This window comes from Octopus sinensis, linkage group LG15 (genome assembly GCF_006345805.1).
Source record: "Octopus sinensis linkage group LG15, ASM634580v1, whole genome shotgun sequence".
Classification (NCBI taxonomy): domain Eukaryota; kingdom Metazoa; phylum Mollusca; class Cephalopoda; order Octopoda; family Octopodidae; genus Octopus; species Octopus sinensis.
This window is the reverse complement of record NC_043011.1, coordinates 56,658,691-56,730,779: the sequence shown is the minus strand read 5'-3', so window position 1 is coordinate 56,730,779 and position 72,089 is coordinate 56,658,691. Positions and strand designations below refer to the sequence as shown.

Genomic DNA, 72,089 nt, shown 5'->3' with positions numbered 1-72,089 from the left:
AATCAGTGATGCCAAAATGTCTTTCTATCAATATTTTTGTTGTCCTTCCAATCTTGAAAGCCTTTGGATATGGGGCTGCAGGTATTTTATTGAGCCATGGACACAAGAAATGTTGTCTGTCGGTGGACTAAAGCATCCTCTCTACCCTGGCCGCATATTTATATCTAATTATATTTTCACACTCACATACATATATTTGTATTGTAAGAGAGAGAGAGGGAGAAAGAAAGAGAGAGAGGGGGAGAGAGAGAGGGAAAGAGAGAAAGAAAGAGTGAAGTATTTAGCCTCATCATCACCATTTTCCATGCTGGTATGAATTAAACAATTTGACAGGAGCTAGGAAGGCCAAAGACAGTACTGACTTCCAGTCGTCTGTTTTGGTATGGTTTCCATTGCTGGACGCCCTTCCTAATGCCAACCATTATACAGAGTGGCACTGGGTGCTTTTGTACATGGCACTGGCGGCACTTGCGAAATACATACACACATTATGTATATATATATATATGCCGGTGGCACGTAAAAAGCACCATCCGTATGCAGCCGACATACATACATATGTACCTACATACGTACGTACGTATGTATGTATGTTTATATATATGATGGACTTGCACATATTTTCCATTTACAAGATTTCCTTAAAAGGTATTGGTTGGCCCAGGGCCATAAATAGGTGATACTTCGCCAAGGTGTCACTATGTGACATTGAACCCCCAATCCAAATGGTTACAAAGTGAATTCCTTCACCACACAACCATACCAGGAATATAAAAACAAAATATTCTCAAGACCAAACAAATATAAATATATAAATTCTCTAAAAGGAATAAATTCTTCTGTGACTTTTGCTTCCTCTAACTCTCAAGCCAAAAGTGTCTTTTGAAGACAAAATACTTAATCCTTATTAAATATCTTTAATTCTCACTGTGTTTGTCTATCAAACATCTTTCTATTCTTGCAAAATTCTGTCTTAGAAAACTTTGGGCCTAGAATATTATTAATTTTTTTGTTCTTTTTCATAAATCCTATTATATTTGGAAGTCTAGATTTGTACTGTACTTGCTTGCCTTATGTATGTATGTATGTATGTATGTATGTATGTATGTATGTATGTATGTATGTATGTATGTATGTATGTATGTATGTATGTATGTATGTATGCGTGCATGCATGTATGTATGTATCGATGTATGCATGTATGTATGTGTGAATGTATATGTGTGTGTGTATGTATATACAAACATATATACATAAGCATATATATACAAACACACACACACATATAGATGTTTGTATTATATACTGTAAACATCTATATATATATTTGTACATAGAAGTTCTAATATTTATATATGTGTGTGTGTGTGTATGTATGTATATATTTTTAATAATAATCTATATCTATAATCATTATAGCTTTTTCTTTATTGTATATTATATCTATCTATCTGTGTGTGTGTGTGTGTGTGTAATTATTAATTGTAATATATTATATTGTATTTGTGATGTTTTGTAGTTTTATAAGCGAATAAATTCTGCCACTCCATTCATTCTTTCTGTGTGATTTAATGAACTCTTTCAACAACAACAGACAATATATTGATTCTATCAAACCATTCTATTCATCTGCAACCTCTCATCACAATATCTTACAAAGCAAGCCTACAATATAGAAGCCTCTACATAGATTGCTTGATCTGCTATTGTCGGTAGCCAAATCTACTTCAAATCTTACTCTGCTGTCTTCAAAATGGATGACTTTATTGGATAAGATTGTCTTGAATATCTTACACAATTTTGAAGAGTCAATGCATTTTACAAATGGCAACAGCTGCTTATATATATATATGTGTGTGAGGGCGTGTGGCTTAGTGGTTAGGGCATTCGGCTCATGATCGTAAGGTTGTGAGTTCGATTCCCGGCGACACGTTGTGTCCTTGAGCAAGACACTTTATTTCACGTTGCTCCAGTCCACTCAGCTGGCAAAAATGAGTTGTACTTGTACTTCAAAGGGTCAGCCTTGTCACTCTCTGTGTCACGCTGATTATCCCTGAGAACTACGTTAAGGGTACACGTGTCTGTGGAATGCTCAGCCATTTGCACGTTAATTTCACGAGCAAGCTGTTCCGTTGATCGTATCAGCTGGGACCCTCGTCGTCGTAACCGGCGGAGTCTTTTTATATATATATATGTATGTATGTATATTATCGATATCATCATCATCATCATCACCGTCGTCGTCATTGTCATCATCATCATCATCTTATTGTCCTCTATCCTACTGAAGCAAATTTTCTATGGCAGGATGCCTTTCCTGTTGCCAACCCTCATCTGTTTCCATACAAGGGTGTATATTTCCCATAATTCTTCAAACACAAGCAGCTCGATGCTAGGACATATTTCGGTGGAAGGTTGCCCAAACAAATGACAATTCTCCTACAAATGATAATTTTGTTTACAATCAACATGCAAATATCATGACAAAGACATACAAACAAACACATACATGTACACTAACATACACGCACACACACACATTTATATATTTGTCTGTGCCTGTGTTTTTGTATGTGTTTGTGTGTGTATGTATGCATATATGTTGCCTGGTTACTGGAGATAAGGTTGGACAACTGTGCTGATGAAGTCTAATTGAGCCAGAAACATGCGTCCATAACTCTCCTCTCCAGACAGTAAGTTTATCCTTTTCCTTAAAGGCATGTCAGTTTTGGAGAATATTTAAATCTTGAGATGACCTCCCCTCCTCCTGGGGAGCTGGTCTTAATTGCCATCTAGTAATTAAGATCTATCGTCTTCAGCTGGAGATAATTTTAACAAACCAAGAAATCAAGAATTTATGTTATATGGTATTTGATAGACCTACATTTGTCTCTGTTGTTCAGATACAAGACATTGGCCACTATTGAGTTATTTCCCTTAGCTCATTTTAATTTGCATTTATGCGAGCGCGTGTGTGTGTGTGTGTAACATTGATTTCCTTTTTATTGTGGAATGCTACAAACACCAATCAGATTTTCTATCTTAATATATAAAAACCAATGTATTTATTCTCCTTCCAGGTTGTAGGCCACAGTTTGGCACTGAGGGAGCTGAAATTTTGCATATTTGTGGTGCAATTTTTCAAGAAGAATGTCACAGTTCATAGGATATTTTTCTGAAAATTTAAAGAAATTTAAATTTATTGGTAATGAAGAATGTATTTTTATTATTGAATGAAACAAAAATATTTTTTAATGAAGGAAAGAGAAAAAGAAAGAGAGAGAAAGAGAAAGAGAGAGAGAGAGAGTCAGAAAGAAAGAGAGAGAGAGAGAGAGAGAGTGAGAGCATGTACATTGAAGTGGTGGTTACTGTAAAGAGAATAATAACCAATCGTATTTTACACTGGTATTCACTGCCCATTTGTGTATGTGTTTCTGTATGTAAATATAGGAAATTGTTTTTGCCGAGAGTAATGTGTATTTTTGATGAACAAAAATTGATTTTTGTAAATTAAAATTTTTTAATGTGAATAGGACAACTTTGTGCTAGAAGTCCAAATAGTCTTTATTTAAACTCAACAGACGGGAAAAACAAAACAAAAGATATTTGGAACGGTTAGCAGTGAATTGTAAAAGGAATGCAATAGCTATGGAATATGAATGTGAATAGCAAGAACGCAAATCTTGTTGCTTCGATAAAGGACAATAAAATGATAAAACAAAATAAACACGAAGAAGAAAGAAGGAACTGTCTTCAATGAGGCATCAAGCTGGGATTTATTGTAACTTAAAGAAAGGATAGCATTTGGATGTTGTGAAAAGATAGATTATGAATGTGATCCTGTTGTCTTGAATAATGGAATGTCTCCAGAATGTGTGGATCGGAGAATATAAAAAAAGTGAAAAAGAGAAGCATCAAGTAGGTGTTATTCAAATAGGGAAACAAAATTACAAACCATATCAAGGCCTGCCATCCCCACTTAAATAATTGTGGAACGGAAATAGAACTGAATGAAATAGCTTCCTTTCTAAGACAACTGAATACAACTTTTGCTTCCAAAGGATTTCTTTTGGACTTATTAAGACTGATAACAGAAGATGGAATCCTACATTGAAAATACAGAGATAACTTTACATCACAAAGAATCGTTCCTTCCACTTTGATTACAAATTTCTGCAGATATATTTTGTTGGCAATGAGGTTGAGATTCCAACCATTGGGCAGGAGTTCCATAGAGGAGACATAACTCTATGTAAGCAGGACCGATTCCTCATCAGAATTTCAGACATACAGTCATTGCAATATCTTTCCACACATTTTGGAAATGACAAAATGTGCACAATTTTAGCAGCCAAAGATTTGATGAGAAGCCAGCATTGGTAAATAATTTCTCAGTCTCTTGAATAAAGATCGAATCAGATGGAAGTCTACTTCATTGCTGCATCTAACTTTTCATTCAGTTCATAATGGATGGGGTCACAAAGACCAAGTCAGACCATCTTACCTTCTGCATAGCAAATCAATTGAAGTCAAGAGATGCAAACTAGATTTATTTCAGGATTGACTTCAACAACAATGAAAATCCAGTCCATGTTGCCATCATCTCTCCTAAGTGGACCAAAATATCTACAACAATAAACTCAGGATGATGCCATTTATTGCAGAAGGGTCTACCCTCCTCCTGACCAGTTCATTATTTTCAATTACAGAATATCTTGAGCATTTTAAATCTGTTGGAGCTCATCCCGCTCCAGGTTTTGAACACAACCAATTTCCTCAAGACAAAGAGAGAAGGAGGGAAAAGGAGAGACAGAGCGAGAGAGAGAGAATTCTTCCATAAATGAAGTACAGAAGGGGTACTTTACTTATGAACCTTGAAAATATGAAAGGTAAAACTGACCTCATCAGAATTTGAACTCAGAGAACAGACAATCAGAACAAATACTACAAGACACTCCATCTGACATTTCAATGACTTGGTCACCTCACCATTTATTCATACTTTTTATAAACTCTTTTTGTAAAATTTGTGACTTTGAATGAACAAATCCGACATAAACGTGAATGTATATGTGTGTGTGTATGTGTGTAGGTGTATGCAGAGGGCGCGTGGCTTAGTGGTTAGGGCATTCGGCTCATGATCGTAAGGTTGTGAGTTCGATTCCCGGCGACGCGTTGTGTCCTTGAGCAAGACACTTTATTTCACGTTGCTCCAGTCCACTCAGCTGGCAAAAATGAGTTGTACTTGTATTTCAAAGGGTCAGCCTTGTCACTCTCTGTGTCACGCTGATTATCCCCGAGAACTACGTTAAGGGTACACGTGTCTGTGGAATGCTCAGCCATTTGCACGTTAATTTCACGAGCAAGCTGTTCCGTTGATCGTATCAGCTGGGACCCTCGTCGTCGTAACCGGCGGAGTCTTTAGGTGTATGCACATGTATATATCATCACCATCATCATTGTTTAACGTTCACTTTCCATGCTAGCATGGGCTGGACAGTTTGACTGTGGGCTGGTGAACCAGATGGCTGCACCAGGCTCCAGTCTTGATCTGGCAGAGTTTCTACAGCTGGATGCCCTTCCTAACGCCAACGACTCCAAGAGTGTAGTGGGTGCTTTTACGTGCCACTGGCACGGGGGCCAGTCAGGTGGTACTGGCAATGACCTCGCTCGAATTTTTTTTTTTTGGATGTGTGTAGGTGTATGTATATGCACATGTATGTATGTCTATATATATATATATATATATATGTGTGTGTATGTGCGTAGGTGTATGTGTATGCACATGTATGTATGTCTCCATACATATACATAATACAAGATACTCTTGGCCCTTGTGTCAGTTGTCACTTCCGTTAAAATATTAATAAAATATATATATACTCTTGTTTTGTGATCTATTTTCTTGTTTGCATGTATGTATGTATGTATGTATGTATAAATATATGTATGTATGTATGTATGTATGTATGTATGCTGTGTATGTATGTATATATGTATGTACGTATGTATGCATGTGTGTGTGTATGTATGTACATATATATATATGTTGTGTACGTAGGTATGTATGCATGAGTGTATGTATGTATGTTGTGTATGCCTCCTAATGATACGTGGGTAGTTGCAATTTTGCCTAAAGACATATTCTTTTAAAGGAGATGTCCATAGACTTTGCATCTTTGCCAAAGCAAAGGTATGGACAGTGTTGATGTCTCACACTGGAATTCAGTGAACACATTTCAAAGAGCAAAACATTTCTTGCTGGAATCAAAACTCATTTCTGTTCTTATTCTTTCTTTTAGAAATGAGAGAGAAAAACGATTCCAAAAGTACGTTTCTTTTTTTACTTGTTTCAGTCAGTGAACTGTGGCCATGCTGGGGCACCACGTTGAAGATTTTAGCTGGATGAATCAAACCCCAGTATTTACATCCTTAAATCTGGTGCTAATTTGCTGAACCACAAAGTTATAAGGATGGAAGCAAACCAACACCAGTTGTCAAGGTGGGAAACAAAGACAAACTCAAAGACACACACACACACACACACACATATGACGAGCTTCCTTACAGTTTCCTTCTACCAAATCCACACAAGGCCCAGGAGGAATGGCAATGTTAAGATAGACATGATTTGAACTCAAAACATGGTTCTGGGTTTAATCCTACTGTGTGACACCTTGGACAAGTGTCTTCTACTATAGCCACAGGCTGACCAAAGCCTTGTGGATGGATTTGGTGGAAACTGAAGGAAGCCTGTTGTATATGTATATACGTATATGCCTTTGATTGTGTGTGCCGGTCCAACCCTCCATCGTTTAACAACCAGTGTTAAAGGGTTTATATTCAACAAAAAGAGATCAATGGAGTAAATACCAAGCTTGACAACAAATAAGTTGTAGGGTCGTTTTTTTTTGTTTTGACTAAAATCCTTCAAGGCCATTGTCCAATGCCGGAAGCAAGTGAAAGATGAAAGAGAAGATAATTCCTTGGTGATTGATCGATAGTATTTGCATGAGAGGGAGGGAGGGCGAGAGGGGAAGAGGGAGGGAAAGAGAGGGGGGTAGGGAGGGAGAGGGGAAAGAGAGAGGGGAGAGGGGGAAGATATGGGGGAGAGGGGAGAGGGGAAGAGAGAGGAGAAGAGGAGGAAAGAGAGAAGGAGGGAAGCAAGAGGAGAGAGAGGAAGTGAGAGAGGGAAGAGAGAGGGAGAGGGGAAGAGAGAGGGGAGAGGGGGAAGATATGGGGGAGAGGGGAGAGGGGAAGAGAGAGGAGAAGAGGAGGAAAGAGAGAAGGAGGGAAGCAAGAGGAGAGAGAGGAAGTGAGAGAGGGAAGAGAGAGGGAGAGGGGAAAGAAAGAGGGAGGAAGGCAGAGAGAGAGGGGGAGAAAGGGGAGGGAGAGAGAATGTGTGAATGATAAAATGCATGGATGTGTAGATGTGTGTGTGTCCGTCCCATTGTTTGGGGGAGGTTCCAGACTCTGCCCTATCATGCTAACCCCTTGTACAGATAAACTGACCCAAGTGCTCAACCGATTCTTTATTTTATCAACTCCCAAAAAAGATAAAAGACAAAACTGACCAAACAGCTTCTGGTTGGAAACCACCAATTCAACCCCCACCCCACCCCCTTTTTACCTGTCTTTCAGATTAGATTTGTATGTAAAACAGGTGTTAGCTGATTTTTTTCAAAGATCAATAATTACAAATTCTCCAAAAAAAAAAAGAAAAAAAAAGAACAGAAGGATCATTTTTTTTCAAGAAAGACATTCGATTATGGTATTATTGGTGATGATGGCGGCGACGGTGGTGGTGGTGGTAGTGTTGGTGCAGCTGCCGATCCCCATCCCAATAATCGATATCATTAAGATAATGGTGATGAGCTTACATTGAAGTCAATGGTGACAATGGCAAGGATGACAACATGATGACGATGATGGTGGTGGTGGTGGTGGAGATAACAACGGTGATGATGATGATAATGTTGATAATATTAATGATGACAATGATGATGATGATGGTGGTGGTGGTTGTGGTAACAACAGTGTTGATGATGATGATGATGATGATGATGATGATGATGGGCTTATGCTAATCACGTCACCTTAATTTGATTCTGTTCGTAGAAATCCGTACAAAACCAATATTAAAGTTATTGCTCTCACGGAGGTGTCTTTTTTAAAACTAAAAATCCTTAAAACCCACAGAGTAAATCATAATCATAATCATCATCCTCATCACCAACCACCACCACCACCACCACCGCCACCGCCGCCGCCATCACCACCACTATCGTCATCATCATCATCATCAGTGCATAAATTATTGGTGATTTATTTTCTGGGTTCGATCAGAAATATTAATGATCTGTCTGAGTTTATTTATAAATTATTAAGACGTAAATACTAATTAGTTTGACAATATGTCTTCAATTTTTACAATTTTAAAAATTTGTTCATTTACTTTGTTGTAAAGAGTCAACGAAGGGGTGAAGGGAGGCATCTTCACGCGGTCACTCGACCTGCTAGAAATAGCAGTCGAATCTACATCGAATTTCACACCCAGCTGTCTTAAAATGGGAAAGAGGACACATTACATATTATGGTCCCGGATACAAAATTTTAATAAGACAAGATGGCCACGGTTGGCATGTCTTTGTTAATAACTCCATTCAATGAAGGCTGACATAGGGTTAAACAATTTTGTTTTCTTAACCTCACTTAAAACGTTCTAAACACGAAAGCATCATGGAGTAGTCTCCCTTGATTTCCGCCTCTGCCAGGTGCGCGTTTTTCGGAGTCCTCAGGGTTTTGCTTTGTTTAGAGAACTTTGTTTGGGCTTTCGAATGTTCTTTATGTATTAAGGAAAAGGAAAAGGGATTTTGTGACATTCGAGCTTTTTTCTTAAAAGGTTTAGAGACGAAAAAGAAGCGAATTCGCCTCTTGTTGGAATTAATACCGCATGATTCCTGATGCCTTTTGCATGATGATGTCGGAAGAACGGTGGATAAAATAATTCGTGGCATCTGATTGCATTTCTGAACGTTCTTAGTTCAAAACTTGCTCTTGATCAACTTTATTATTCGTCATTCCGAGGCAATAAAATAAAATATTAATCAAATTCTTTCATCTACTTTGGTAGGTCAACATCTTTCTGTATCCTTCTTTCCAAATGTGCATAAAAAAGAAAAAAAAAAATGTTATTTAACCCATGGCTTGATTCCAGTTGATGCTGACATAACATTATAGACACTCGAGTAAAGTAACGTTCAGGAAGGCGACTACACACAATCACAACATACATAGATTAAGATTGGAACCATAGACCACTGCAGTCCCCAGACAACGACCCAATGAGCCCTTGTCCTAACCTAGGATATGGTTGTGTTTGTTAAGTGCCACGAGATCATTGCTCTCGCCGAAGCTCTAGAGTGCTGTTATGGCCGTATCGAGCAGGATTAACCTTGGACTAAACAATATTTTGCAACGTAGTCACAACGCCGCACATTTGAGGAAAGAATATAGAGAGATGTTACACCTACTCAAATACTTGACTGGTACAGCACTGTGCTTGATCAAAAGCATTCCAGTCGTGCCCACCTCCGCTTTTATGCTGGCCTACAATATCTAAAGTGTTATTTTTTTTAAAGACGGTGGGGATCATTCAAAGCAGCAAATAGGCAAAGAAGTCTTAAGTGAGTTGGATAAAATGAGATCAGCTTTAAATTTCGTCCGTTTAGGTTGCTAAAGAAAATAGTAATCCGCCCCGGGGGACGCTTTTACGAGGGCCGTACTTTAGGGTCAGCTGTATAACTTGCATAGGGGTTCCAGGGTCAGCAAACGCAAGAGTTTCCCTTCACATACTTCCAGCTACACCGTTGATAGTTTGTCGATTCTTCTCTCTTTCTTTGGATTATACTTAAAATCATTCAAAGGTCTTTTCCGATGGTCCTCAACTCTTTCTTTTACCTCTAGACCCCATCGATACCTATTTTACTTGGCTGGACCCTCATAGCCATTCGAAGTTTTTAAAAATCTCATTACATTTTTATACGTTTATATTATAAGGAATTGCATTAAAAAAAACGTTGAAATATTTTGTAGAAATATAATCAATTTGTTGCAGATAAATTTTAGCAACAAAATCTTACGTGAACCCCCAAGGGTCATTTGGACCCTAGTTAAGAACCACTGATCTGGTTTGTTTTAGTGGTATTAATTCGGCGGCGAGCTGGCAGAAACGTTAGCCGTTACGTTCTGAGTTCAAATTCCGCCTAGGTCGACTTTGCCTTTCATCCTTTCGGGGTCGATAAATTAAGTACCAGTTACGCACTGGGGTCGATATAATCCACTTAATCCGTTTGTCTGTCCTTGTTTGTCTGTCCTTGTTTGTCCCCTCTGTGTTTAGCCCCTTGTGGGTAGTAAAGAAATAGATATTAATTCGGCCTGAGTATAAGTGTGTCACGGATACTCAGCCACATACACGTCAATTTCATGAGTAGAAATTCAAGTATTCGAACCATTGAATGCTCATCGTGAGGACCGACACAATCCATCATCAGATGAGCATTTGAGTGAAAGAGATTCGGCTGTTATTTCTAGAAGGTTGAACGACTGCACAGAGGTTCTCTCATTATCACTTGACTCGCATAGTTGTTCTTGTTGTTGCTGTTTAACCCTAGTCAACCTTCATTGAGAACACATGATGAAAGACATTCCAGACGTGATCATCACATCCTTTATTTATTCATTGTTTCGCAAGTACTTCTCGCTTTACATTATTCTAAATGTTGTTGGTCGTGTTGTTACAACGTCGGTAATTCAATCTAGTTGTTTATGCTGAGTTCAAATCCGGCCGAAATCAACTTTGCCTTTCATTCTTTCAGGACCAACAAATAAAGTGCCCAGTCCACCCAAGAATCGATTCTTTTTGATCCTCCTTTTGGATTCCACTTAATTTTAGATACCCAAGACATGCCGTCTATCACGACGTCACCCTTGCGACTTCATAAGGAGTTTAGAACCCAAAGAAGGAGAGAAAGGGTAGATGGTTACAGTGACGTACACAGCGTGTGTGCCACCCGAGGCAACCCTTGGGTTTTCCACCGCTCCCTCCATCCCGACTAGGGTACACTAAGGTTGCACAGGTTTATACAGTAAAATCAAAGTGTTGCCCCCATAAAGCGTTGTCACCACCACCCTACTCCGCTACTGGCGTAGGCTGTTGGTAGTTCATGATATGAAAGAGATTTGGTTGCTAATTATAGCAAATCAAACGGTCAAACGGTTCCTCGTTGTCTTTTAGTTTTGGTTTAACAGATTACTTTCCTTTGGTAGATGTACTTGGTATTCGAAATCTTGCCAGTTAAGTAACGAGAACCACTAGCGTAGCTAGTGTGTGCCGCCCGGGGCGGCCCTTCCATTTACCGTTCCCGGACCCCACAAAAAAGACACATTGCCTACAGCAGACCCAAAAGTGCCGCCCGGGGAGGACCACCACTACCCCCGCCCCTCAGCTACGCTAGTGACGAGAACAGACCACAACATATCAGCTTCCTTATTTGGCGGCGACAGTCCTAATTAGATGAACTTAGCCCATATTTCAGCCAGTCGTTGTTCTCGGGCATTTGTGTCGTATTGAGATTAATGGAAAATTCCATGCAATTTCGCATTAAATCATAGTCATTAACAGAGACATGCGGGAAAAGCAATCCAGAGGATGATAGAGGAGCGAGAGTATTTGTAGAGGTTATCTTGCTCAGCCGGCAGCTATGCCTCCCTGACCCCGTGTCGCCAAACACGAAGACAACACTTTTCCATCTCACACACTAGCTACTGGTATTCAACGTAACTCTTCCTGGATTTTCTTCTACTCACTGATGAAAGACTTTGCCCGAAACGTTATGCTATAAAACATTTCTCTTTCATTGAGCGTCAGCCTAATGGTATTATCTGTGAACTGTAAAAGACGGCGAGCTGGCAGAAACGTTAGCACGCCGGGCGAAATGCGTAGCCGTATTTCGACTGCCGTTACGTTCTGAGTTCAAATTCCGCCGAGGTCGACTTTACTTTTCATCCTTTCGGGGTCGATAAATTAAGTACCAGTTACGCACTGAGGTCGATGTAATCAACTTAATCCGTTTGTCTGTCCTTGTTTGTCCACTCTGTGTTTAGCCCCTTGTGGGTAATAAAGAAATAGGTATTCAACGTAACACCTTTTCGTAAAGTAAAAACTGTATCATCGACTTGTAAATAAACATGTTACTGAAATCCAAATGTTGTAATTGGTCTTATTTGGGAGCGGCACGTAGCCAGACCAAATAATCCAGCTTTCAGCAAATCAATTCTACTCGTCTTTCATTATTAGTTCTCTTGTTTTAACCATTATTCGAAAGTTTTGTAATACGTTCTTCCAATATTGCATTATCACTTAACCATATAATTTATTTTCATAACTTGTCTTCAGTTTTAATTTAAAACACAAATATTATATTATTACAAAATAATAAAACCTTTTGAAATGAAATGAAACAGCTTAGACAGGCGAGAAAAACAATTCCGATTCAATTTAAAGCATCTTCTGTAGTTCACCGTGAAACGAGCAATATTATTTTTATTCTTTTATTCTGTTACTAGTTTCTGGCATCGGATTGCGGCCAAGATGGAGCATTGCCTTTACGTATTATGTTAGGTGTTTATCTATCTTATAAAATAGAATGGCGCAGTCAATACCACAAGATATATTTTACTCATCGCTCTGATTCTGCCATCTCTTGCCAACACACACCAAATTTCACAAACAAAGCACTTGGCCAAAGTGATATATTCTAGGATTGAAACCTCGAAACAAAGTAAACTTCACAACCATGCAGTCTCGACGATACAACATTTAAAATGGAGGCAAACCATTTGATTTAACCAAGGAAACAATGTTTCCAGCAGTTTTCAGTTGCTTGCAGACTCCTGATTTATCAATCTAAAATGTCGTTCTCTCTTTGTTAGACGAAACCCAACCAATTGAATGGCAGTGATCCCTTTTGAATTTATAATCCGGTATAATTCCAGTTCTTGGTTGCAATCCAACGAAACATGTCAGCGACACAGAATACTCGATAGTCACACTAGTAATTTCCATCAATCGATAGACAAAAGAGGGAGAGTAACGCCGCTTATGAGCCTTTTAGGGGTCCTCCGAGACTGATAGAAGGGAATGAGGTATTCTCAGGAGACCTGATCCAAATGCTTAAATAGTGGCTTGTACTGAAGGCAGCCGATAGGTTGTAGATGCTGTTAAATTTGGACAGGGGTTCGGCCAGGCATCTCCAAATGGTAAACGTCACTTCAACGGGTTTTCCCAAATATCCATCGACTAAATTTCACTTACAAGACCCTGGTCAATCCCATGCTATGAGAAAAAAATATTAACCCAATGTATCACACAACAGGATTGAACCCGAACTACTGGCGAGGGTTTGACCCAAATGTACCAACTTGTTAATCCACAGCCATGCCATTAAAAGCGTCAACATGCATACGAATGAATTGATAGCATGGCTGTAACTTGGCAGTACCTTCTGCTCTGCAACTGTAAGAGAGTATTTGAACTCAGGAGAATCGTAACTAATGCCTCCAGGAATTCCTCTCAACGTCCGAATAACTTTGCTAACTTGTCCCCAGAAGAGTCAATTGGCAATCTCAAAATAATTTTTTTTTTTAAGTGAAGAAACATTATGGACAACACCAAGGACGAAGTGATTCAGACGGAAGTCGAAACTATAATTGCTGACTTTGCATGCTTTGAACCTTAAAATAATTATTGTACGTCCTCCAAAGCAAAACATTTATTTGATAGAAAAAAAAAATGGAAAGAAAAAAGAAAAACAACTGGTCTAGTAAAGAAAGCTATTTAACCGTTTATGTATATATATATATATATATATTGTAACAAGTTAGTTGTTTAACGAATAAATTTTATACGAATAAATATTATGACAGGTTTTTATACCTATATATCTATTAGCAAACCAGACAAGCAACAAATGGGTTAGAAATGATAGTGACTGGATATTGCCATTCATCAACGATTCAACCGACAAAGAGAATCGGAGCAGTAAAAGAGAAAGAATAAATACGTAGTTAGAGAGAAAGAGAGGGGGTGGGTGGATGGGTAGGTGGAAAAGAAAAATGAGTGAACGGAGCAGGAGAGAGCGGGAGAAATTTACTACATCGATTCTCCGTTCTGTTTACACGTTACCATAGCAACCAAAACATAGATCGTAACTTTATATTGAATTTAATGTTCTTATATACACTCCAGTGTAAAGTAAATAGTAACCAGAATTTTTAGAAACTTTAATAATCATTTAAAGGAGCCTTAAATGTGCCTGCAGCCCCGTTACTCCGTTTCCAACTGGCAACACATCCTAATAATGCTGTTTGCTCTATTTATTTAAAAAAGCAGGGAGAAACCCACGTACTACTTGTGTTTTGCTCAAGTGTCCACAAAGACCCATTCAGATCGAACCGAGACTGTTTATTAATAGTTGATGTCGCCAGGAAACCGTCCGTCTTCCTCTCCTCGCCTAACTCATCCACTTTTTATCGTCTTTATTACATATTACAACCAGCGGCTGACATTATCCTCCGTGAGTCCAAGTTTTTCTTCTTTAAATCATATATATATATATATATATATATATATATATATATATATTCTATTATAAGCACAAGGTCTGAATACTATAAACTGAATTATATATATCTAGTTTATAGTATGCATGTGTATGTGTGTGTATATACATATATATATATATAGGTACTACTAGCGAACAGTGGTCCCAGTGCGCGCACACGCGCATCCGCGCTAGCTAGTCGTAAGTAGTCGATCCTTCAACGACTTTTTAACCCTAACCCTACATCTAACTTTTTAACCCAAAACCTAACCCTAAAACTTAGTTTGTTTATAAAAATAACTTATTTACTTAGTTTTAAAAATTATTTAGGATCGACTACTTACGACTAGCTAGCGCGGATGCGCGCACCGGGACCACTGTTCGCTAGTAGTACCTATATATATATATATATACATAATCAATATATTATTGGTTAGCCGATGACTGAGAGGTGAATAGATTGTTTACACTTTTGGGCAAAGTGAAACGATCAGATTACAAAGAATGTTATAAAAATCAGAGACAATCAACCAAGTGTTCTCTCCATGTTTAACAATATATTACCAGAACCATTCACCAAATTATGAGACCGTTTTAACACACGTGAGTCTCATCGCGGATTAGGATTTGGCTTGCATCGGATTTCATTCCGAAATCCCTTCTGTTTATTTTGGTAATATTGAACGAACGACGGGTTTACAGAATCTGTTTAGCGTGCAAAAGGGGAATATATGATGGTCTTTAGCTACGGCCCTTTATGTTCTGAGTTCAAATCTTGACTGAGTCGACGTTGAATCTCATTCCTCCAGATTTTCTTACACAAATAATATAAATATATAGGCGCAGGCATGGCTGTAGTCACTTAGCAACCGTGGCACCTTGGGAAGGTTCTACTGACCAATGCCTAGTGAGTGAATTTGGTAGACGGAAACTGTGCGGAAACTTGTCATATACATTTATGAGTGTGTGTCTTTGTGTTTGTTCCACATCGACTCCTCTACAAAACTGCACACCTCTAATGTTCTCCCCGCTCACCACTTCAATATGTGCAGTAAAGTGTATGCCTTGTTGAGGAGGTCTAATAACAATGGAATATATGCGGAGTTTTCTCCCATAATTGCAAAAGTGATTAAAATAACACTAATGTCTTTTCCTCGTCACAGAATTATTTCTAATTAGCTTTTAGATGTTAAACTGATAAAATCTGTTGACTCCAATTTCCAAATAAACATCAGCCAAATTACTAACGCTGATTCCATCGACAATACACGTTCATCCAGATTTGTAGAGTTGTAGGCAAATTGGAAATCATTATTACATAAGATTGAAACTGGCTTCTGTGCCGGTGGCACATAAAAAGCACCATCCGAACGTGGCCGATGCCAGCGCCGCCCCGACTGGCTCCTGTGCCGGTGGCACATAAAAAGACCATCCGAACGTTGCCAGCGCCGCCTTAGCTGGCTTCCGTGCCGCTGGCACGTTAAAAGCTCCAACCGATCGTGACCGATGCCGGACCCCCCCCCCCTGGCACCTGTGCAGGTGGCACGTAAAAAGCACCCACTACACTCGCGGAGTGGTTGGCGTTAGGAAGGGCATCCAGCCGTAGAAACTCTGCCAGATCAGACTGGAGCCTGGAGCAGCCCCTGGCTTCCCAGACCCCGGTCGAACCGTCCAACCTGTGCTAGCGTGGAAAACAGACGTTAAACAATGATGATGATGATAATGATGATGATGACTGAAACTGTTGACCATCAAAGAAGAGGATTTGGAAGGAATCGGTTTGAGGTTTTGATAAGTTAGGCTTATCATATTTAATAGGTTGAGTATTATTTTATATTTTTTACTTCTTTCAGTCATTAGCCCGAGGCCATGCTGGAGCACTGCCTTGAAGGGTTTTAGTCAAACAAATACACACCAGTACTTAGTAGTTTCAAGTCTGGCACTTATTTTATCAGTTTCTTTTGCCACACTGCTAAGTTACAGGTACGTAAGCAAAGTAAATCCAGTTGTCAGGTTATGGGTGAATGTAAATGCAGACACAAACATATGATGGGCTTCCACACAGTTTCCATCTCCCAAATTCTCTCACAACTCATTGGTCCACCTGGGACTATAGTAGAAGACATTTGCCCGAAGTGCTGCACTATGGGACTGAACCTGAAACCACAGGGTTATAAAGTGAGCATCTTAGCCACACAGCCATTGCTGTCTATATATAAATATATCATCATCATCATTTAACATCCATTGTCTATGCTGGCATGGGTTGGATGGTTTGACCAGGGCTGGCATGCTGGAAGGCTGCACCAGACTCCAGTCTGATTTGGTATGGTTTCTATGGCTGGATGCCCTTCATAATGCCCACCACTCCAAGGGTGTAATGAGTGCTTCAACATGCCACCAGCACTGGTGCCATTTGCATGACACTGGTATCTGCCGTAACTGTGATTTTGCTCAGCTTGATGGGTCTTCTTCTCAAGCACGACATAATGCCAAAGGTCTTGGTCATTGCCTCTGTGAGGCCCAACACTCGAAAGGAGTTCAGCCACTTTGTTTCTATGAGGCCCAATGTGTCCACCTCTGCTACTAACTTGGTCACCTAGATAACAGAAGCTATCTACTACCTCTAGCTTACCCCTCTGGCAGTTGATGGAGTCTATTTTCTGCACATTTTCAGCATTTATTGTACCTGTGCATATTCCAATAACAAAAGCTATTTTCCCTGTAAATCTTCCTTTGATTTTGCTGCATCTTTTATGTGTCCAAATCTTATACAGGGTGCATCTTACGTAGTTTCTACCTACGCCTTTTCCCCAGATCAAGCAGGGCCATCTACCTGAAGAGGTTTGTGATTTGTCTGCCTTCCTATTTACTAAGACTTTGGCTTTTGCTAGGTTAACTCTAAGGCCCTTCAATTCTCGACCATTCTCCCACACCTGGAACTTCTTCTCTAATTATGGTAGTGATTCAGCTATATGCACAAGGTCATCATCATAGAGGAGCTCCTAGAGGCAGCCTGTCCTAAATTAATCTGTTATTGCCTGGAGGACTATGATGAACAAGAGCGGGGTGAAGACCAGTCCTTGGTGAACTCCTACTTATACCATGAATTCTTCACTGTACTCGTTGCCGACCTACACCTTACAGGTAGTGCCCCTGTACAAGGCTTGTACAGCTCTAATCAACCACTCGTCTATCCCTAGTTTCTGCACTGACCACCAGATAAGGGATTGGGAGACCCCGTCAAAGTCTTTCTCCAAGTCAACAAAAGCCAAACGCAGAAGTTTATCTTTGCCTATGTATTTCTCCTGCAGTTGCCTCACCAGAAATATAGTGTCAGTGGTGCTTCTCCCTGGCACAAAACCAAACTGCATCTCATCTTGACTAACTCTCTCCCTGATCCAACAAATTGATACCTCTATAATTATTTCTATCTAAGGTACCACATTTACCTTTGTAGCAGCTGATTATGGTGCTGCTTCACCAGTCATTGGGTATGATCATTTCATGAACCACCTGATTTACAATATGGGTGACTAGACCACAAGCCACACCACCAGATATCTCAAGCATCTCAGCGGTGATTCCTGATGGGCCAGGGGCTTTCCCTCTCTTCATATCCTTAATTGCTTTATCTACCAAGGTACTGTTGATTCAGATAGCTAGTCCCTCAGCTGAGTCAACATTTGGCAGACTTTCCTCCTCCCATTCATTCTCCACATTCAACAGTCTTTCATAATGGTATTTCCAAGCCTCGTTCTTTGCAGAATCATTAGATGCAAATGCACCATGATCCATGCGAACACATTTCTTTCCTATGACATCACAATTTTCTCTCACACACTGTCGTGCAATCTGAAATGCTTCAGTCCTTTTGTTCTCATGTCACTGAACATGGGCAAACTTTTTCTTTTCTGCTTCTCTCTTGGCTAGATATACCTGTCTCCTAGCTTCCCTTCTGGCTATCTGATACAGTTCTCTGCTACCTATACTTTTCCAGTCCTTCTAATGGCTCTCTGTCTCTTTGTCTCTCTCTCTCTCTCTCTCTCTCTCTCTCTCTCTCTCTATATATATATATATATATATATTATATATATATATATACTTTTATTCTTTTATTTGCATCAGTCATTTGACTGCGGCCATGCTGGAGCACAGCCTGTAGTCAAACAAATCGACCCCAGAAATTATTCTTTGTAAGTCTAGTACTTATTTTATCGGTCTCTTTTGCCGAACCTCTAGGTTACAGGGACATAAACACACAAACATCAGTTGTTAAGCTATGGTGGGTGGACAACCACAGACATATACATACACATATATACATATGACAGGCTTCTTTCAGTTTCTGTCTACCAAATCCACTCACAAGGCTTTGGTTAGCCTGAGGCTATAGTAGAAGATACTTGCCCAAGGTGCCACATAGTGGGACTGAACCCGGAACCATGTGGTTCGTAAACAAGCTACTTACCACACAACCATACCTGTGCCTATATATATATATATATATATATATATACACTACCGTCAGAAATTAATTAGCACCCTTGATTTGCTCTTCACTCAAGGTATGTGCTGTCACCTAGTGGCCATATCTCGAACTATTGCTTTGTTGCGAGTTCACTGTTGCGCAGAACGATGACGTAACTTTGTTTGCAGAGCAGTTTGAGAGTCTACAGCCTTATGATGTTGACATAGCAGTGCAACAACTTGGAGTGCAAATGCAGACAAATCTTCCTTTGTTTAATAGATATAGGTAGCGCCTCGCAAGGACCGAAATCACACCATACTAAGTTTTCTCATCGCGTAAGACGTTTTGAACAGCTCATAAGGTTAATTGATTTAACCTATTTAATGTAGAAATTTGAGAAGTGCTAATTAATTTCTGACGCAAGTGTATATATATATATACAGAGAGAGAGAGAGAGACAGACAGAGAGGGAAAGAAATAAGGTTAGTTGATGATAAAACTCATTTTCATTCTTGGTGTCCCATAGAAAGCATGCAGTGCACTCTGTAAATTGGTTGGCATTAGGAAGGGCATCCAGCCATAGAAACCATGCCAAAACAAAGAATTAGAGCTTGGGCTGCTCTCCAGATTGCCAGCTCCTTGTCAAACTGTCCAACCCATGCCAGCAGGGCAAATGGACGTTAGATGATGATGATGAAGGTGATGATGACAATGATGATGATGATGGTGATGACAACCATGATGATGATGACGACAACAGCGACAATGATGATGATTCTTCAAGGAGACTAAATATTTAGTTTGGTTGTAGTTGTTTTCAAAGTCAGCTTCTGCTAAATTTGTATGTCATCTTTGTACAATTCATAAGTATAATTGAAGTAAATATCAATTGAGTTTTAAAATGTCAATTAAACTATCAAAATATTAATTAATTAGGCATGACTGTGTGATTAAGAAGCTTACTTTGTGCCCAGTTCCTGTTGCAGTGTAATGGAACATGTGCCTCACTGACCCTAAAAGCTATGACAGTGGAGCACAAGATCTTGGCAGGGCCTCCCATGCTGGACAGGTCAGAGGACAGAGGCCACACTAAAACAGACCCCTTCTTCCCAGAATAAAAAATGAGTCTGTAAAGGGCCAACACTCTTACCTAGACAAAAGCAAAGTTACAAAAACATTGATTTATTCATAGAAATCTGAGGTGAGATACTGAAGCAGAGCTGGAAAAGATGGGATCCAGCTGGAGAGAATCAGAAAAGACAGCCCAGGGTCAAGGATGGTGAAGAAAAGTCATCAATAGCCTTATGTTCTGTAGGGAACAAGGGACATAAGCAGGTCGGCATATATGGCAGCGCAGTAGATTAACCCCTTAGCATTTAAACTGGCCATATCTAGCCAAAATATTCTACCTGGTCAGATCTGATTTCTAAAACCTACCTTACAATGTCATTCTAAAAAATTAACGATTAGCTCGTCAAAATCTCATAGCCACAAGATAATGAATGATTAGTTAAAAACAATGAATTAATAAACATTACTTTTGATGGGATAATGTGAATGCTAAAGGGTTAAAAGTCTTACGTTATTTAGTTTTGGTGGTGGTCAGCTGGAAGGACTGATTACATGCTGGACAAAATGCTTTGTGGCATTGCATTCGTCTTCATATTCTGAGTTCAAATTCTGAAAAGAGTGGCTTTGCCTTTCATTCTTTCGGGGTCAATAAAATAAGTACCAGTTATGTACTGGGGCCGGTGTAATTGACTGACCCTGTCTCCCAGACTTGCTGGCCTTGTTCCAAAATTTGAAATTAATATTTAGTTTTGATTTTTCTCCTTGCAGGATTGGTAAAACAAGTACCAGTAACATACGTGAGTTCATTCCATCAGCAATTCCCCTTCTCTGACGAAACATTTATTGGTGTTTATGTAAGTTTAGATTTGTTATTGATATGCATTTGATCATTATTAGACTATATCAATTGTTGACTGGAATTCACCAGAGTCCTTATGTGTATAAATATTTATATACATACATACATTCATGTGTGTATGTATGTATGTATCTATCTATCCATTTATCTATCTATCAATCTAAGTAACTTCAATGATTTAACACTTCAGCCTTATGTCAACAGTTTGGTTAGATCCTATTGTATTCACAAGAAGACAGTTAATACAAAGGAGTTAATTAATTCTTCATAATATTTGGTGTGAGTAAAGTTTGAATTTGAAATAAGAAGAAAGAAATTGCATAGAATATACAAATGAATTTTAGCACTATTTCATTCTTTTTAAAAACCAACAGCTCGACACAATCAAGGAATATAAATTAAACATTTTTATGAAGCAAAACATTTCTTACAAAGGGAAAATAATTACAGTTTGGGAGAAATTTATGGAATGTATGTTTTCTTTTTTCTTTCCTTTTTAGTCATACATATACACACACACACAGTTATGGTATATTCTATTAAGAACATAGTAGAGTACAGTACAAAGCACATCCACCTTCAGATTTCATCCTGTGCTATCCAGTGGTAGTATTATACATACTTCCAGGTTTGCATTTGGGCTTTTGTTGAGTATGAATAGATACAAGAATGAGTACAGTTGGACATTTATTTTCAATCACTACAATTGTTTCTACACAACGTAGAAACAATAGTTCAGCCACATATTTTTGATAAACTCAGTGGCTGCTACTAACTGCAGGCCACAGCAGACAGAAAGAATGCTCTTGAAGCCAAGAATTTGAACTTACGGAGACAATATTTACATATCGCCTGAGGAAACACAACTAGATCTCATAACGGAGGGAAATGGTTGCATAATCAAGTACCTGCATGCCTGGAGAGCTACGTTGCATAGAAACAATTGTGGTGATTGAAAATAAATGTCCAACTGTACTCCTTCTTGTTGTTGACTCAAAATTTTTTTCAATTATATTTATATATAGATATATAGAGATATATGAATTTTTTGCGTAATGAGATAAAAAACCCAAGGCTGTATAGATATTAGAGCATTTATAGATAGAAGGTCTTACAGCTGTTTCTAGAATATTAATTAATAATAATATCCCTTCATCGGAGATGGTGTGAGAGGAATAGTTAAGTCATAGTTTTGATGTGATACAAATAGAGAGTGAGTTGGAGGAAAGAAAATAGATGTAAGATATGTATGGTTATTGAGCTCATAAATCTGTTTTATAGGCATAATGGTATATATGTGTAAGATATATGTATGTATTTATATGTAAAAGCATGCATACAAATTTCCTTAAATTCTACCCAATTCTTTTATGTGATATTGGATAATACAGATGAGATGATTATGAGTAGAATACTTTTGTTTGTAGTTCTGCTCAACGTGAGCCTGCCTGGGGCTAAACGCTATTTACTAGTTGATAGAATTAATGACAAATTCACAGTTCTATCTATTTCTTCATGGTTTTGTTCAAGCTGTAGATTCTTTTATTGAATTTGTATTTGAAGGAAGCAAGTCGAGTGATTTAAATATTTCATCCACTGCCGCCATTACTTTATTTGGTGTGAGCCGTTATGGCCTGGCTTGTCACTTGAGTTAAGTTTACGGTGGTGGAAATATGACAGCTCCGATGACTGTTTCCAATGACACTTTACAAATAAAAGATACTAAAATGTTTTGTGGTGAAGTAGGAAGGTTATGTAAATATATGTGTTGCCAAAATATAACGTTATATAAGAAGGACTACATGACCTCTCATCTCATCTCATAACCAAAATTTAAGTAAACACCATCAACAAGTTATGAATCTTATAAAGAACTGACAGAGAAAAATATGTTTTATTTATAAATTTTGTTTCCTTTTTCTACCGTTTCCTTCTTCTTGTCACTCATATTCGTCACATATGATAATTTTCTTAACCTTTCGATTCTAACTTAACGTTTGTTTATCATGTTGGAAGTTGTTTCACTGAAATCAAACTGATGTTTACCAGTCGATTTCAAACTCCTCCAATAATTCTTTCGACGATAGATATATCTGTTTGTCACACAATCAATCCAGTTATTTATCTGATCTATCCCAAGACTTTTTCATCATCAGAGGTATTTCTTCATCAATGAGTTGTCAGATCTATTGATGTATTGACTTATAGATGAGACCAGTGGGAGAAATGGTAGTAATGAAAGGGCCTTTCTTCGCACCATCAATGCTGTACCTTTTTAGTTCCAGTGGTGAACTACAAGTTCAAAAGAACCTGTAAAGCGCATCTGTGCCTACGATAATATTAAATTAAAGAGTCGCATCTGTGCCAACTCTTTGATTTTACAGATTCTTAGATTATATAACTTATATTAAATTATCGCAATTGATAGCTTGTAAAACTTACAATAATAAAATATTAAGAGGAAGGAACAAAAGCTACAGAAAGTTGTTGACAGAGTGAAACATCATGTTTATTCTCTTCATTTCACTTTATCAGAAAAGCTGTTAAATTTGGTCAAAGAAAAGCCCAGCCTTCATGACTTAAAGATGAATGTGTATACATGTATTTCTTTACTACCCACAAGGGGCTAAACACAGAGGGGACAAACAAGGACAGACAAATGGATTAAGTCGATTATATCGACCCCAGTACATAACTGGTACTTATTTAATCAACCCCGAAAGGATGAAAGGCAAAGTCGGCCTCGGCGGAATTTGAACTCAGAACGTAACGGCAGACGAAATACCTATTTTTTTACTACCCACAAGGGGCTAAACACAGAGAGGACAAACAAGGACAAACGGATTAAGTCAATTATATCGACCCCAGTACGTAACTGGTACTTATTTAATCGACCCCAAAAGGATGAAAGGCAAAATCGACCACGGCGGAATTTGAACTTAGAACGTAATGGCAGACGAAATACCGCTAAGAATTTCGCCTGGCATGCTAACGATTCTGCCAGCTCGCTGCCCTTATAGTAGATATACGTTCAAAGTATAATCACTCTTATATATATATATTGTAGTGAAGGCACATGGCTCAGTGGTTAGAACATCAGGCTCACCATCATGAGGATCAAAATAGATGGCATGATGGGTTATTTATAATCTGCCAAATACAGTTCTGCTTTGGTTTTAATACTTAAACCATTTTCTCCTTTTGCTTTTTAAAATTTCATTAGTGAGGAATTTCAGGTTTGAATGGGAGAAAATTTTTACCTATGAGCAGAGTTACCCAACCTCTCCACAGCCATTTGTCAAACTGTCCAACCCATACCAGTATAGAAAACAAATGTTAGATGATGATGATGATGATGATGATGATGATGATGATGATGATGATGGTGGTGGTGGTGGTGGTGGTGTGGTGGTGGTGGTGATGATGATGATGATGATGATGATAGTGAGGATGATGATGATGATGATTTTTCCATGCTGGCATGAGTTGGATGATTCAACAGCAGCTGGCAATTCAGAGGACAGCATCAAGCCCCAATGCCTCAGTTTTGGCATGGTTCCTACAGCTGGATGCCCTTCCTAATGCCAACCACTCTGAGAGTGTGTACTGGTTGCTTAATGTGGTTGCCAAGTAATTTGCAAGTCAAGGCCTCGCCAACTGAGGTGAGAGTAGTTTTGGGGGAGGCAGTTTTTTTTTGCCAAATGATGAGAAGCTAAAGTATGATAGAAGGCCAAGTGTGACAGGTGTCTTTCTGTGGAGGAGGTATGTGGTTACCTCAGTTGGGAAAGAGAAGTGATGGTGGTGAAGATGTGTTAGGGTGTACCTTCAAGTTATAGAAAGGAGAACAAAAGAGAATTGGTTGCAGAGAATTAGTCAGGGTGAATGGGTGGGTGAGTAAGAGTGTGGAAGGAGAGTGGCAGGTGAGGGGTGAACAGGGGTGGAGGTGTGGTCAGTCCTGAAAATCAGTTGGAGGGAAGGGTGGAGGAAATAGGAATGGGTTAGTGAGGTGATTGATGGCAGCACAGATGATGTGAAGTGGTAGGGTGCAAGAGAGATGCATAATGCCAAGGACAGAATCAGAGGCACATAAAGGTGGAAGCTTCCATTAGCAAAATGAATAGGTGTACAGGAGAAAAGTGTGGGTGGGGGGTAAAGCATCTCAGTGGAACACCTGACAGACCAGGGACTTCCTCTCTCTCCATATCCTTAATTGCTTTATGATACCAGTTTGGATGGTTGGTCCCTTTGTCAGGTCCACATTAGGAAAACTTGCTTTCTCCCATGCATTATTGTTTCAGAACCACAAAGTACACACTGTACACACTTCTCTCCTTCAATATCAGGATTTTCCCTCTAAATTAATATTAAAAGATGAACCAAGTGTAACGAGAGGCAAGAAAAAAAAATACAGGATTTTGCTGAAACTGGGAGGTTTTGAAAGGCATTGATTAAAGTTTATGATGTATTTCTAGCAAAATCTCAATAGTGACTTTCTAAGAATGCAAAGTCACAATAATAAAACCTTATTATTCAAATAAGTTTACTATTGAACCAGTCAGAATGTATCACAGTTCTTTTCCCAATACAGAAGACAAATTCCACAGCAACTGCAAGTGGAGGCGCAATGGCCCAGTGGTTAGGGCAGCGGACTCGCGGTCAGAGGATCGCGGTTTTGATTCCCAAACCGGGTGTTGTGTGTGTTTATTGAGTGAAAACACCTAACGCTCCACGAGGCTCCGGCAGGGAGTGGTGGCGACCTCTGTTGTACTCTTTCGCTCCAACTTTCTCTCACTCTTTCTTCCTGTTTCTTGTCCCCGACTTCCTACGCAACCGCTGAGCCTGAATGCGCATTCATCCATCCGCGATGCTCTCGGTGTCGAGGGTTGACCTGCTTTCTCTTCTGTGGGTCTTACAAATAGCAAAGGACCACATTTCAAACTTCTGCAGACAATCCTGAGGTGCGATCTTGCGAGCTCTGGGACGAAGACCGCTTCGCTCAACAAACAAACGGCAACTGCAATCAGAGTTATTTTGTTTGCCCCTTTTTTTTTTTGGCTATGAATGAATAGCCAAAGGATTTAATCTTGCCTGTGTCATTCTTGACCAAAGACATATTTTTCAATCATTTTGTTCGAGAAAGTGTTTATTCAGCCGTACCAAATGTTACCAACAAAACTTGGCAAATTTTACAAATTTCTATTATTTGGTGTTTGCATTTGGCTGTTTCTCCATTCAGTTGGTCTTAAATGTTTGCCAAAATATAAACCTTTGTCCATTCATTCACAGAAAGTTTTCTGTTTGACGTGACTTTGATAAATTGTCTGCGTGTGAGTAAAAGAACTGTGGCCAAAGAAGAAACTAAATATTTCCATTTGAACCTAGCGCCAGATATGAGCATTCAATTGGGGCTCTACACATTCTTGACAACATTCAAACAAGACTGAATAGTTATCAAAAAATCATCAAAAGTAGGCAATGGGTACTTCCCATCTTAATTAAAATAGCACCAGGCATTAATTTACTTCCAGACTCTTCAACACCTCCTTTTCAACTCATTAAGTGAATTCTCTGTATTTGGTAAATAATTGAGTAACAGTCTCTTTGTTGTCTTAACATGTCACATGATATCTGACTTTGGGAGACTCAGGTTTAAAGAATCTGTTTGACAGTGTTTTGCTAAACCTTTTGCTTTGAAATGCTTCCAAATGCTTCACCATTCAAAAGTTTTTCCCAAAACATGATGCTTGCTTTTATCAAAGCATAATCATCTGCTTCTACAGTCGTATGAATGCAGTTGCAGTTTTGTGAGTGCATCCATTATAATGGTAAAGATTTTATGTCTGCCAAATAATAAACAAACCAAAAATTCTCCATTGGCCACAAAATATTTGTTGATTCAATGAATACATAATTTGCCTTTTTTGTTGGAGGCTTTGATAGTATTCATCTGCAATATCTGAAAAGGTTAAGTATCTGTTTCAGACCAAAAAAAAAAAAAGCTTAGAACAAGGTTAGCCAATATAGAACATACATTTTGTATGTCATAGCTCAGGTATCTATATCCAGCTTTGAATGGACTGGGCATGGGTGTTTGGCATGGCTGACTGGACATTGAACCTATTTTGGTGATGGCTTCTTTGGTGACAGTACTTTCTGGCACCTGGGGCAAACATGTCACACCCGCACATGCAGAAATATACACATACAAATAGAGAAGGGGAAAGAGAGAGAGAGAGAAGGAGATTCCAACTGAACCTGATTGGCATAAACACTTTCCTTCTCAAACACATAAAAGAGAAATATTCTCCCACATATAAACAGGAAGAGATAGGGGGATGAGAGAGAGGAGGAGAGAGAGAGAGGGAGGAGAGAGAGAGAGAAGGAAGAGAGAGAGAGAACAAGGGCAACATTAAAATGCCAGATGCCAACTAAATCAGCATCAAAAATGAGTGAGGCCAAAATGGCCAAACCCCAAACATTTCACACCCTCCCTCCAACTCTGTTGAGTCAGTCCAGAAGATCAAGTTCATCTTTTTCTCTCAGTTGTTCTTAGTTATACAAGTTTGGTGATTCTTCAACTTTTCCTTGCATGGCCATCCCTTGTCAGAACGCCTTTCCTAACACCAACCTCTGATTCGTGTTGATACTGAATGGAATCACAAAGGGGAAACCACTTCAACAGGAATGGCGCCACTAAAACTCTCAACTTAGGTTAACAATTAATTGTGTAGCATGGCTTGTGTCAGCAAACAACCTCTCGTATCTTTTGCTTGTTTCAGTCATTAGACTGTGGCCATACTGGGGCACCACCTTCAAACATTTTTAGTTGAACAATTCAATCCCAGGACTTTTGTTAATGCTGGTACTTTTTATATTTGTCACTTTTGCTGAACTGCTAAGCTATGCGGACATAAACAAACCAACACTAGTTGTCAAGCAATGTAGTGGAGGACAAACACAGGTACAAAGATACACACACACACACAAATATTTGATGGGCTTCTTTCAGTTTCTGTCTACCAAATCCACTCACAAAGCTTTGATCAGCTCAAGGCTATACTAGAAGAAACATGCTCAAGGCACCACATAGCAGGATTGAACACACAGCCATATGGTTGGGAAGCAAGCTTCTTACCATATAGCCACCACTGCAATAATGAGCAAGAAGCATTTGCATTTAACAATTTTGGTCGAAAAAACAATCACTTTTTTTTTTCTCTGTTTGTTGTTCACAATTGCAAGCATATTTATTGCTTGCTATTGTGAAACAATGTTTAATAATCTTATTGATGACTGTTTTAGAAATAAAACACAATGTTTTCTCAGTGAATATTTAATATTTTAAATACGATATATTAAGTTGACAAATTGGAAATTTTAACCTGTTCAGACCTATTACAGATGAACATTTACGTATCTAATCTTAAAATGTTTTTAGAGCAGACAGCTGGACAACACAATGCATCTGTGTGTGTGTGTGTGTGGCAAGACTACACCTAACTGTCGCATTCTCTCTTCACTTGATTCCTGATTGAAACAATTAATTCATTTAATGTTATAGACATGTCGAAGAACAGAACCATCTGGAATCAAGATTGAAGAGATGTTGTCATTCACTTGCGGATTGATATCGCATGAAGACTTATGCAGGTTACTTTGGGATTGGTAAATTTCCAAAGTTTAAACTGTGACCTCTCTCTATATTTTGGCACAGGAATATGTTTAATATTATCCAGGCATGGCTGTGTGGTTAACAAGCTCATTTTGCTACCATGCAATTATGAGTTCAGTCTCACAGTACGGCACCTTGAGCAACTGTCTTCTACTATTTATTGCCCTGGATACATCATCACTGCCATCATCTTTTAATGTTGTACCTAATATATATATATAAGTATATATGTATACATATCTATATATGTGTATATATATATATATATATATATATGTATAATAATAATATTAGGAAGTAAATCCAAACTTACAGGGAAAAATTAGATTTAGGATTAAATCTAATTTTACAGTATAAATATATATATTTATATATTAAATTAGAGATAAAACCACTATTAGGCAAATCAAACAGTGAAAAACATAAACCAAAACATAGAAATAAAATTAATTAATATAATATACAAAATATATAAAATATAAAATTCAAAATTTAAATTATATGTATATTGTATGTATATAACCCCTTTAACTTAGGGGTGAGACAAAAAGAACAGATAGAAAAGGAGTCAGACCCTGAAGCTAAAATAAGTCCTGGAGTTGATTTGTTTGACCAAAATCCTTAAAGCCAGAACCATAGCCATGGCTGCAGTTCAATGTAATATATGTGTATGTGAATATATATATGTATATATATCTAATGAAAAGCAAGCAAAAAACCAGAAATTCACTGCATCAGTTATTTTAGATCATGAAAACAACTGTTTTCTTCATATAAAAAGGTAAAACAGGCCTGAAAAGGTTAATTGACATGCTAAAATAAATAGCTATTCCCATCAGAATTTTTTAAAAATTAACAAGTTATGAAACAAAGAAATTATCTGCTTAATAAAACAATAGAACTGAAGAAAAGTAGCCAAGTTTGGCATCAGTCAAAAGGAATCTGATGCTAAAAGAAGTTGGAAGGTTGTCTTAACAATGGCATCAGTTCTTTTCTTTTAAAGATTTGCAGAGAGGAGAGTGAGCCTGTTTCTTTGTTCTTCAACTTCGTCTCCATGCTGACATTATTTCCTTTTGTGTTCCTCCACTTTTTGCTGTAATTTCTTGGCAGATAAATTCACCACCACCGTCACCATCATCATCATCATCACTAACACCATCATCATCATCATCATCATCATCATCACTACCATCGTCATCATCATCATCACTACCATTGTCATCATCATCATCACTACTATCGTCATCATCATCATCACTACCATCGTCATCATCATCATCACTACCATCATCACCACCACCACCACCACCTCCATCATCATTTTAACATCCACTTTTCCTTGCTTGCCTAGGTCAGACAGAATTCAATGAAGCAGATTTCTTTCTGCAGCTGGATGCTCTTCCTGTCACCAGTCCTCGCCAGTTCCTAAGCAAAATAATATCTCTCCATGACCAGACATGTTTCCACAGACAATTATTAATGAACAACACTGCCTGTATGACAGTGACACTTATTCACAACTACTAAACAATGTGAAGACCAGGAAACACCAACACTCACACAGATACACACACACATGTATATATATGCTCACACATGCACACAGAGGATGTGAGAAGTATTCGGGGATATAATTGGTAATGCAATAAGACAACTCTAATCTTGCAAAATACCGAAAGTATTTGAATAAACATATGGTTGATATAAGCTTTCGTGAGTCTGCCTTCAGCTTTGATGACATTTTCCACACAGGACTGGAATTGTTGACACCCTTGCCCTAAATGGTCCTTATTTGTTTCATCATATGGACAATGGAGGCCTTCAGTGAAGCTGATGTGTTGTGAGGATGTCGATGAGTCTCTCTTTCAATCATGCTCCAAACACATTAGTCTTTGAGATTTAAATCTGGTGTGTTTGGAGGCCACAAGGTTGGTGTTGCATGAGTGTAAAGAACGTTTGACTCTGTCTTGGTTTATGTTTTATACATATAATATGTGTGTGTATGTTTATATATGTATGTGTGTGTATGTATAAGAAGTGTCACACCCTAACAGTGGAGGGAACCTGTGGAAGAAGTAGAGCCAGGAAGACCTGGGATGAAGTAGTGAAGCACAACCTTCGAATGTGGAGCCTCACAGAGACAATGACAAGTGACCGAGACCTTTGGAGATATGCTGTGCTTGAGAAGACCCAGCAAGGCCAGTGAGATCACAGCAGTAACTGATGCCAGTGTTGCATAACTGGCCCATTTAAAGGTACCCTTCAATCATCGGGCTATAAGCTGTGCTTGAGAAGACCTGTTGAGTCAAGTGAAATCATTGTCATGACTGATAGCAGTGTCACCTGACTGGCTCCCATGCCGGTGGCATGTAAAAAGCACGATTCGAGTGTAGTCGATGCCAGTGCAGCTTGACTGGTCATGTGCTAGTGACATGTTAAAAGCACCAATTGAGTGTGATCGTTGCCAGTGCCACCTGACTGGCTCCCATGCTGGTGGCATGTAAAAAGCACCATTCAAACGTAGTCATTGCCAGTGCCACCTGACTGGCTCCTGTACTTGTGGCACGTAAAAAGCACCCATTACACTCTTGGAGTTGTTGGCATCAGGAAGGGCATCCTCCTGGTCAAGGGTCCATTTACCTTAGTGAATGGATAAAGCACCTCCTTACAGGTGTTATTTGCATATATATATATATATATATATGTATATATATATACATATATATATATATATATTTATGTATGTATGTATGTATGTATGTACATACATACATACATGCATACTATGGGCTTCTACACAGTTTCTGTCTATCAAATTCACTCACAAGATATTGTCCAACTTAGGGCTCATAGTTGAAGAATTCTTCCCAAAGTACCACACAGTGGAACTGAAACTGAAATGACATGGTTACAAAGCAAGCTTCTTAGCCACACTATAAAACAATGTGTTATTTCGAGTTCAAATTCCACCAAAGTCACCTTTTCCTCTTTTCCAGTCTTCACAGTTTAAAATACATCCACAGATGCAATACCCAGATGGACGACACATCCTTCTTGGTGTTGTGTCAAGGGGGTCACTGATCATTTCAGGTCTTCAAAACATACACCCACATCCAAGCAGTCCTTCCAATGCCTATGTTGACCCCACTGGTCACCTCCTTGCAGCCAAAATAAAGTATGAGACACCCGCTTAGGGTCCGATTATTTGAATGCTCCCTTCCACTCAAATTTCTAGCTTTGTGTTTCCATAAAAAATTAATATTTCTCAAATCAGCAGAAGGATTCTAGATTCTGGGAAATGTTTGTGAGACAAGAAGCAGGCTTGAGGGAAAAATAAAAAGACTGATAATAATGGTAGCAGAATTCACAGAAAGTCTCTGACAGGTTCATCATGCCATAAGAATGAGAAGGTTGTCTCTGTGACTGACTCTCAATCCAATATTTGTCAGAAAAACATATGAGGGATGTTCCACATCTTGACAGCAATTCTGTATTTTATTACAACAAATAGGAGTGTGATCAGGGAGAGAGAGACAGACAGACAGACAGATAGGGGGCAGGGAGGAAGGAGATAAGGTAGAGAGAGAGAGGTGGGGTTATGGGCTGAAGTGCAATTTCCTCACTCTAACAGCCAGCCAGTGTCACTCAGCTGCATTTCTCAACTAGCAAGCCTTTCTTAGCTGTGCCTTCTTGCCTTCCCCTAAGCCACAGACCACACCAATTCCTTGGTATCAAGTTTCAGGCAGGTGATAAAGTTGTCTTCTACCACCACCAGCACCCCCACTGCTGTTAAATGGGAAAGTCTTCACTCATTTTTTAGATTTAGTTGGGTTTTTTTTTTCTGTATTTTCCAATATTCTGGGAAGTTAAAGAAAGAAAGAAAAGAATACTTACATATGTATAGACACACACACACACACACACACACAATGGCACACTTACAAGCATAGATGCATACAAAATCATACATAAGCTTCATACACACAAACAGACATGCACACATACATATATATATGTGTGTGTATGTATATATGTATGTATATATACATATACACACACATATATATACATATATACATGCACATATATATACATATATATACATACATACATATGTATACACAAATATATATGTGTGTGTATATATATATGCAACACACACAAATATAAACACATGCACACACACACCATGTTCACATGCATAAATATAAGCTTATATTTGCACGTACACACACACACACACATGCACACTCATACATACATGTATACTCGTACATGCAGACATAAAATCACACATACACTTACACACATATGTATACAAACATACCAGACACACGCATGCACATGCACACACACTCATAAAAACATGCATATACACATATACATATACATACACCATGCTCACATAAACATGCTATTACATGTGCACTTACACATACACACACACACTAACACTCCCTTAGACATCCATACATACACACCCAGACCCGACCAAACAAATGCCAGTCATAAATAAGAGCAAATCCTGGTTAAATGGCTGTTTGGAATTGAAATGTCTCTAAAAGAAATAAATAAATAAACCAATAAATTCCTGATGTCTTCATAAAAACGAGGGGGTGGGGGGCCTGTCTGTTTATTTAGTCAGGTAACAGGAGTGGGAGTCATGGAAGGAGCTAAGTAAGAAGCTGTTTTATTACATATAAGGTAGGAAGTGAAGAAGGGTTTGGGGGAAGGAAATGTTTTTACAGCAGAAAAGAAGAAACTTGGTATCAGTTCTTGTGGCCTGGCAGCTGGTGTCTCTTATTTGCATCATTACAAACCATTAGCAGCAGCAGCAGTAGTGGAGGCGCAATGGCCCAATGGTTAGGGCAGCGGACTCGCGGTCGGAGGATCACGGTTTCGATTCCCAGACCAGGCGTTGTGTGTGTTTATTGAGCGAAAACACCTAAAGCTCCACGAGGCTCCAGCAGGGGGTGGTGGCGACCCCTGTTGTACTCTTTCGCTCCAACTTTCTCTCACTCTTTCTTCCTGTTTCTTGTCCCCGACTTTCTACGCAACCGCTGAGCCTGGATGCGCATTCATCCATCCGTTGATGCCCTCGGTGTCGGGGGTTGACCTGCTTTCTCTTCTGCGGGTCTTACGAATAGCAAAGGACCACGTTCTGGACTTCTCCGAAGAGGACAAAGACCGCTTCGCTCAACAAACAAACAAACAAACAAAGCAGCAGCAGCAGCTGTTCAAGAATTTGGACCTGGAGATCTCCATTTCCAGCGAGGGCCACCTCCCAGTGGTGTCGGGCGTCAATGAAGAGCCCTCGACTACAAGACGACCAAATTTTTTTTTTCCAAGGTCTGGGGTCTCCCGCCCCTAAGCCCCAGACCATCACCTATTCACCCATACCCGTCTTGTTGCTTAACAACAACAACAGCAGCAGCACCACTACCACCACCACCATCATCATTGCCACCACCACCGACATCATCGTTTTCACAATCTCCTTTCTCCATGCTGCTATGGTAAGGATTAGAGTCCTCTATACAACATCCTACAGCAGGATGCCTTTCCTGGTGCCAACCATAATTTAGTTTTCTCTTTTTTCTTTCTTGTAAGGAATTTTATTTAATGAGTCTCCAGAAGTCAAACAACTGGAAAATGGAATAAATTATTTAGGTGGGACATCAAAATGAAATGTCAATGCAGTATAAACAGTGCCATTGCAAACACACACACACACACACACACACACACACACACACACACACACAGTTTAAATAAAACTTCATTGAAACATTTTAAAATTAGACTTGTCCATTGGCAGAATGGTTTTGAGTGCTAGACACTATGCTTTTGTGGTATTTATTTATGACTTTTTAGGTTCAAGGTTCAAATCCAACTGCAATTTACTTTATTTTTCTCATCCAGAGTTGAGAAAGTAAGCATACCATAGATACATATATAATAATTGTGAGTTCAGAAGCTTCAACTGACTGAAGTTATCTATGAAATTAGTTGTCAGAAACTCTCCCTCTGTAGGAGTGTTTAATATCTAAGAAAAAAAAAGGATAAAATTCTTCCAATGATATACACAAATTGAAATTCATATATAAATCCCATGACCTGTAACTGACACATCTAAATATACACTTTTACAAAGTTCTTTATACAGGAATAAACTCTGAACAATAATGTAACCCCAAATTTAATCAAAAAGAATTTCTCCACAACACCCCTCCATCACATTACCACTCATCATCATCATCATTGTTGCCATCATCATCATCATCATCATCATCATTTAGCATCTGCTTTCCATGCTGGTACAGGTAGGAAAGTTTGATAGGAGCAGCAAGCTGGAGAGCTGCATCAGATTTCATTGTCTATTTTGGCATGGTTTCTATGGCTGGATGCCCTTCCTAATGCCAACCACTTCACAGAGTGTACTGCATGCTTTTTTATGTAGTACCAGACCCCCCCCCATGGGGCTACCAAGTACCTTGCAAGACAAGGTCCTCTCATATGTATATGAATGTATACACACACACACATATATGTGTCAACCTATAGCTTGACACTAGTGTTGGTTCATTTTTATGTCCCCATAACATTCGGGTTTAGCAAAAAAGACCAACAGAGTAAGTACAAGGCTTAAAAATCAAGAGTTGAGCTATTCTACCAAAACCCTTTGTGAGTGCTCCAGTATGGCCACAGTCCAGTGTCTGTCTCTGACACAACACCATTGGATAAAAGGCTGATGTTGCATAAAAAAAATGTCACTCAGCTACTTGATAAACAAGGATCAATAAAAAAAGAAAACTGAAAGAAGTACTTAGGTTCAATAACATGTTGAGTGCAGTGCTCCAGCCTGACCACAGTCTCATGATTAAAGAATGAAATATATAATGTCAGTACGAATCATTAACCCAATACTTCAATGGAAATGTGAGGAGACATTCATAGTGTTATGTTACGTTTGAACGGTGTAATGTCATAAGGAAATTATAGAATACATTTAATTAATTAAGATCTCATAATTAAGATCTTATGCAATAAAACATCTTTAATGAAAGTATAATATTATTATAAATTTTTTGATGTTTTAACTAAAAGTATTCCACGATCAAAGAGTGCTATAACGAGGGAGCATGAGGTGATTTAGAATTTGTTAATCAAAATATTCTTCTAATTGGTTAAAATTTCGTTTTGTTTTGTATTTTCCTTCTCCAATCAATCTCTCATGCTCGTTTATTTTATTTTATTTTGGCTAATTTGTATTTCTGTATTTTGTTGGAACAATTGCTTTTCTCAACTGGATCTCTTCGCAACCACTAAATACTCAACAGTGGATTAAGAGTAGAACAGCACCAAAATCTCCTCTCAGACCCCAAAACTGGCTGCTGTCGGTTGGCAGAATTTATTTCAGTTTAACCTTCTCTGCACATTTCTCTGCTATCTTTTTTCTTTTGAGATTACTGGTACCTGTGGTCACTGTTGCTAACGACAACAAGAACAAAGAAGATTTAATTGGGAGTTTCTCAGCTGTAAACTCTTGGTGAAGGAGTTTGTATGACACTAAAGTCAATGAAATTATTCCCCAATAGTCAACTGGTATTTTATTTCGGAGAATGATTTTGACTGACCAGGACTGACCTTGCATTAGACAACAGCATAGTTCTAGGTTCAAACCAGACTGAATTCTTACAAAGTCCCATGGCATTAAATTTAGTGGATCTTGAAGATTTTTTTTTTAGTTGAATCAATCAACCCCAGTAAATTTTAAAGCTTGGTACTTATTCTATAGGTCCCTTTTGCTGAACTGAGCACATAAAAACATCAGCACTGGTTGTCAAGCAGTGGGGTGACCCAAAGTCACACACACAATGATATATATATATATAAGAAAACCATCCGAACGTGACCGTAGCCAGTACCGCATCGACTGGCCTCCGTACTGAGGGCACGTAACAAACACCATCTGAGCGTGGCCGTTCGCCAGCCTCGTCTGGCACCTGTGTCGGTGACACATAAGAAAACACCATCTGAGCGTGGCCGTCTGCCAGCCTCGTCTGGCACCTGTGTCAGTGGCACATAAAAAACACCATCCGAGCGTGGCCGTCTGCCAGCTTCGTCTGGCACCTGTGTCGGTGGCACATAAAATCACCCACTACACTCTCGGAGTGGTTGGCGTTAGGAAGGGCATCCAGCTGTAGAAACACTGCCAGATCTGACTGGCCTGGTGCAGCCTTCGGCTTTTAAATTTAATTAATTTAATTTTAAATTTTATATTTTATATATTTTGCATATTATATTAATTATATTTATTTTTATGTTTTGGTTTATGTTTTTCACTGTTTGATTTGCCTAATAGTGGTTTTATCTCTAATTTAATTTTTATATATATATATATATACATGCATACACACACACATATACATACATATATGTGTGCTGTGTGTGTGTGTGTTTGTCCCCCCCCGCCCACTGCTTGGCAACCAGTGTCAGTTTGTTATGTCCCCATAACTTAGTGGTTCACCAAAATAGCCCAATAGAATAAGTACCAGACTTAAAAACAAAAAAACTGGGGTTGATTTGTTTGATAAATGACAAACAAATAAAAAAAAGAACAAAAGATGAGAAATATGCACTAAATTTAATACCATGGGACTTTATAAGAATTCAATCTGGTTTGAACCTAGAACTATGCTGTTGTCTAATGCAAGATCAGTCAAAATCATTCTCTGAAATAAAATACCAGTTGACTATTAGGGGACCAATTTCATTGACTTCAGTGTCATACAAACTCCTTCACCAAGAGTTTACAGCTGAGAAACTCCAACTAAATCTTCTTTGTTCTTGTCATTAGCAACAGTGACCAGAGGTTCCAGTAATCCCAAAAGGTCTTATGTAAACCAAGTGAAGATGATAAAGAATATCAAGTTCTTTTTTCTTTTGTGTTCTTTCAGACACATCCTGGAATTTTCAGCATGCCTCTTCCTCCTCCCGCTCCAGCTCGTAAAAGAACTAATTCTACCTCAAAGAAGTCAGGAACTAAAAGCAAAAAAGACACCAATGATTTAATTGACAAAGAAAAACTGTATCAGTGAGTCGATTCTTTCAGCAGTCCCGATTTATTTTAGGTTTTGTCTTTTCTCTCTCTTTCTCTCTCTCTCTCAGTCATGAGACTGTGGCCATGCTGGGGCGCCACCTTGAAGAATTTTCAGTCGAATGAATCGATCCCAGGACTTAGGTTTTAAGCCTGGTACTTATTCTATCAGTCTCTTTTGCTGAACTGCTAAGTTATGGGGATGAAAACACACCAACATTGGTTATCAAATGGTGATGGTGGTGGGGAACAAGCACAGACACAAACATACACACACACATCCATACATTCAATAAGCTTCTTTCAGTTTCCATCTACCGAATGCACTCACAAAGCTTTGGTTGGGCTGAGGCTAAAGTAGAAGATACTAAGATGCCATGCAGTGTGACCGAACCCAGAACCATGTGGTTGGGAAGCAAGCTTCTTACCACACAGCCATGCCAGCCCCTTCAGTGGATTGAAACTAAACATCCATGAGCAAATGGTATAAACACCTTCTCTCTTTTGTCAATTCAGTTCTCACTTTTGTAATCGTTATATTTTTGATTACGTAAGCGAGTGTATATTTTGCAAATTAATTAGTTTCTATGTATGAAAACATTTAATGTTTCTGTGAAGTAATTTTGAGATGAAAACCTTCAAGTTACAAATAATATCAAGTTCATAATTTCTAACCTCTGGATTCTTTGTTCACATTTGATTGAGCGAAACAACAACCAACAAGGTCACAAAGTTTTAATGAACAAATTGTAAACAATTTGCAGATAGAGTTCTGTCGTTTCTTACAAACTTCACAAAGACTGACAAATATTTATGTAGATATGAATGAGCCAATGGCTACAGAAGCCAGCCATAGAGCTGCTATGTGGTCACTTGATGTACATGAAATAGCAGCCAAATAGCAGGAGATTCCCGAAAGATGGTGAGGTGGGTAGGAAGGATTGTGTATTGTGATTAGTTCAGGAGTTAACCTAGTGGTTCAGCAAAAGGAACAGATAGAATAAGCACCAGGCTTTAAAAAAAAAGAAAAGAAGGGCTGGTCTCAATTCATTCGACTAAAAATTCTTCAAGGCACTACTCCAGCATGGCCAGTCTAATGACTTAAACAACTAAAAGAAAGATTATATATATATATATATTTCTTCTGTAATCTAACAGTGGTATTTCTTTGTTTTAACATCATTAGCTAACGAATAGAAACTTCCAAGGTATTTTCATACGTGTGTTGTTGCCAGGTCTGTAGTAGAAGTAAATCCGTAAGCTCAGTCTTTGACAGGAACTTCAATGCTAATTAATAATAATAATAATAATAATAATAATAATAATAATGATTGAAACTTCAGAGTTGTATTTGTCTGGCAGATGATTCGGTCAGGGACCAGATGTTGAAACAGAAGCAATTACATTATGGAAGCAACACTTTTAACCATCTAAAATCACACAAAAACTGTTAAATTCACTTTTCATTTATTTCTTGAAGTGTCAAAATTTCCATCACACTTCAGTGAACGAGTAACCAGATTGGGGAGAGCAGGCAGGGAGGGGGGGTGAATATTTTGATACACAAAGTCTGTCAAATAGATGCAGGTGTGGCTTTTTGGTTAAGAAGTCTGCTTCCCAACCACATGATGTACATGAAATAGCAGCCAAATAGCAGGAGATTCCAGAAAGACGATGAGATGGGTAGGAAGGATTGTGTATTGTGATTAGTTCATGAGTTAACTTAGTGGTTCAGCAAAAGGAACAGATAGAATAAGCACCAGGCTTTAAAAAAAAAGAAAAGAAGGGCTGGTCTCAATTCATTCGACTAAAAATTCTTCAAGGTTTCAGGTTCGGTCCTACTGCATGGCACCTTGGGCAAATAAGTCTCTTCTACTACAGTTCCAAGTTGACCAAAGCTTTGTCAGTGAATTTAGTAGATGGAAAACTGAAGGAAACCTGTCATATATGTATATATATGACTGTTGTGTATGTTTGTGTCTCCTTGTCATGACATTATGTGATAGTTGTAAAAGAGTGTCACTGTTATACAAGCAGTATTGTTCATTTCCAATATTCTGTGAGAAAATGCCTGGCAATGGGGGAATATCACCTGGCTTGAAAGCAGGAGGTCACTGCTGGTGACAGGAATGGCATCTCGCCATAGAAAATCTGTCTCAACAAACTTTGACCGATGCAAGCATGGAAAAGGGCGTTAAAATGATGATGATGACAGCGATGGTAATGATGACGATGGTGATTGCTAAAATGGCTCTTCCATGCTGTTTCATAATTCCAACACTTAACCAATAATGAGGAAGAGGATTGTTCTGATCATCTTCTAATGCCATATAATGTTACAATAAGTCAAATAAGACCCTCACTGGAATACCATTTACCTCTAGTACTTATTTACTTAAGACTGAAACAATTTGCCTGGCATGCTAATGATTCTGCCAGCTCACTGCCCTATATCTGATATTTACTCATATTGTATTATGTATCTGACATGTCTTAAATATTCTGTTACATATCTGATATTTATTTTACTGTAATAACTGATATTTCATTTTCTTTACCAGAGAACTGAATGCGGAACTTGAAGCTCGGACTGCTTATTTGGTTAGAGAAGCCGAGGGACTAATAGTGAGTGATATGTTTGCAAATATTCCATGCAAATTCCTGGCCTCCTTACAGGAATCGTTGCAAAGAATGGTTAACCAAAATGCCAGTTTGCAGGAATGCTACAGCGGAGGGTTGTATGGCAAGTGACTAACCTTGCCATGTGTAATATTTCTAGTATTGAAATGGAACCCTGTCTTTGCAGTCTCACAAGACTCTTTCTGTCTGAGAAACTGATGGCTTCCTCAGGTCACAACACTTCCAACAGGCTTCTAATCAAAGCCATATCTTTTAATACAAACATCTCTTTTGGAAGTTTCTCTGAGACAAAATATTGAAACTGGTGCTGTTCCATGTCTGTTTACACATAACAAATGTATACACACACACACACATGTACATATAGACACAGAGGTGTATAGGTGCAGGCATGGCTATGTGGTAAGAAATTTAATCCCCAGCCACATGGTTCCACATTCAGTTTGTCTGCATGACATGTTGGCCAAGTGTTTTCTACTATAGCCTCAAGCTTCTTTCGGTTTCCACTGATCAAATCTACTTGTGAGTGGATTTGGTCGGTGGAAACTGAAAGAAGCCTGTTGTGTGCGTGAGTGTGTGCGTATGTTATTATTTCCTTGCTTTAACATGATGGTTGTAAACGAGTATCACCATCATGCAGGCAATCATTTCTAACTTCCATGAAAACATGTCTGGTTATGGGGAAATGCTACCTTGCCTGGGAACAGGTGAGGGTTGAGTGACTGGAACGGTATCTGTCTGTAGAAAATCCCACCTCAACAAGTTCCATCTGGCCTTTGCCACCATGGAAAAGTGAACACTGAAATGATGCTGCTGTTACTGATAATGATGATGATGATAGTGGTGGTGGTGATGGTGGCGGTGATGGTCTGAAACCCAGCATGGCCACAGTTTCATAAAAGAATTAAAAGTTTGGTTTTATGTTTCTTTGCAGAAAGATCAACCCGTGGATGTTTCAGAGAGTAGAGTTGGTTTAATTAATCTGGAAACATCACACATCACATCCAACTTGCTGGATCATATAAACCCTGATGAATTTCTACAGTAAGTTTTGTTGTTTTTTAGCCCTGGGTCAACCCTGGTCAAGTTGATTTCTGATCTAAAATACTTCAGCCATAACCATCCTGTCTCCACCCATGCCCTATCTCTGACCGCCTCTCACTCTCCCCATACACTCATGCACCCTCTTCTCACCCATCCACTCCCTATCCTCCTGTCCTCTCTCACCTTGAGGGTCCACCATCACATCTCATCACCTCTATTTTTGTTTCCTTCTGGCTACTCCTTGGCCCCTCATACTTCTCCTTATCTCCTAAAATAAACCTGCCCCTTTCTCTACTGTGGTCTTACACAGTTGAAAGTGATGACCTCACTAGTGCTGGTACCATGGAAAAGGCACCCAATGCACTCTGCAAAGTGGTTGGCATTAGAAAATTAGATATCTGGCTGTAGAAACTAAAGCAAACAGTAGGACGTGATGCTGTTCTTTGATCCATTGAATCCGGTCACACCATTCCACCCATGCCAGCATGGAATATGGACGTTAAAAGATGATGATCATTGTGGTGGTGGTGGTGGTGGTAGAGAGGAGGAGGAGGACAAGAAAATCTACTTTGTCTTGTGCATTCATTCTCTTTTAACCCATTAAGTCCCAGAATACTTAAATGTTTGAATATTACTTTTAAATTTTTACAGATTTTAAAATGAAAAAAATTAATTATTAAAACTCCTTTACTTCAAGTAGAAATTGAAATATTCGGTGTCCTATAAATAGGACACTGAGACAATGTGATACAGCTTATTTAACATTCTCAGTGTCCTATTTATAGGACAGTGGGACTTGATAGGTTAAATTAACAGGATGTGGATCCTGTATAAGTTTTGTTAAGCACTTCCATGCAACCTGTACATAGTTTGCTGATGTCTTCATTCTATGTTTTATCTTGTCTGTATCTAAATTATTCATGTATATAAATATATATATATATATATCCACATGCATACACTTACACATTCTCACACATACACACCTTCATTTTGGGAGCACCAGTACTTTATTATCTCCCCTTCTTCCTAGCTCTCCTGTCCAACTACCTTTTTCCAACCAGTTGCCATGATTGATCGCTAAATCCACAAGTTTTTTTATTCTCTCTCTATTTTCTCTTATTACTTTCTGTTGAAGAGCATAGGCTCAAAACATAAAAGACTTTCTCACTTTCCTGAGTGTCAAACTAATACACCTGCTTGTTGTTAATAAACCTGTCTTAGTCTTTTGTTTTTTTGTAAATTTCAAATGTATATATAGATAGATATATATGATAATATTCATTGACAGAGACCTTGAGGATGAGGATTTTGGTGATGATGCAGGAGATTATGGTGTATCTGCCTCGAAGTCTCAGTCAAAGGTAAAATATGAATTTTGTTCATTGTCTGACATGATTTATTTCAGTGTGGGTGGATGAAATACGGAAATAGTTGTTGATATAGGCATAGGAGTGGCTGTGTAGTAAGTAGCTTGCTTACGAACCACATGGTTCCGGGTTCAGTTCCACTGCGTGACACCTTGGCCAAGTGTCTTCTACTATAGCCTCGGGCTGACCAAAGCCTTGTGAGTAGATTTGGTTGATGGAAACTGAAAGAAGCCCGTCATATATATGTATATATATATATATGTATGTGTGTGTGTATATATGTTTGTGTGCCTGTGTTGTCCCCCCCCCCAACATTGCTTGACAACCGATGCTGGTGTGTTTACGTCCCTGTAACTTAGTGGTTCAGCAAAAGAGACTGATACAATAAGTGCTAGGCTTATAAAGAATAAGTCCTGGAATCAATTTGCTCGACTAAAGGCGGTGCTCCAGCATGGCCACACTCAAATGAGTGAAACAAATAAAAGAGTAAAAGAATAAAGCTGATGTATATGTGTATATATAATTAGCTGAAATAAGCTAATTATATATACACATATACATGCATTCTTGCATGTGTGTATGCATGCATACATACATACATACAATAAAGGTCAGTCAGAAGAAATGAGAGAATTGCTCCTTAGTCTGTGTATGTGTGTGTGTGTGTGTGTGTGTGTGTAGGCACAGAAAGTCTAAATTTCCTAAGGAAATGAAATAAGAATGAAATAAAACTAAATAAAGAAAAATAATGTAAAAAAAAAACTATTTCCATAGAGGTACAGAAAGTAAATAAAGTTTTTTTTACTTTATTTTTCTTTATTTTATTTCTTTCCAATCCATTTCAAATGCTTGGAAAATTTTGAAGGCTTTCTGAATCTCTAAATAAATAAAGGAACAATTCCTTCCTTTTTATCTGACTAATATTATTATTATTAAGGTGGTGAGGTGGCAACATTTTTAGTAAACCAGGCGAAATGGATACCAGTAGTTCGTCTGTCACTACATTAGGAATTCAAATTCCGCCGAGGTCAACTTTGCCTTTCAACTTTTTGGGGTAGATGAAATAAGTAACAGTTACTCACTGGGGTCGATGTAATCGACTTAATCCCTTCCCCCAAATTTGAGGCCTTGTGCTTCCAGTAGAAAGAATTATTATTATCCTTATTCATTGTTTAATGTCCACTTTCCATGCTGGCATAGGTTGGATGGGTTGACTGAGGACTGGCAAGCCAGATGGCTGGACCAGGCTTCAATCTGATCTGGCAGAGTTTCTACAGCTTGATACCTTTCCTAATGCCCATAACTCCCAGAGTGTAGTGGGTGCTTTTATGTGCCACCGGCACAAGGGCTAGTTAGGCAGTACTATTATTATTACCAATATTTATATCAAATAGTTCTCTTTGTGAGAACTCTTTTATCAGACATAACTTTACTTTATAAATTAGCAATAATTTAAGAAAGTCTCTCAGTTAAAATTGCACTCTTGAAACTGAAGCCGGTCTGCCCCATGATGAACAACAGAGGCTCATCTTAGAGGGCTGAGACCCCCTTCAGTCATGACTGACCATGGGATTACACCTAGAAAGTTACCCTCCCAGGCACAAGTCTGGGCAAGGTTGCATTTTTTATGGAAGACCAGCAGTCGCCCATGCATGCCAGCCTCCCCTCTCCATGCTACCAGTGTTATCCAGGGGAAAAGCAAAGGCCGATACAGCTTGGCACATGTGATGTCGCAACTCATTTCTACGGCTGAGTGAACTGGAGCAATGTGAAATAAAGTGTCTTATTCAAGAACACAACATGCAGCCCCGTCCGGGATTCAAACTCACAACCTCACGATCATAAGCTTGACGCTATAACCACAGAGCCATGTGCCTTCACTTCTTAGAGAGCATTTACACATAAAAATACAACTGGTTTCTACGTCTATTGAAGATGTTTCTGCTATTCATTATTTGATTTTCCATGTTAAACTTTAGCAGCTTCACTCAATTCTTTTCTACTTCTTCTCATAACCAGATGAACTCTGCAGCAAAACCAAGCGTTTCTCCACATCAACAAAACTCAACAAAACACAAAGTCTCGTCCACGTAAGGAATTTTATTTCATTTTCCTTTTTCTTTTTCCAACTTCATTTGTTTGGATTCTCTCTTTAATTTTTTTGACTTTTATTTGTTTCAGTCATTGGAATGTGGCCATGCTGGGGCACCACTTTGAATAGTTTTAGTTAAACAAATCAACCCCAGTATTTATTTCATTTTTAAGTCTAGTATTTCTTCGATAAGTCTTCATTTGCTGAACCAGTAAGTTACTGGTTAACACCTTCTTAGGGGGCATCAAAACAAATCAAAATAGATGAACATCAATGGAATTTGTATCTTTGTGGTACCAGTGCCGGTGGCACACAAGAATCCATCCGAACGTGGCCGTAGTCAGTACCGCATCACTGGCCATCGTGCTGTGGGCACATAACAAACACCATCCGATCGTGGCCGTTCGCCAGCCTCATCTAGCACCTGTGTCGGTGGCACATAAAAACACCATCCGAAGACCCGGCAAGACTAGTCAGGCCATAACCCATGGCCCCTACCTGGGACGTAGTCAGTCCACCTGTGCATACCTTCCTCCTTGTGATACTTGTGAAGGCCTGTTGAGGCAAGTGAAAATCAAAATCAAATCAAAACAAATCAAAAATCAAAATAGGTGAACATCAATGGAATTTGTATCTTTGTGGTACCAGTGCCGGTGGCACACAAGAGAAAACCATCCGAAAGTGGCCGTAGCCAGTACCGCATCGACTGGCCTCCGTGCTGTGGGCGCATGACAAACACCATCCGATCGTGGCCGTTGGCCAGCCTCATCTAGCACCTGTGTCGGTGGCACATAAAAACACCATCCGAAGACCCGGCAAGACTAGTCAGGCCATAACCCATGGCCCCTACCTGGGACGTAGTCAGTCCACCTGTGCATACCTTCCTTCTTGTGACACTTGTGAAGAGCTGTTGAGGCAAGTGAAAATCAAAATCAAAACAAATCAAAATAGATGAACATCAATGGAATCTGTATCTTTGTGGTACCAGTGCCGGTGGCACACAAGAGAACCATCCGAACGTGGCCGTAGCCAGTTCCGCATCGACCGGCCTCCGTGCTGTGGGCACGTAACAAACACCATCCGATCATGGCCGTTCGCCAGCCTCATCTGGCACCTGTGTCGGTGGCACATAAAAAACACCTTCCGAAGACCCGGCAAGACTAGTCAGTCCACCTGTGCATACCTTCCTTCTTGTGACACTTGTGAAGACCTGTTGAGGCAAGTGAAAATCAAAATCAAATCAAATCAAAATAGATGAACATGAATGGAATTTGTATCTTTGTGGTACCAGTGCCTGTGGCACACAAGAATCCATCCGAACGTGGCCGTAGTCAGTACCGCATCGACTGGCCATCGTGCTGTGGGCACATAACAAACACCATCCGATCGTGGCCGTTCGCCAGCCTCATCTAGCACCTGTGTCGGTGGCACATAAAAACACCATCCGAAGACCCGGCAAGACTAGTCAGGCTATATCCCATGGCCCCTACCTGGGACGCAGTCAGTCCACCTGTGCATACCTTCCTCCTTGTGATACTTGTGAAGGCCTGTTGAGGCAAGTGAAAATCAAAATGAAATCAAAACAAATCAAATCAAATCAAATCAAAACAAATCAAAATAGATGAACATTAATGGAATTGTATCTTTGTGGTACCAGTGCCGGTGGCACACAAGAAAACCATCCGAACGTGGCCGTAGCCAGTACTGCACCGACTGGCCTCCGTGCTGTGGGCACGTAACAAACACCATCCGATCGTGACCGTTCGCCAGCCTCATCTGGCACCTGTGTCGGTGGCACATAAAAACACCATCCGAAGACCCGGCAAGACTAGTCAGGCCATAACCTGTGGCCCCTACCTGGGACGTAGTCAGTCCACCTGTGCATACCTTCCTTCTTGTGACACTTGTGAAGACCTGTTGAGGCAAGTGAAAATCAAAACAAGTCAAAATAGATGAACATCAATGGAATTTGTATCTTTGTGGTACCAGTGCTGGTGGCACGTGGCACACAAGATAACCATCCGAACGTGGCCGTAGCCAGTACCGCATCGACTGGCCTCCGTGCTGTGGGCATGTAACAAACACCATCCGATCGTGGCCGTTTGCCAGCCTCATCTGGCACCTGTGTCGGTGGCACATAAAAACACCATCCGAGCGTGGCCGTCTGCCAGCCTCGTCTGGCACCTGTGTCGGTGCACATAAAAAACACCATCCGAGCGTGGCCGTTTGCCAGCCTCGTCTGGCACCTGTGTCGGTGGCACATAAAATCACCCACTACACTCTCGCAGTGGTTGGCGTTAGGAAGGGCATCCAGCTGTAGAAACACTGCCAGATCTGACTGGACTGGTGCAGCTTTCGGGCTCCCCAGACCCCAGTTGAACCGTCCAACCCATGCTAGCATGGAAAGCGGACGTTAAATGATGATGATGATGATGATGATGATGATAAATCTTTAGGTAAATATATTCAATAAGAATATATTATATACTGAATTTATATTGAGTGTTCCATTGTATAAAAATTTTAATACTATTAAAATATTTATATATTTAATTTTTATTTTACATTTCAAACAAACACCATTTTACAATTTTACTTCAAATTTTTTTTAATAATTATCATTCAATATATTATACAATATTCATATTTTATATCTCTGAAGAGCAGAAGGGTTGTCTATAAATGCTTATCAATATAGGATTTCATTATAGGGACAACTCTTCTGCGAAACGATCGTAAGATGCTTAAATAATTAATTCGAAATTTTTAAATTATCAAATAAAATTTTATACATTATATTTATATTTTTATATTTATTTATTTATATTTATATATAGAGAGAGAGAGCAAAAGGGCTTTGTCACTCAAGTGATTAAATGTATCTTTTTCAGAAGGGCCAAACCAACAAGTTCAAAATTAAACCTGGCTGATGATGTTGCCGTTCCTGATGAAACGTACCTCAACGACCTACAGGACACTTTCCAACAGATCTCTGACCAACAACAAGCTGACACTGATTTGAACCCTTCTATTGACTCCTCACAGCAAGTTGATGATATTCTACCTCCTACTCTTAATGAAATAGGCTCAGGTACAACTTTGCTTCTGTTGTCTTTTCTTTTTATCCCTCTTTTTCTCACTGACAATCAATGAGATGGAGTCCATGTCAGTCAAGGGGCAAAATTGGAAATTTGGAAGTTGGACAGAAAAGCAGAATCTCAGAAAACTAGTGGCAGTTTGCATTGGTAAATAGCAATGACAGGAAGTTTGCAAACTTTAGACCTCTTGTTTCCTCATTAACCTTCTCCTCATCATCATCATCATTATTTTAACATCCATTCTTCCATGCTTGAATGGGGTCAGATGAACTTTGTTAATGCAGATTTTCTACAGCCAGATACCCTTCTTGTCACCAACCTTCAACTGTTTTTAAGCAAGAAAATATTTTTTCATGGCACACAACCATTACACGATGCCAAGACAGGGCTATACACAAACATACAGGCATTATATGAAATGGGATCCTTTCAGTTTCCATCTACCAAATCTACTCACAAAGCTTTGTTCAGCCTGAGGCAATAGTAAAAGACTCTTGCCCAAGGTACCATGCAATGGAATTGAACGCGAGACCACCTGGTTGTGAAACAAGCTTCTTAACCACTCACCCACGCCTGTGTCTTCAATATGTTTTTAGAATATTTTTCTCTTTTAAGTTGGCATGAATATGATTCCATCAAAGTATCAACCATTATTTTCATATTTGAATTTATCAAGCTATATCACCCTTCATGGAGTTTTCACTCAAAATTCCTGTCTATGGAAATTAGGTTCTAGACTCCAAAAACTAGAAAATTTTTTATTATGCTGGCACCATGAATACAATTCCAATGGGGTATCAATCACTGTTCTTGCATTTGAATTTATCAAACTATAACCCATTCTGTGCTTTTGGAACAAATAAAGAAATTAAAGATCAGAATTCCAAAATTTGAAAAATTTTTTTTAAATGTTCTTTTTAACTTGGTTTCATCAAATTATTATCAAATGTTCTCCAAATCCTTTTTATTACCATAATTCCATTGAAATACTTTGTCTTCATTGCAAATCATTTTGAAAATATTAAAGAATTTAGTGAAAGAACTTTGTCATTCATGGACGGTTAGAATTTAGGTTATTTTAAATGGGAATTTTGTATCATTAGAATCAGGTGTGTGTGTGTGTGTGTGTGGTGGGGGACAGTTCTGTGCCCACCTGATGTGCACATAGTGGTTGGCAGAAGTAATTAATATTTGCAAAGATATTTAGAATTGCTGAGAGAAGATGTGTATGAGAGAGAGAGAGATAGAGAGACAGAGACAGATAGACAGATAGACAGACAGACAAATAGACAGATAAGCAGAGATAGACAAACAGGCAGGCAGGCAGACAGACAGATCGATAGGTAGTCAAAGTGAGTGTTATAAGTAAGCTAGGCGGTGGTAAGCCCATTATGTTGTCAGTACAGCTTGCAGCTACACAGGAAACAGAGAGTGAAAAGCCAGTGAGCTGTAATTCACCTGAATAAATAAAAAGCAACTACAGACTTATTGTGACACAATTATTCTCTTGTGTTTCCATAATACAGGCATTCTCTGATGTAACAAAATGTACATTTAGTTTTGGCGTTAACAATTGACAGCTTACTGTAAATGATTTGGTTGCATCTCTTTCAGAAGCCATAATTCGTTTTCTAAAAGCAAAGTTAAGAGTGATGCAGGAAGAATTAGAAAATCTATCACAGCAATGTGAGAAAAAGGTGAGTGCACATGTAATTATAGTCTTTTACAAAACTGTTTAATCCCATAAAATCAGAATATTAAACATATTCCTGCAGATAGAATTCTTGAAAAGAAACATGTACGAAGAATATTATCATATCTTTTCATTCTTATTTCTGTTTTTTTTTTTTAACACATTGTAATTTCTTATACGTCTCAAAAGAAAAACTTAGATTTCCTTGAATGATATGGTTAAAATTAAAAACTAAGATTTTACCAAACCAAAATGGTTGTTATTTGTTGAAAACTTGTCGAGAATTGCTTGATATAGAGGAGTGAAACGGATGCTTAGGTTGATACAGTTAATATTCTCCTTCGGTTGTCTGTGATCAAACTAACATTTTCAGATCAAGTTATTGAGAGAGAAGTAGTCTGAAGTTTAGTGGAGAGATCTGAGTTTGAGAGGCTGTCAACTCTACAGATGGAATTTGGAAATTGGATTTTGTAGAGTTAATCAAAGTCATGGAGTGAAATATGTCTGAATAATGGGATACAAACTAAGAAGTTCATTTGGAAACTACTTTTAAGATAATGAAGGAGTCTCTATGCAGTCACTTGATATAATAAAAATAGCAGTTAAATCTCTCTCAAATCATGTATTTGTGTCTGAAAAAGAAAGGGTTAGGGGAAACCTTGCTGAATGCAATCTCAGGTACACCATTAACTCCAAAAAAAGACAACTGCATGGTCATAGTTGGAACACTTTTGATCATAGGTCTAGTGGCTCAGTGTTGACCTGGGGTTAAACAACTAGGCAACCAATTGTCTCTTATTCATTAAAGAACAACATTTGAGTTCTCAACCACTTTTCTGAGTTTTGCTTCAGGAATTACTATTCAATGAAACTGGAAGAGAGAGGAATTTTCTATAGAAATTATTGTAAAAGAAATGAAGTTGTTGGGTGCCAAACAGATCTCAATCAACAATATTCTTCTCATTGCCAACCATTCTGTCTTTTGTTTAAGACAAACATTGTCCAACATTTCTCCAGTTTTCAGATGATGGAGTGCTATTTGAGGAAGATTTGGCTACCATTTTTAGTGTTCCAGTATGTTCTTTTTTGAAAAAATTAGGTCTAATTTGAGAAAGATTTCAATTAAATTTGAAAATAATAAAGAATTTAGGTGAATAATTGTCATTCTTTTTATTACGCTGGTGCTTACGACATAAATTATCATGGAATTACAATGGAAGATTTCAATTGAGATAACTTTAAAAAAGGAAACATTGTATGCTAGAAGCAGGGACAATCTCAGGTGGGTTGGTATCAAAATGGATTAAAAGACACATGGGTGTATTTCAAGAGATATTTCTCTACTATTTCTAGCAAGGTGAGTGACTGCATAGAGGCACCTCTTTGTTAGCTCAAAAGAGTGTCTCATTGGCTGAAAAGGTAACCTGCAGCCGCATTGCAGCTTCTTTGTTGATTCAAAATAGAAGAGGAGAAACTGAAAGATGAACAGAATTCTAGAAATAAATATATGTATAATAAACATATGTATTATTTCCAAGATACTTCTGAAGCTCAGCCTTACAGTAAATGGCGGAGCGTTTAGAGAGGGATGTTAGATATCATGTGTTTCTTTTTAAGAGAACTTTATAATGACAGTGATATAGAAAGGTCAAAGGTTATTTATGAAAGGGATCATAATACAAGACAAGTTTATCCCTGAACATTTCTGCCATCAGGGCACCTGGATTATTTTTTCACCAAACCATTCCATGTGAAGGTGGATGGCCTTGTGGTTAGGGTGTTCATGATTGTAAGATCGTAGTTTCATTTCCCAAACTGGGTGGTGTGTTTGTGTTCTTGAGCAAAATCCTTCATTTCATGTTACCCTAGTCCACTCAGCCGTAAATGTGCTCCAACAATAACTGGGAAGTTAACCCTGAAAAGAACATACGTCCCATTCAGTGGGGGGAGTGTTACTCAGACACCTGGAAACTGGGTTAAGCTTCAGTGTTATGGGTCCTGGGGCTCAGGACACTTTTCCAAACTGCTTTTCCACACTTTTTGCTTTTGAGCGTCATTCCAAGTTCCAACCAGTCTGATACAGAATTAAATATGAGTGCAACTTCCATTAAAGTGTTTCATGAACCTTGGTAATCCAAATGGTGCCTGCCCATCCCCACCCCTCAGGATATTGGTGCCATTAACTCTCAAAGAGTTCCTTTGCTTTTGACAGGTTTTGTTGTTTTTAATCTTGCTGCCCACAATCTCTCTTCACTTGGGCCACCCTGGTACAGAGCCCAATTGTGTGGCTGACCACTTGACCATGAGCAGGTGGTGCTGAGTTTCATGGTCACCTGTAGTAGGTTTCCATCAGCCAGTGAGGGAATTAGTCTAATCCTAATCCATATATTATAGAATTATAACTATACCAATGTAATTCTAAGATTTAAAGAAAAAGAAATGGACACTAGAAGAAGCTTGTTGTGTGTGTGTGTGTGTGTGTGTCTTTGTGGTTATGTTGTATTTATTCCCCCACCACTGCTTGACAACTGGTGTTGGTTTGTTTATGTCCCCATAAGTTAGCAGCTCAGCAAAAGAAACTAATATAGTAAGTACTAGACTTAAAAAACAGAAAGGGTTAGTTGGTTTGACTAAAGCCTTCAAGATAGTGCTCCGGCATGACCGCAGCCCAATAGCTGAAACAAGTAAAAGATGAAAGATGGAAGATAACAAAGATAAAATGGAGAATGTCGAAGTAAAGTGCTCCCCATCGAAGTGGGGAGGTGGAGGTATCTATTAATTAAAGATTACTTAGTAATTATTGTTTCATAGTTTGGTGCAAGGCCAGCAATTTTAGTGGGAGAAGGGTGGTTAATTACACCAACCCCAGTATTCAACTGGTACTTATTTTATTGACCCCCAAAAGGATGACGGGCAGAGTCAATCTAGACAGGATTTGAACCCAGAATGCAAAGCCAGAAGAAATACCTATTTCTTTACTACCCACAAGGGGCTAAACACAGAGAGGACAAAGACAGACAAAAGGATTAAGTCGATTACATCGACCCCAGTGCGTAACTGGTACTTATTTAATCAACCCCGAAAGGATGACAGGCAAAGTCGCCCTCGGCAGAATTTGAACTCAGAACGTAATGGCAGACGAAATACGGCTACGCATTTCGCCCGGCGTGCTAACGTTTCTGCCAGCTCGCCGAAGAAATACCTCTATGCTTTTTCTCTGACATGTTAACAAGCTTGTCGCTTTACATTAATTAATAATACTAAAAGTTAATTAGTAATTTAATCTCCAATTGTTATTTTCAGGAGGAGGACCGGACAAAGCTTCAGGAGCAAGTGAAGCAAATGGACGAGGAGCGTAGCCGACTGCAGCGCATGAGCAGCAATCAACTCACTCAACTGGAAAACTACAAGAAACTGATTGACGATGGTAAACAAAGAATTGAAGGACTGGAAACCCAAGTAGTTACCCAGAAAAGAGTAAGCATAGATTTGGATTATTATTTCATTAGATTCTTCTTCAAATGGTCACAACCAAGATCCATTTAATGATGCTGCTCCAGGAATGTCCAATCACCACCACATGTGTCTGTAACTATAACATCAGTCTAGTTTGAGTGGTCTTTGTCCTCTAATAGTGGAGTACTAATTTACTTAAGTTCTACACTCCTGATGGATTGTAAATGATCAATGACTTCTCCACTGTTCTTGACTCTGGGATGTCTTCTCTGTGTCTCTCCGGTTGGTTCCCTGCTTTTTCAGCTCTGCCTCTGTATCCCCTCTCCATCTATTTTTAGGGCATCATCTCTTCTGCCTCCCTTGTGGGTTCATGTTTCCCTGAGGGAAGACCTTTCTTTCCCAGGTCTTGTTGCTTTTCAATTGTCATCAACGCTTTTGTAAGTAGGTGAACTGGCCCTATGCAAACCCATTTTTAATTATGGGAAGAGGTAGCCCATGATAGTGTGGCCCATATCCTTTGATCTGTCCTGCATGGGAGGCCCTACCAAGAGCTTGCACTTCACTGGCACAGAGCTCTCAGGGTCACACTGAGGCATATAAGCTGTAACAAAGACTGGATTCTGTTGTGGACTCTAATCCTGTGTATTCCTAAAAAAAGATGGACAGTCATGGTTGGAATGCCTTTGTTCATAAGTCTGTCTGCTCAATGAAGGCTAAACAACAACCACTCCCTGGATTCGTAGCCATTGTGTCTCTAAAAGGGATAGAGTACCAATAATTCTTAGGAACGCATTGTAAGTGTTAAACTCTATGCATTGGTATTTAATTCTGTCTGCTTAAGGGCTCCTGATTAATAAGGAAACAATTTAATGATTATCTGCTTTGCCTGGATCTTAATTATAGAAACGGTTAATGACTCGAGATACAATTCAAAACATGTTCATTATGCAACTATTAACGAACGTTGTGTTATGTCCAGCAATTGTAATTATTTGAAAAGAAAGGTTACAAATTATATTGGTCTCTTTTGGTGAATCACTAGGTTATGTGGATGTAAATAAAACAACACCAGTTGTCAAGCAGTGGGACAAATACACGCACACACACACACACACACACACATATGACAGACTTCCACACAGTTTCCATCTACCAAATCCATCACAAAGGCTTTGGTCAACTGAAGGCTATTGTAGAAGATGACACTTGCTCAGGGTGTCACACACTAGGATTGAACCTGGATCACCTAATTGGAAAGAAAGCTTCTTAATCATATTCTCACATTTGCACCTTAGTTAATATTTTTCTTTGCATGCTGTTTATGTCCCTTTTGTCCCTTTTCCATGCCAGAAAGTTTGATGTTACTTTGTAAATTTAAATACTTTTGAAATAAACAACAAAGTCTTTTATTTTCAGCAGGTTTCACTAAATCGTTCATTGTTGAAGTAGAAAGAGAAATTGTTATTTTGTCAGACAGAGAAGTGTCTGGCTTTTGTTGCAAGTTTGGACCTGGTGACCATGTTGTCATATTGTTTATCATTTCTATTGTGTCTAGGGAGAGTCATTATGCTAATATTATTAACACATGCACTGGTTCAATTGCACTCCTTTATTATTAGTCAATAGGTTAAATATCCAACTAGCTAATTGATTTGGTTAAACGTTACTACACTCACGGAGTGGTTGGTGTTAAGAAGGGCATCCAGCTGTAGAAACACTGCCAGATCAGACTGGAGCCTGGTGCAGCCTCCTGGCTTCCCAGACCCCGGTCGAACTGTCCAACCCATGCTAGCACGGAAAACAGACGTTAAACGATGATGATGGTGCTGATTAAGTTATTTGTCTTATTTTCGTTTGTCAAAGTTCTTTCATTACTACTTGCAACCTTTTCCATGACTTCTGTCTTGGTCTGTTATGGAGGCAGTGTTTGTTTAGTAAGTGCCAATGTGTGTATGTGCACATACATATACAAGCACACACGCACACTGGCATGCACATACACACAGCAAAATCTCAAGCAGACAAACATGACCTCAGTAATGGACTAAGACAATTGTTATTGGAAGGGTTGCAAGTAGTAATGAAGGAACTTTGACAAACAAAAACAAGACAAATGATTTACTTCGTTTTGGGATTTGGTTTGCAAGATTCTTTATGTGAGTTCGTGTGTTGAAGCATATTCTGTTGTGTCTGGGGAGAGTCATTTTCTTTTTGTGCCTTATAATATAACACACTCACTGGTAAAATTTCCACTTTTTTTTCTTATTTTTATTTTCCTAAAATAGTTTTATTTTCCTAATAGTTTTATTTTCCTAAAATAGTTTTGACTCTCAAAGAGTGAAAACTATTGAAAAGGTTGCAAGATGCAATGAAAATTTTAGGAAAATAAAAATATGAAAAAAAAGTGGAAATTTTCCTGGTGAGTGTGTTAAATAATAAGGCACAAAAAGAAAATGACTCTCCCCAGACACAACAGAAAATGATTTACTGTTTAACCAAATCAATTAGTTAGATAGAGGAGTGGAATTGAACCAGTGTGTGTGTTGATAATATTGGCATAATGACTTTCCCTAGACACAAAATTTGTTTCAATACACATAAAGAATCTTACAAACCAGATACATAAACAAATTATCATTTTTAGTTCATAGCTTAAATGTCTTGTTAAACACACTAACTGTTAATTATGCAAATTAAGTCTTATTTCCTGAAGTAAAAACATTATAATATTTTCCTAAATTTTTTTTTTGCCCTTGGTTGGGCATGAACAGGAGTTGGAACATTTAAAACGAAATTTTAAAAAGGAAGGTACTTTACATAAAGCCACAGATGTGCGTTTGAACCGAGCACTTGAGGAAATGGAAAAATATAAAGAACAAGTTCAAAAGACCAAAACTGATGCTAAGGTAAATCTTTTCAACACACCAACCAATTCCACTTGGGGGAGTCTCTCAGCTCATTGAATTGTAGGAAGCACGAGAATTATTTCATCTCAATTAAGGATGCAGGTATGGCCTCATGGTCAAAGGATTTACTCCAGAACTGGACGATTCTCACTTCCTTCCATTTTGTGGCATCTTGGATAAGTGTTTTCTATCATAGCCTTGAAATGAACAATGAGCTGAGAGTGGAATTTGGGAGAGGGAAACTGTGCAGAAGCACTTCATATCATACATGCATGCACACACACACACACACACACTTGCATACATGTACATACACACACACAGATAGAAAACAGCTACATATCAACGTATGGCTGTGTGGTTAAGAGGTTTACTTCCCAACCACATGGTTTTGGGTTCAGTCCCACTGTGTGGCACCTTGGTCAAGTGTCTTTTATTATATTCTGGTTATGAACAAAGCCCATTGTGTGCATTTGCATGTATATGAAGGGGTAAACAATCATAGGTGTATGGAATATATTTACATAAGTTATTACCTAATATTACATGAATAATCAGATCTTTACAGCTGTTTCACTGTACCCAGTGAATAGTGAATATCATTACACATGCTTTTAGATAAAAACATCATAAGACAACATTACCCCCATGCATCTTCAGAAGGGTAAAGTGCAAAAGAAGGAATAATTTCCAACAATAAAAGCAGGTTAGATTCTAAGGATTTGAACTGTTTGAGCACTAACTTGGTGCCTATTTATTCTTGTATAAGCATCCCCATAACCACTGTGTGTGTTAGTGCCACCATGTCCTGATATCATGTTGTTGTTGTAAACTAGTGTCACCCCCACCCCCCATACAAATGGTGGTATTTCTTTTCAACCTTCTATGAAAGCATGTCTGGCCATAGGGGAAAATATTGCCTTACTTGGAAACAAGTGAGGGTTGGCACTAAAGAGGACGTCCAGACATAGAAGATCTGCCTCAACAAATTCTGTCTGACCCATGCAATCATCATGGAAAGATGGATGTTAAAACAATTACGATGATAATGTGTGTATGTGTGTGTATCTTTCAACTATATGCTTATCATTGCTGTGAAAGATGTAATAATCAACTGAGAAAAACGGATCTTTACCTTTTGACCGGTAGATTTAGAAAAATAATTTTTTGTAACTAAACACTTTCAAACTTCGTATACTAGTAGAATGTGTCATATAAAACATCTTTTACTCTTAGCGTTTTTGCGAAAAGTTTATATTTACAAAGTTATTTCATTTTAAAGTAATTTCAACCAATTAATGATGTGTATTCAGCTGAATAAAATTAGTGATGATGATGATTGTGATGAAAGGACTGCAGAGAAGAAGAGGAAGATGCTGATGGTGGTGGTTGTTATGATGATGATGATGATGATTTTGTAAATTAATTTTTCAAAATTGAATATGTATGGAAGACTGCAGCAAAACAAATAGACTTGCATGGTCGGTTCTAAAATACAAGATCTTTCCATCTGCCCCGTCTTCTCCTCCCCAATTTTGTGAATTAATGTCACGTCATTTTGTTCCTGACACTCAGTTTTATTTTGGAACAATAGGATCACAGCAGTAATGACAAAAAACGGATTGAGCAACTTCTAGCTGAGAATCGGATGCTCGAGAAGCAAAAAAATGAATTGATGACTGGCTTTCGGAAACAAATGAAATTAATTGATATTCTTAAAAAGCAGAAGGTAGGTTTTTACAGAAGAATTTTCTTTCATTTTCTTTCTTTCCCCTCAGACACAGGCGAAATGGTATGGGGTAGTCAGTACCATTGGCCACAGTACTAGACTTGGACTGGTAATTTTATTCTATCTCTCCAGGAAAGATGAAAGGTAAAGTTGGCTGTGACAGAATTTGAACTCAAAAGGTAAAGAGCCAGCTCACGGCTTAATAATAATAATAATGACGGCGGCGATGATGATGCAGCAGGCTCTGATGGCTCTGATCTTAACTGATTGGAAGTGGTATCATGTACATTGTTTTGTCTTGGTATAAAAGATGGACTACAGCAAATATTCTGCTCAATACCCTAGATTTGTTTGTCAGTTGTTTGACTTTAACTGGTTGAGCATGTCCCTTGGTGGCTGACGATTGCATCTCTGATCATAAGCAGAAGTGGTGGGAGAGCATCATAGCCATGTGTTGAGAGGGATTCTTTGGGGTTTGAATAATTCACCTCTGGAAACATGGGTGTTTCATTCAACATCCTTAAACAACTCTTATTCAGGGACCTTTTGAGTGGAATGGGCTACTCAACCTGAAGAAAATTCTAACTGGGCCTTACCTGCAAGGTCATGCACTGTTTATCTTGATATCAGATAATGTTGTGCATGAACATATGGTTATGATGCATGTGCCTGGTGTACCCTTATCAGACGAGTAGTCATGATGGGTATATTGGGTTTCATATATTTTTACCTACCCTAGTGTCACTTTGATGGCATGCACTGCACTCTCATTCAATAATGATAATAATAATAATCCTTTCTACTAAAGGCACAAGGCCTGAAATTCTAGGGAGGCGGACTAGTCGATTATATCAATCCCAGTGTTTCACTGGTATTTAATTCATTGACCCTGAAAAGATGAAAGGCAAAGTCAACCTCAATAGAATTTGAACTCAGGATGAAGCAACAGGCGAAATACTGCTAAGCATTTTGTTCAGCATGCTAACGATTCTGCCAGCTCACCACCTTAATAATAATAATAATAATAATAATAATAATAATAATAATAATAATAACTGGTTAAGGTCAAGCAACTTAACTGACAAGCAAATATGTGGTATTGAGTAGAATATTTGCTGTAGCCCATTTTTTATATCAAGACAAAACAATGTACATGATAACACTTCCAATCAGTTAAGATCAGAAGCCATGAGAGCCACTGCCTGGTACTGCATCAGGGCATATAATAATAATAATAATAACCCTTTCTATTATAGGCACAAGGCCTGAAATTTTGTGAGCAGGGGCTAGTCACATCAACCGCAGTGTTTAACTGATACTTATTTTACCAACCCTGAAAAAGTCAATCTCAGCAGAATTTAAGCTTAGAGCATAAATATAGATGAAATGCTGCTTCTGACAAAATAAAAAAAAAACTTCCTCTAATATTAGTCTCAAATTTTGGCACAAGGCCAGCACATTCAGGGGAGGGAGTTGGGTTGATTACATTGACTCCAGTCTTTAACTGGTATTTCTTTTATTGACCCCAAAAGGATGAAAGACAAAGTCAACCTCAGCTGAATAAAGTTCCTCTAATATTGCCAACTGGAATCAAAAATCTAGGGAATCGTCAACTATTTATAGACACAAAACAAATGATGTAACCCTCACCTCACCCTCTTGATCATATATTTTAAAAAACTCAGCGAATTTGGGAGTCTCAATTTGGCCATTTAATCTGAAAGAAATAACAGCTAAGTATATCTCAAATCACATATTACTATCTTATAAATGGAAGGATGCATTGGACCATGCAGTTCTAGATATAAAAAGGACCAACTGGTTGTAGCTAGAAGACCTTTCATAGTATTGGTTAGTCCTGGTCTATGAAAGGTCTTCCAGCTGGGACCATTCTGTCTTGAAGCTATTTCAAGATGCACACACCATCTGCTATTGCAGCTCAAAGTAGGGGTAGGCTTTGCTGGCTGCAGCTATCATGCTGGACATCAGGCCATACTAGATGTTATATTTTAGAGAGGATGAAGACCACACAGTCACATCAATGTTATTGGCAGACACTAACATGAAATTGAGGAACTAGCAAAGCGAATGAGAATCAGAAATTCTTGGTGTATTAAGATGAAATGCATCTTGGTTGCAAGCTGGTGGGAGGCAGAAGAGAATGGGGGAGGAGACGGAAGATGAGAGTAAGAGGGGAAGAGGAAGAAGATGGGAGGTTTAAGGTGGAGTTTACGTTTAATTATAGATTTGCTTGTTCAGGGTTAATTTGGAGGAGGATAAACAATAACACCAAGATATCACTGAATTTGAGTTGACCCTGTTAAACATGTGATGCCAAAGGCACAGGATTATTTTTGTGTGTGTGTGGTGTGAATATCTTCATAACATGTTTCAGTAATTTTCCCGTTTATTTCCAGATGCATATCGAAGCTTCAAAAATGTTAACTTTTACAGAAGAAGAGTTTGTAAAAGCAATGGAATGGGAGACATAAGTAGTTGCAAGGAATCTTATTTAGAGAACATAAAAGAAAAGGGAAGAAAGAAAGGAAGAAAGAAAGAAAAGAAGGAAGAAAGAAAAAGAAAAGAAGAGAGGAAGAAAGAAGAAAAAAACCTCATGTCATTATACCATTATGCTGTCATACTATTGTGCTAGTTTACCATTTTTCCATTAAACCATTATGGAACCATGGCGTTATAGCAAAAAGAGCCTGAACTATGGGATGTGATTCTGTCTAGGATCTATTTTTTACAGAAAATATAAAAGTGATATGAATGTGAGAATTCTTTCTCTGAATAATTTCAACTATTATCATCATCATCATCATTATCCACAGCAGCAGCAGCAACTATGATCTGTGATAATCAATAACTGTTAAATATACGATTCATTTAAGTGCACAAATCAAATGTCGTTAGGAAGAAATGGTGAAAGGTAAATTTAAACTCAAAAAGAACTGAACTGAGACTCTAGAAGGGAGAAACTAAATACTATATATATATATATATATATATATAATATATATATATATATATATATATAATATATATATATATATACATATACATATATACATATATGTACATACACACACACGCATATATATATATATAGTAAGTGAATTGGGGTAAATGACCATAGTTAAGATGAAACAATTGTAAACAAAATATTAAAAGAATTTGATAACTCTAATCTTTGATAATTTTCATTATACATCATCATCATCATCATCGTTTAATGTCCATTTTCCATGCTTGCAAGTGCCACCGGCATGGAAGCCAGTCAAGGCAGCGCTGGCATCGGCCACGTTTGGATGGTGCTTTTTACATGCCACCGGCACAGGTATGACAACTACAATTTCCATTTGATTTTTATTTTGATGTTGATGTACTTGACTCAATAGGTCTCTTCAAGCACAGCCGGTCACCCTATGATCCAAGGTAAGCACAGCAGTTCGTTCTGCAACCCAAGGTACTTTGGATGGGCAGGGGCTGCTATGCGAAACTGGTGCAGGAAACAGCCATGAACTCAAGTTATTTGTCGGGTCTTGCAGTCACAGCATATCTCCAGAGATCTCAGTCTTTCGTCATTGCCTCTGTGAGACCAATATATATATGTGTATAAATATAAAAACACATACAAGGTCATATGTACATGCATACATACGTACATACAGTATTTTTATTATTAATTAAATGGGTATTTCTGTAAGCTAATTATAATTGTTTTTTAACACGACCTTTGCTTATTAAAGCTCTTCATTTTGTTTCTTCCAGGCAGGGTTCATTAGAATTCTTAACATGATCCCTTCTGTTGTTAATCCTTACATTTCCCTAGTTTTATAACCAATCAATTTCTGCTTAAATAAACAGTAACAAGGAACTAATTTTCTGAGGAAATTATTTACACCAGTTATTTTATTGCTGAGAGTGCTAAGAACATGAGCTGACATTCAGAAATGACATATTAAATATATGTGTATATTTACCTTAATAAGAATGAAATAATTTTAGTTTCCAGCAGTCTTTCATTTTAGCCATCATTATTTTTCATTATATTATATTAGTGCTCTAAACATGAATTCATTTCATGTTTATCAACCTCTTTCCCAAGGTGCTTCACATGAAAAAAATGAATTTGGTTTTATTTCCATATTACACACACACACACACACACACACACATTACGCAATGGAAGCAAAAGTATATGTGATAGAGAGAAACACATAAATAGCTACGTAATTATTCTCTCTCTTATACATACTTGCACATTATATATATATCTATCTATCTATCTATCTATCTATCTATATATATATATATATATATATACACATATAAAATATAGTTATATATATATATCAAATATATAATATGCGTGTGTGGATGTATGTGCATATATTTGTATTTAAATAAAGTTTGTATATACGTGTGTGTTTATGAATATATTTTTGTATATATATTTATGTACTTATGTGTGTGTGCATGTGTATATATATATAAACGCATACATACATAGATGTATATATTTTGTATATGTGCATAGGAATGTATATGTATACATACATATACACACACACATATCTATATATATACACACACAGATATGTATGTGTGCGTGTGTATACACACACACACACACACACACACACACACACACATATATATATATATATATATATATATATATATATATATATATATATATATATATATATATATAATATATATATATATATATATATGTATATATATACATACATAAATGGTATTCTAATAAAAATACTTTTATATGCTGTGCATTCCTGAGGCCTATATTATTTTCTGGTTGATACAGTAAAAAGAATAACATAGATAAAAGAAATACTCACACTCACACACATATATGCACGTATGTATGCATGTATTGTATGTATATTGATATAACCAAAGAAGAAGGGAAAGCTTCCCTGCTTGCTGGAGGTTAATTCATGGGAGAGAATAAGAAGTCTTTATGGATCCCCAAACTATTATACGTTCAGCTTTTCTTGCTTGTATCAAAGCAATGAGATATGAAGCAATTAATTCAGTTATCGCATGGCTATAAGACACAGATGACAATTCAATCGAAAGATATGTTAGATGAACTTGTATTTTTGCAGAAGAGAAAATCTTGTTTGATGCCAATTTTAACATCCAAAATAAAAATTCACACATTGTAAGCAAAAATAGTAGACGCAACGAAAATACTAAAAATAGGGTTGTTAATTAATAGGGTTAATTAATTACAAAAATCTATTTATTTATTTATTAATTAATATTATATTGGTAGGAGGTGGGCATGGTTGTGTGGTTAAGAAGCTCACTTTACAACTACGAGGTTTTGGGTTCAGCTCTACTGTTCAACAACTTGGGTGAGTGGCTTCTATTGTAGCCCTGGGCCAACCAAAGACTTGCGAGTGGATTTATTAGATGAAAACTATGGGCGAGATCCAATCGTATGTGGCATGTAAAAGGCCCCCAGCACCATCTCTTAAATGGTTGGCATAGGAAGGGCATCCAGCTGTAGAAACCATACCACAACAGACAATTGCAGTTTGGACAACTCCCCACCAGATGTCCAGTTCCATGTTAAACCGTCCAACCCATGCCAGCATGGAAAACAAACGTTAAACAATGATGATGATATATATATACATATATAAGATATAAGTTAGAAATGTTGAAACCTCTAAGGGATAGATATATCCAGAGGCACTCTTGGTAATTACCTCAGTATGTATGGTCCTTGGTATAAGGTATATGGCAGTAGGTAATTAAAGAAGTAAACCGTACTTTAATGTATATACAGATGATAAGAAAATGGAAAAATAAATAACAATGAGAAGTGGGTCTTTCGTGCTATAAAACCATTAATTAATTAATTAGTTAAAATGAGAGTTGACTCTCATCTTAACTAATTAATTAATGGTTTTATAGCACCAAAGATCCACTTCTCATTGTGATTTATTTCTCCACACACATATGTATTGATGCCATGTAAAATGCACTCAGTCCACACTGTAAGGTGGTTGGTGGTAGGAAGAGCATCCAGCCATAAAAGCCCTGCCAAAACAAACAGGAAAGTCTGTTGCAGTCTTCCTCCTAGCCCCTTGCAAACCATTCAACCCGTGCCAGCATGGAGAACAGACATTAAAGGACGATATCATCATCATCATCATTTTAACACCCACTTTTTCATTCTCACATGGGTTGGGTGGTATTTTTTGGTGAATTTTTTTATGTCCAGATGCCTTTCCTGTCATGCACCCTTGCCTCTTTCCAAATAAGGTAAAATTTCCCTGCAGTCAGACATATTTTCCACTGAAGACTGGCAATGGACACCACTGGAATGATGGTGACATTCATTTACAACTGTCACATGATATCAAGGTGAGGAGACAGTGATGCACACATACTGGCACCTATATATATATATATATATATATATATATAAAAGTAAGGTTGTGTGTCTGTCTCCTACGATTCAGATTCCTAACTCCTCCCACATTTTGCAGTGCAGTTTAACCAAAACCGGGTATCTTATAGTCGTGATTCATATCAAGCCCTTCTGGGTATTAGCGCGCGTCTACAATGAGTCTACGATTTAAAAAAAAATTTACCATAATTTTTTTCCATTTTAATGCATTTTTTTGCTATTATATAAGGGAAGTAACTCTCTAAAAATGACTACGATGAGTCAACGATTTAAAAAAAAATTTACCATCATTTTTTTCCCATTTTTAATGCATTTTTTTGCTATTTTTTGGCTATAACTCTCTAAAAATGCTTATATAGTTATTTCCCTTACAAACCCAAGCAACGCCGGGCGATACTGCTAGTTATATATATATATATGTATATATATATAATTTAGGGTTTAGCAACAAGTTGCTTCACCACATAGCGAAAATTTAGAAATAACAGTCAAAAACAGCTAATTCTTTTAACTACAAATATAACTCCACAAACAGCAATGCTCTCATAACTCACATAGGCAAAAAAAATAATAAAATAACGAAATCAAACATTCTATGATAATGGTTTTTTTCCATACCGAAACTACTTGGTAAAATTTTATTAATTATGAAATTAATAATTCTTTACCCTATATCTGTAATGATGATGATATATATATAGCTTAGGTATTTTAAGACTAATAACCTGGTGTAGAACTCAATATATGCTATATATGTGTAGATACAGATTATACACTCAAAGTAGTGATTGAGAGGAATATAAAGTTGTCACCAGTTCAAATATATTTGAGAGATATTTGAACATGTAAGAAGGCTTTTCACTGCAGCTTGTCATGGAGAAATATTCCTTCTGCAAACAAGAAGGTGTAAACATCATGGCTAGTTTGAACTACCCTCTATCCAGATCAATGGGTGCATGCATTTTGAAGTAGTTATCTTCTCATCAGCATCAAATGCCAAAGGGAGGCAAATCTGAACAGACTTAGAGACAAGGTTTCTCTTATGTATCAACTTTAGGTCATGGTGTTTTTAGTATGGAAATTTGTTTTCCTTGTGCTTCAAGGTTCACAAAAGTTTGTAGGTAGGTGACACACTTGAATAAACACACCTGATTACAAGGTTTTACATTCTGCACTGAACTCTGAATTATAACCTCTACATTCCCAAAACAAAGTCTCTCATCAGTATCCAAATAAAATCAACTAAACCTAGTTACACATCTGATGACCAATTAACCATTGCACTTACAGTTGTTTGTGAACCCCCAAAACACAACCCTGAGACCTGAAGCTAACACCTCAATAGACACACATGATTGCAAAGGTCTAAATGCCTGACTGAAATCAGAATGATAACAACACTCCAAATTTAATCAATAAGCATCCTCCATAATAGCTTTCTATCAGAACCTAACCTACAATCTAATTAGCATTCAACAGACCTCCATCTGCCCCAGAGACTACAGCAATCCAAAATAAACTCAAATGGACTACAATCCAATGAAAAGTGAGCAGAGCAAAACTTTGAAGTCATTATCAACACTCTTTGTTAGAGAATAATATATATCATCATCATTTAACATCCGCTTTCCATGCTAGCATGGGTTGGACGATTTGACTGAGTACTGGCAAACCAGATGGCTGCACCAGGCTCCAATCTGATCTAGCAGAGTTTCTACAGCTGGATGCCCTTCCTAATGCCAACCACTCTGAGAGTGTAGTAGGTGCTTTAATTTAATTCATTCCTGAAAGCTATCTCTCATCCAGAATGTTTGTAAACTGAAACTATTTTTCCCTGTAGGAAATTCAAGAGAAGGTAATGGCAAATTCAATCAGGGATGTGTAAAAGCTAGGCACCAACTGATACTCACTCATAGATACTCCCAGCTTGATGCCAGCTGTTGTTGCTGGCTTGCATGTTGATAACTGAAGACACCGTTCATCACCTGAGATGTTTTATGTTAAAAAAACTGTTCATAAACTGAAGGTTTACTGCGTGTGTGTGTGTGTGTCTCTCTCTCTCTCTCTCTCTTTGTCTTGACATCATATGATTGTTGTGAGTGTCACCATCATAAAAGCAGTGTCTTCTTATTTTCAGTCTTCAGTGTAAATGGCTCTTGCCACAAAGAAATATTAATCTGCTCAGAAACAGTTGAGAGTTGGCAACAAGAATGGCATCCAGCTGTAGAAAATCTGCCTCGGTGTACTCCATTATCTGATTCATGCAAGCATGGAAAAGGGATTTAAAAGTATTAGTGATGATGATGATGATGCTGATGATGATGATGATGAAGGTGGTGACAGAGACTGCTGTTGGTTATATGTCTGCTCAACCAGAGCATGGCAGAGTTAAAGGAGCACCAAGAATATGACACGTATATTCTTGGATGTAAAGAAAAGAAAGACACCATTTGGAAAATTATGTAACACATCACAAGGTATATAGAGAAATTAATTCTATATTGAAATATATTTCTGTAATTATTCTAAAATAAAAATGCTAGAGATTTTTTAATCCTTTGGGAAGAACATGAGTTCAATAAACAAAAGAATTGCAATTCCAGACATGTTTGATCTCATTTAACTCCAAAACAGTAAAAAAAACAAAAACAGAAAAAAACTATCCGTGCTCAGCCAGACTCTTTCAATAATATACAATATCATGAATAAATTATTCGATGGTGATGGTTTGGTTGCTGGTGTATGAGACAATTATGTGTCATGCTGTAGAGAATATTGACTAATTCATTAATTCTCTATAAAAATATGTTTAGGGTTATAACAAGATTAAAACTATAAATATTAATAATTAAATCTAAAAACTAAATGATTTCCAATTTGTTATGGAATTAAATATAAACTCTGTAAATGGCAAATAGTCTCATGTTAAACAGCTAGTATTTTCCTGCACCATTCAATCTTTCTTTTTCCATATATAGAAATATATATTCATATATACGCATACACACATACACTATGATAAAACTCCCAAAACTTGAGTCATTTTGTAACAAATGCTAATTAATAACAATAATAATAATCCTTTCTAGTAAAAATACAATGCCTGGAATTTTGGGGGAGGGCCCCCAGTACAAGACTGGTACTTATTTTATTACCCTGAAAGGATGAAAGGAAAAGTCAACCCCAGCAGAATTTGAACTCAAAACATAAAGACAGTCAAAGTGCTACTAAGCATTTTGCCCGACATGCTAACGATTCTGCCAGCTCACTGCCTAATTAATGATAATAATAATAATAATGGTTTCAAATTTTGACACAAGGCCAGCAAATCCAGGGAAAAGGATATGACAATTACATTTACCTTAGTACATGGCTAGTTCTTATTTTATTGACTAAGAAAGGATGAAAGACAAAGTCAACTCCTGTGGAATTTAAACTCAGAATGTAAAGACAGATGAAAAGTTGTTAAGCATTTTGCCTGGCACGCTAATGGTTCTGCCAGCTCACCAATAATAACAATAACAATAATAATGATGATGATGATGATAATAATAATAATTAGATAGATAGAATGATAGTGGAAAAGAGAGAGATAAATAGACATAGATATATAATGTACACATCTTTATATATAAAAGTGAAGTTGTGTGTCTGTCTCCTGCGATTTAGATTTCTAACTACTCCCACATTTTGCGGTGCAGTTTAACCAAAACCGGGTATCTTATAGTCGTGATTCATATCGAGCCCTTCTGGGTATTAGCGTCTATGATGAGTCTACGATTTAAAAAATAATTTACCATCATTTTTTTCCATTTTAATGCATTTTTCGCTATTATATAAGGGAAGTAACTCTCTAAAAATGTCTACGATGAGTCAACGATTTAAAAAAAAATTTACCATAATTTTTTTTCCATTTTTTTGCTATTTTTGGCTATAACTCTCTAAAAATGCTTATATAGTTATTTCCCTTACAAATCCGAGCAACGCCGGGCGATACTGCTAGTTATATATATATATAGGAAGCAGTGAATAAACTGTTGTCTAAATTACACAGAACTGAAAATAACACTGACATCTTATTTTAATAGATATATTTACCAAAATTACATAAAATATCTTGAAATACTAAAGAGTAAATTTATTCAATAAAATCGCCATTGGCTTCAACCACGGCCTCCAGAAGACTTTGGAATCTCTTGCAACTCGTCTGGACAGTCTCCTTGATTAAGTTTGTGAATGCTGCCACAATCTTTGCCTTCAGTTCATATTTGGTGTTACAAGGAGTTTTGTTGGTCTCTCGCTCAACTGTACCCTGCACATAATAATCAAGGGGATTGCAGTCGGGGGAGTTAGGTGGCCAGATGTTAGAGGTGATGTGGTCACAGAAATTGTCTGACGGACATGACTGGGTTCTCTTACATGTGTGGCATAGTGCAGAGTCATGTTGCCAGACATAGGCAGCACTGCCTCCTCCAGGCACTTGATGTAGGCCTCTGTGCTGAGTCTGAAGCTGTGTGTGAAGATGAATGGAGGATGTTGACTGGATGTTTGATTTTTATCACTCTCAGTACATGTCCTCAGATTGCACTATCCTCAGCTTGACACCCAAACACTCTGAGATGTTCATATTGGCGCTTCTAGCACAAATGTCAAGCAGTACAGCATGTCGTTTTCTGGCAGAGTGAATTGTGTCATGGTGCTGGTTTTCTCATAGATGGTGCCCAACTGACCCTACTATGCTGTGCAGTCGACAAAATCAAAACCAAACAATGCACATGCCGGAAATTAAAAATATAAAATAGCAGCAATTTATCCATTGTACCCTGTATTATATAATTATAACTAAGGAGAATGGTTGAAATTTATTCTGATGAAGATTGTTATATTATTCAATAATACATGCCACAATTTATTGAACACCCAAAGGAAATTCTATATATATGTATATCAACTATGCTCTCTCTCTCTCTCTCTCTGTATATATATATATATATATACAATACTAAATCTTCATCACCATCACCATCATTTTAGTGTCTACATTTCCATTCTTGCATGGGTCAGGTCAGACAGCACAGTGTTAGAATACACTTTTCTACAAATGGATATCTTTCCTGGTGTCATTCAACCATAGAAGACTCTGTGTTTGTGTGCATGTGTGAGAGAGAGAGAGAGAGTATAACAGACATTTACCCTAAACAGAGAAGGTAGGAAATTATCCACCAATGGCCTTATGAATATGAGAAGCTCTGTATTATTTTGCACCAGAAATTAAATAACACATGCACACAGAGAGAGTGTGTGTGTGTGCATTCACTTTGGAATCTTTCTTGTGTGAGATGTTAATAGCAAATTACCCAACTGAATCCTTGAAAATTCTATCTCCCTGTCATCTCAGCTTGATGTAATAAAGTCTTTTTTTTCTTTTTTTTTTTAAAATTGGTTCCTGAAATCTTCTCCAAGAATTGCAATGGAGAAAACTGAAGAGAATTTTCAATGCCAGAACAATGAAATATCTTTAAAATAAAACAAAAATTTTATTTTGCATTGTTTTTTTTATTCTCTGTTTTGGTTTTGTTTTCTTTTATAGCTTATGTTTATTCTTAGTATATAGGAACTTTCTGAGAACAAGTTCTCAGAAATATAAATGTAGATATATATATACACAAACACACTCAGAAATATACATATAGATATATAGATATCTATCTCTGTACATATGTGCATATGTGTGTGTGTGTGTGTGTATATATATATATATATATATATATATATATATATACACATACATACATACATATATATATATATAGATAGATAGATAGATAGATAGATAGACATACATATACACACACACACACATATATATCCCTCTAGCTAGGTAGCGAGCTGTCTATCTAAATATATAATATAAAACACACACACACATATATACATGCATATAACCAGTTTGCAGACTTTAGATGGTTTCTACTGCCAATGCTATGATAAAAAAAAAGGTGAAGAAAGTTATGCTGGTAAAATATACAAGTGTTCCGTTAGGAGGAACAATTTCTGTTATCCAAAATGTCTTCAGAATTTGGGGTCGGAAAAAAGACTGGAAGTTACAAGGAATGATCATATTTAATGAACATCATTTTAAAGATTTAAGGGCAAAATATCCAGTTGTTCTAGATGGTTCTGTTAAATGCTTCTTCTTTGTTGTTTACTTCAGTCATTGAACTGTGGCCATGCTGGAGTACTGACTTGAAGGGTTTAGAAACAACCTGACCCCAGGACTTAGTTTTAAGTCTGCTACTTATTCTATCAATCTCTTTTGGTGAACTGCTAATTTATAGGGACATAAACAAAGCAACACCAGTTAAGCAGTAGTGGAGGACAAGCTCAAACACAAACACACATACACACAAATGCATACATACATCTTTATATGATACAGTTTCTGACTACAAACTCCACTCCCAAGGCATTGCTTGGCCTGGAGTTATAGTAGAAGGCATTTACCTCAGGTACTGTGCTATGGAACTGAACCCAAAACCAAGTGAGCTTCTTAACCACACATATCTGTGCCTGTATAGTATATTTTATCCAAAACAATCAGAAGAATTTGCAAAAAGATTAAAGAAATGTTCCATGTTCTGACAGTTAGTTCAATGACCATTAAATGTCTACTTATTTTTCACACCCAACACTGACCATATATTTAAGCACTTACTGCACAGGAACCATTCAACTTTACAATTAAAAAAAAAAGAGCTTAATATAATATATTTATACACAGAAGCAAAAGGAAGATCTCAATGCAGGCCTGTCTGTAATTATTCAGACATTCTTGCCTCCAGCCCAGAGGAGTGCCATCTTCTCTCTTCATCTTTTTCATTGACTACTACAATAACTTTTGTTCCTCGTCTTAGTAATTTTTTTTTATCATTTCTTGTTTTACTCTTTTCCCTTCCTTGAAAAAGAAAATACATTTGAAATTTATCTGTAGATAATTTGCTATCTTCCACAATGTATTTTATTAAGAAAATACATACTTATACACAAAAAAACTGTGTGTGTATATCTTTGGAAAGCTACTTTTTGCCAACTGATGAATATTGTATTATTACATAGTTTACTTTCGTTAGAGAAGCAGAATTAGATTAAAATTGCCAAGTGTGAATCATACTTTATGTAGGAACATTGTAAGAAGCAAATGTTCTGTGGTAATCCATCTGGATATAACGTCTCTAATGAATGTACTATGTTTAAGGTATAATACCAAGATATGAATCAGAGGCAGGCAGAGATCATCTGAGAAACAGCTGGTGAGAATGATAGTTGCATTTCTGCCACAGCTTCTGTTGCGTATACCAGACTTTTATTCAGTCAGAAGACTATTTGTAACACCCATAATTGTTCATTCACTTGTTTTCCCATATCAGTGGTGACAACAGAGTTCATCTTTGCAACATAGGAGCTGGCTGTGAGTACTGTGAATACATGCTACTGACAAAGCTAAATGACACAGAAATGCAGCTAACATTCTCACTGTCCAGATTTCCATCTGCTTCTCATATGTATTGTGCTTTTAAATAAAGAATGTCCATAAGAGAAATTATCTCCAATTGAATAATACTGCAGTAAATTTGCTTTTTGTGATGTATAAAAGACAGATGGCTATATTTTACTTTAAAAAAGGCAAAATCATGAGGATTTCAATTCAAGATGAAACCAAAATGCCACCAAGTATTGTTCTGTCTGACATGCTGTGAATTTCCAATTGTTA

General features: G+C 37.8%; 1 protein-coding gene across 2 annotated transcripts; it reads left to right on the top strand.

Annotated features, from left to right (window-relative positions):
• The first annotated feature begins 14,023 nt into the window (after positions 1–14,023).
• Positions 14,024–60,642, top strand: LOC115219985 (testis-expressed protein 9-like). Of its 2 annotated transcripts, XM_029790286.2 has the most exons (13): positions 14,024–14,636; positions 20,974–21,059; positions 37,697–37,833; positions 40,398–40,461; positions 41,411–41,520; positions 42,812–42,884; positions 44,910–44,980; positions 47,874–48,073; positions 49,695–49,777; positions 53,077–53,250; positions 56,001–56,135; positions 57,730–57,864; positions 60,282–60,642. In XM_029790286.2, the coding sequence occupies exons 3-13, from the start codon at positions 37,718–37,720 to the stop codon at positions 60,354–60,356; spliced, it is 1,236 nt and encodes a 411-aa protein (XP_029646146.1). In that variant the 5' UTR covers positions 14,024–14,636; positions 20,974–21,059; positions 37,697–37,717; the 3' UTR covers positions 60,357–60,642. The 2 variants fall into 2 exon arrangements, with proteins under 2 accessions (XP_029646146.1, XP_036365685.1); XM_036509792.1 differs by lacking the exon at positions 20,974–21,059.
• The last annotated feature ends 11,447 nt before the right edge of the window (positions 60,643–72,089 follow it).

What these genes read in the sequence shown, in the direction of transcription:
- LOC115219985 (XM_036509792.1), top strand. Translation starts at nt 14,538, where the DNA reads ATGTCGCCAGGAAACCGTCCGTCTTCCTCTCCTCGCCTAACTCATCCA. An exon ending in GACAAAGAAAAACTGTATCA is followed by an intron (nt 37,834 to 40,397) that starts GTGAGTCGATTC and finishes TTTCTTTACCAG; the next exon opens with AGAACTGAATGCGGAACTTG. An exon ending in AGACCAAAACTGATGCTAAG is followed by an intron (nt 56,136 to 57,729) that starts GTAAATCTTTTC and finishes TTGGAACAATAG; the next exon opens with GATCACAGCAGTAATGACAA.